We start from the raw sequence: 62,015 nt of genomic DNA on the forward strand, positions 1-62,015 counted from the left end.
GGAGGTGACAGAGCAATTAAAGGAGCTCACAAAACTACTGACAGCCAAGGAATATCAGAGCAAAATGGATGGGGTGAAGCTTCTGACGGAGCACTGCAGGAATAACATCAAATTTGTCACTTCGAACATTACCCAGGTTAGTGGCCGAAAATCTTTAAAAAGTAAGAAAAATTCCTTATTTTTCTTAATTATCAATCAGCCTTTGCAAAGTTATACATTTTTGTAATATACTCTCTCTATTGCCTTATTTTGCTTCATTTTATCTCAAATACCATGCTAAAACACTCAATTTAACTGACTTGCTCATTCTCTTTTATAGCCGCTTTGTACTGCTGCGCTAGCAGGGATCCATGCTCAGACGCAGTTTACAAACACTGAGCATGGGGGAGGGAAAGAGAGGAGCTCACATGGGGAGATTGTGTGTGAATAGTGTCTGAGTACGGATCCCTGCTAGAGCAGCAGTTCAAAGCGGCTATAAAAGAGCATGAGAGAGGCAGATAAACCAGCACTTTCTGCTTGGTATAGATTATAAAGATTCATAACTTTGCAAAGGCTGATTGATAATCTTTTTTTTTTCTTAAATTGAGTTTCATTTTCTGTGTGCGATACGGAGTGTCAGCATCTGGGGTACTGTATCCATGAACAGTGAAAATAAAACGTCATCTATGTACCCGTCAAAGATGTACCGAAAACTAATTGTCCCCCTCCCCCAGTATTAAAGGAGCTCTGCTAACCGGCAGAGGTGAATACTTGTACAGGCACTGTATGCGTCATGTATTATCCTCCTGGGTTGTGCACGTCACCTAATTAATCTACAATTTTACGATTTTTGCAGATTTTTGATGCATTTAACCCAAGGATGCAGGATGCCAACAAGAAAGTGAATCAGTTCGCACTGGAGTCAGCTGCAACCATGATCCCTATTCTAAAGGACAGTCTGCACCACGTCTTAGTCCCTATGGTGACCGTCATTACAGACAATCTGAACTCCAAGCACGCCGGTATCTACACAGCTGCGGTCAGAGTCCTCGACACGCTGATCTCCAGCATAGGTAGTGAGCGAGAATGTGCACAGTTATGTAATACGTGTAATCCAGCATGCCACAGTGCCCCCCATAATATCCACAGTGCCCCCCATAATATCCACAGTGCCCCCATAATATCCACAGTGCCCCCATAATATCCACAGTGCCCCATAATAACAGTAATATCCACAGTGCCCCCATAATAACAGTGATATCCACAGTGCCCTCACAATATCCACAGTGCCCCCATAATATCCACAGTGCCCCATAATAACATTAATATCCACAGTGCCCCCATAATAACAGTAATATCCACAGTGCCCCCATAATAACAGTGATATCCACAGTGCCCCCATAATATCCACAGTGCCCCCATAATATCCACAGTGCCCCCATAATATCCACATTGCCCCATAATAACAGTAATATCCACAGTGCCCCCATAATAACAGTGATATCCACAGTGCCCCCACAATATCCACAGTGCCCCCATAATATCCACAGTGCCCCATAATAACAGTGATATCCACAGTGCCCCCATAATATCCACAGTGCCCCCATAATATCCACAGTGCCCCCATAATATCCACAGTGCCCCAATAATATCCACAGTACCCCCATAATAACACTGAGATCCACAGTGCCCCCATAATAACAGTGATATCCACAGTGTCCCCATATTAATGTTGACCTTTCCTATGACAGATAATCTGTGGCTGCTGCAGCCAATGGCCGGTCGGGTGCGTTTTCTTAGTGGCCGTGCTATGAATGATGTGACGGATCGATTATCAGGTGAGACAGAACATTTTCTGTATATTTTCGGACATATTGAGGGCTTCATGTTTCCGTCCATGGTGGACAGGGTCGGACTGGGGTGTCTGGAGCCCGCCGGGGGGATCGTCCAGTGTCCCGGCAGGCCGGTCCAATGCTGGTGGTGGACATCACTATACCAGATGGCACAAATGATACAATGTTTCTGACAATGTTTCGCTCCGGTGCCATGGCCACTTCCACACTTCTGTTATCGATTCCGTGGCTGCTTCCTCTTAGCCACGACCCTCTTAATCTACTGCTCACTTCTTACTGTCACCGTTACAGGCCTGGTGGGCGCTGTGTACCCCCGGAAGCCACAGGCCGTGGAGCGCCACATCTTACCAGTGCTGTGGTATTTCCTGTCCAACATCACCGGGAACGGAGTGCTGCCGGGACGAAACGGGAACTTCAAGGACGTGGTCACCAGACTGACGAGAAGCCTGAGCCGAGTGATGGGTCCCAGCCTGGAGGAATACGCCGGCGGGCAGTCGCAGTACGCCGTGAAGATGCTGGCTGACATTCTGGGCACCAAGTGAACACACAGATTCATTGTCAGGAACTATGTGACCCCCATTGGGGCTCATCCGTCAGGACCGAACTGTGAATCCCCATCTGGGCTGCGGATCCAAGCACCATCCCCTCCAATCCACACAAGAAGCTGAAACGCCCAGATTGGGGCGAACGGGCATAAATGACACCCCATCGTAGGTTGGGTAGAAGTTAGGCACGTAAGTCATGTAACATTTGGGCCTCTTTGCCCCCTAGAAACTTGTAACAGTGCGGCTTTTATTTTTGCACAGGAGTTTGACATAAAAGCCTCACTACAAAATTATCTAACAATTTAATTTGCTACAAATTTACCCCAAAAATGAACAAATCCAAATTTTGTTTTTTGGGGGGATTTTATTTCATGATTCCCACCAGCTGCCACTTTTTGATAAATGAATTATTATGTGGAATGATACTTTGCTTTTGGCTGTAAACCTTTCTCTATAGACCCGCGGGAACACTCTGCGAACGGCACCGCAGCACGACGGAGCTGCCTGCTAATCTGCATTAAAAGGGAGGTTTGTCTTCAGGGTGATACCAGCCGGAAGGGTCGGGTCATAAAATATTCCTTACTTTTAGTATTGATAATTTGTTACAGCAGAAGAATGCATTGTATCTCTGGGAAGGGGGGGGGGGGGTCATATTTTTTTTATTTATTTCTGCTTGATCCGTTTTGGGTCAGTCGTCTTCCGTAATCTTAGCAAAACCTTTGCATGCTGGTAAAAATTGCATTCAATGTTCAGTAACTCTACAGATTTGTCATCATGTATCCTCTACTGATCCTGGGTGACATCATTTCTTATATAACATTTACATCCAGAGCTGCATTCATAATTCTGCTTGCTTCCTTTGAGTTTCCGGACTTGATGCCTCTCTGCTGCCCCCTGGAGGGCTAGCCATGCTGTGGAGACCTCCGCCAGCAGAGATATAACTGAGATTAGTTCCCCTTCCCTCTTCTGCACATTGATTCTGTAGACGCCAGTGTTATTCCTCGGTGCACATTACACGCGTTACATTGTGCAGCACTCACTTTCTGCAAACGCTCAGCGACTTCTATCAACGATCGATAGCAGACTTCTCCTCTGACGTGGGCTATAACCTGTGAAGACCCCTGTGCGTCGCTCTCCATGTACATACTGTATCATGTGCCTTAGCATTAAAGGATATTTTTCTACTGTAGGTCTGATCTGTGCTGAGTGTTTCCTTGGTTCTAGATGGTCTCCATTGTTTCCACCAACTTTGCAAAAATCAATAGCACAAACGAATATAAGAAACTGTGTAACATATCTTATCAGAGAAATCCGCTTCTTTCTCCACATAGGAGGTACTTCTTCCTCTGCCTCCTGAAATCACCGTTCCCTCTAAAAAACTGCTAAAATACATAATTCTCAAGTGAAGAAAGACTTCCAAGGACTTCAGTATACTGTCCTCCATGCTGCGGCTTTATAGTATGTGTCCTATCTCACCCAGGTGTGGAATTCATATCTACACAGTATTGCTGTATGCTGTCCTAAATACCATTGCTTTCTAGTGTTTTATCTTACCCTAGAGCTGTATTCACAGCTACACTGCTCAGTACTCCTGCATGATATCCTCTATGCTGCTGCTTCTGGACATGTGATACATAGATACAAGCGAACAGGATTCTCCCATGTCTGCGTGCTGTGTATATGTATCATTACCCTGTACAATGTACCTAACTTTCACTCACTTTGGAACCAAAGGACTCAGGACTAGTAATGCATTATTATTCGCTGCACTCACTATTCTGCTGGTGCAGTCAGTATGTACATATATTACATTACTGATCCTGTACTGATCCTGAGTTACATCTTGTATTATACTCCAGAGCTGCACTCACTATTCTGCTGGTGCAGTCACTGTGTACATACATTACATTACATTACTGATCCTGAGTTACATCCTGTATTATACTCCAGAGCTGCACTCACTATTCTGCTGGTGCGGTCACTGTGTACATACACTACATTACTGATCCTGAGTTACATCCTGTATTATACTCCAGAGCTGCACTCACTATTCTGCTGGTGCAGTCACTGTGTACATACATTACATTACTGGTCCTGAGTTACATCCTGTATTATACCCCAGAGCTGCACTCACTATTCTGCTGGTGCAGTCACTGTGTACATACATTACATTACTGATCCTGAGTTACATCCTGTATTATACTCCAGAGCTGCACTCACTATTCTGCTGGTGCAGTCACTGTGTACATACATTACATTACTGATCCTGAGTTACATCCTGTATTATACCCCAGAGCTGCACTCACTATTCTGCTGGTGCAGTCACTGTGTACATACATTACATTACTGATCCTGAGTTACATCCTGCATTATACTCCAGAGCTGCACTCACTATTCTGCTGGTGCAGTCACTGTGTACATATGCAGCGCCCCAGAGTCCTGGTCGTTGCAGTACTGTGACTCCGCCGCTAAGGGGGGCTATGGTACGTCTGATGGCACTGAAGGAGTTCATCTGACCAGGTATCACAGACACCAATACACTTCACAGTCGGGCCTCCAGGGGGAGCTAAGGGTTCTATTCATTAGGCCACTCCTCACCACTGTGGGTAAACTGGGGGTCAGGCAGGAAGTTAGACAGAAAGCTGACTGGGTTGGAACCAGACAACACCTTGTGGCAGAGGGTGTTGTGGGGGAAGATTCGGTAGGGTCCCTGTCAGGTTTGGGACCCTGACAGAGGCCTGGCTACAAGAAAGAACGTCACGGGACCGTGCCTGCTCAGCATAGCGGCGGTGCCCTAAGAAAGGATCAGAAGCGAGATATATTGTGCTGAGTGAGAAACGAGATCAAAGCAAGCGGAGAATACCAGTAGGAGTCGTGCTGTAAGACGAGGCAACATCGCCGAGGAAGTATTTATAAATCTAGCTTCAAGCAATACTTCAAACCAACGGCAGGACAGTCAGTCTCAGGCGGGCTGTCTCACATACATCACCTATGAAGACATGGGGGGCGCACTAGGAGAGGGGCGACTCTAGGGTCCCGGAAGAGCTCCGAGCCTACTCGTCATACGGGTGCCGTCCTAACCAGAACATCAGGGAGGGATGGGGGAAAAGAACATCATCCGAACGAGTTGTGAGGGAACACGAGAAACAGACACAACAGTTGTGGGGTACTATCCCGTAAGCCCAGCAGGGGAGGACCACAACACATAGCTCTAGCAGGAAGGCACAGATTTCCACCTGCAAAGAGAACTCTGGAGGTGCCATTGGGCCGGCCGGACTTGCGTAGCCTGGTGAACCGTATTCCGGACTGAGGACCCAGAGATCTTCAGTAAAGAGGTAAAGAGACTGCAACCTGGTGTCCTCGTTATTTACTGCACCGCACCACCACCACCATCCACATCTATTAGATACTGTGCGCCCTTCGGCAGGGTCACGGACCGGGGCCTAGCCACCGTGACAACCCCAGAGCAGAGACTCAGAGGTCCGGTACCGGGTACCCCTCGGCCCTGCGGCAGTGGGGGCGCTACAAACTTGGCGTCACGAACAGGATCTACTTAAGCCTGAAGAATCAGGTCATGTGTGCCTTGGAACTGTGATTTGCTGTGCTTGGACTGTACTTTATTGCAAAGACTGTGCTGCGCCATTTACCACCAAAATCCGCCACCATTACAGCGCTGAGGAGAGCACAGGAGAAGAAGAGGGGCGTGGAGTAGGCGTGGACAAGCTGAAGAGCGCGGACGACAATGGCCGCCCAGTCTAAATATTTCTGTGTCCTGAGGACGTGTCCGTCAACAGCCGAGGTCCGCCTCCTGATCCTGTTTGGAGGGTGGAGACCATGGAGACGGGGCCGCCCACGAAAGAGACCGCGGGAAGAAGACACTGGAGAGGAGATAAAGATGGCGACGCCGGGAGCACCGCGTGGGGATGACCTGACTCGGCATGGAGCCGCATCACCGGACACAGCCTCGGAGACGCCATCGTTGCGGGGACTGGCCCTCACGGAACCACCGATGGGTCGACCCAACTGGCAGATGTCCGAGGAGTGTGTGGCCGCAGCCGAGGCCCGACAAATAGCACGCCGCTTGGAGGCTGATGCCCACGTGCTCGCTCGGCTGGGCCAGCCCACGGAGGTCCGCCTATCTCCGGTGTCCCGGGCTCCTCCCAACCCGGCCGCGGCTGAAGGTACGCTGCAAACACAGGGCATGAGGATCTTGCCGGAGGCCGAACACCTGCGGCACTTGATGACGGCGTGGCGGAGCCGGCCCCAGCCTGCAGCTCAGATTGATTTGACCAGTGTGGAAGAAACCCCGCCATAACACTGGGGTGTAGTGGTGTCCTTTAACTCCCGACACGGAAGGGGAGTTATACAGGAGATTGGGGAGCCGCTACAGATCCGTGTAGACCGGGAGGAGGTGGAGCCCTGCGGAGGAAGGTTTGCTCGCGACCTGGAGCCAGGTGACGCTGTAACCTACACCAGGTGGAGGAGGGAAACAGGTGAAGCTGGCTGGATAGCTCGGGGCGTCCAGCGGTGCGTCGCACTCCAGGCCGCCGCCGAAACATCCGAAGATGAACCTCCTGCCGAAAAGGCAATGGAACCTGTCCCTGCGGAGCAGCGGGGAACCCGGACCCACCACGTACCTTGGGGGCATGCCGGCCCATCAGTGAGAAGAGCATCACGGCGAGGGATCCTGTCATTGCTGGGACAGGAACCGCTCCTTGGATCGGCAGCGCGACCCATTGGTCTGGTGAGGCCCGGAAGGAAACCACCTTCGGCATCAAAAGAGTAAGATCTTAAAACTCTGAAAATGTACATAGTTCTTCTAATTGTTTGTTTCCTGTTATGTTGCTGCTAAACCCGTCCAGGGTTAACTCTTAAAGGGATCCCTTTGTTGACCCGGGATCCCTATTGTTTCTGTTGTTTGGTTTTGTTTTTCTACCTTTTCGTTCCATTATCAAGAACTGCTGGAATCATGAACAGTGCATGATACGAACTGCTTGTAAATAGTTTGCACCTTCTTAAAGGTGCTCCCTACTGGTTTTACTTAAAGAAGGACTCTTTGCGAAGATACCGCACCGGAGCCTTTGCTGAGTACGGACTGGTAGCTTGAGAAGATGTGCTACCTCATAGAGACTTGATCCCCTCTTAAAGGGGATGTCCACGTATTGCGCTGATGAACCGTATTGCCTTAAGACAGTTGGGTGGCAATAATGTCTTAAAAAGAGAAAGTAATAATGCTGATATGTAAGAGTTAAATGTAACTAACTAGTTAATTGTAAGAAATGTTCAATAATGTTAATAGAAGGATGAGGACAGGAAGTGAACCCGTAGGGGTTAGTGGTGAGTCCTCTTAGGAGCCATATAGAGATGGCTCAGTAATCTCAAACTGAGAGAAAAATGTTATGTTCTCTACTGTGTATAGTAGTGGAAGGACAGTAGGCTCGGGCTGAAAGGGGCGGTCCTGTAAAGAAAGGAGAGGCAGTAGGTCTGGAGCATCTAGGACAGGCGGTCCTGCAGATTTAAAGAAGGAGTATGAAGTTAATTGCCTTATAATGTGTTATAAGAAGGTCTTTAGTGGATTTAGAGTGTACATCCTTAAAGGCAATGTTAAATTATTGTTCAACAATTTTGCACTTAGTAGAATACCCGGTTGGGTAAAGGAAAGTTAGTTATAGCATGTTGCTATAATATTTAACCATGTTTTGTAACGTTCAAGTGCCCTCACCTCCCACAAAGGGAAGCCTGTTTAAATATGCTTACTGTTATTGCACTCACAAAAATTGTATGTCTTTTTCCTAACCTGTATTGTTGTTTTCTTCCCAGTCCCGGAGTACTGGATTTAACCGGGGGGGAGTGCAGCGCCCCAGAGTCCTGGTCATTGCAGTACTGTGGCTCCGCCGCTAAGGGGGGCTATGGTACGTCTGATGGCACTGAAGGAGTTCATCTGACCAGGTATCACATACACCAATACATTTCACAGTCGGGCCTCCAGGGGGAGCTAAGGGTGCTATTTATTAGGCCACTCCTCACCACTGTGGGTAAACTGGGGGTCAGGCAGGAAGTTAGACAGAAAGCTGACTGGGTTGGAACCAGGCAACACCTTGTGGCAGAGGGTGTTGTGGGGGAAGATTCGGTAGGGTCTCTGTCAGGTTTGGGACCCTGACAGAGGCCTGGCTACAAGAAAGAACGTCACGGGACCGTGCCTGCTCAGCATAGCGGCGGTGCCCTAAGAAAGGATTAGAAGCGAGGTTTATTGTGCTGAGTGAGAAACGAGATCAAAGCAAGAGGAGAAATACCAGTAGGAGTCGTGCTGTAAGACCGAGGCAACATCCTACTGAGGCGCACAACCGGCGGCCGGAACGCCGAGGAAGTATTTATAAATCTAGCTTCAAGCAATACTTCAAACCAACGGCAGGACAGTCAGTCTCAGGCGGGCTGTCTCACATACATCACCTATGAAGACATGGGGGGCGCACTAGGAGAGGGGCGACTCTAGGGTCCCGGAAGAGCTCCGAGCCTACTCGTCATACGGGTGCCGTCCTAACCAGAACATCAGGGAGCGACGGGGGAGAAGAACATCATCCGAACGAGTTATGAGGGAACATCAGAAACAGACACAACAGTTGTGGGGTACTATCCCATAAGCCCAGCGGGGAGGACCACAACACATAGCTCTAGCAGGAAGGCACAGATTTCCACCTGCAAAGAGAACTCTGGAGGTGCCATTGGACCGGCCGGACTTGCGCAGCCTGGTGAACCGTATTCCGGACTGAGGACCAAGAGACCTTCAGTAAAGAGGTAAAGAGACTGCAACCTGGTGTCCTCATTATTTACTGCACCGCACCACCACCACCATCCACATCTATTAGATACTGTGCGCCCTTCGGCAGGGTCACGGACCGGGGCCTAGCCACCGTGACAACCCCAGAGCAGAGACTCAGAGGCCCGGTACCGGGTACCCCTCGGCCCTGCGGCAGTGGGGGCGCTACACATACATTACATTACTGATCCTGTAGTGATCCATGTTCACCTGACAGAAGAGCCGGACTTGTTACAAGAGAGAAAACTGACACATTGCAACAAAGACGGTTTCATTATTTGCGATAAAAAGCAAAGCAGAGGACAGCGCCACACCAGGAAGTGTTTGGGCAATAACACACTTTATTCTGCCTCCTGTGGCAACGTTTCGGTCCGAGGACCTTTATCAAGCACAGTACAGTCACTGTACTGTGCTTGATAAAGGTCCTCGGACCGAAACGTTGCCACAGGAGGCAGAATAAAGTGTGTTATTGCCCAAACACTTCCTGGTGTGGTGCTGTCCTCTGCTTTGCTTTTTATCATGGATCATTACCGGGAGGACCCCCTGGTGTGGACGTGCGCTCTGATGTCCATGGAGACAACGTTAGTATTGGGTGCGGCCTGACTAATTCTTTGGTTGGTTTCATTATTTGGACACATTGTATAAAGCATTAACCCTTTTATGCAGAATTCTCGTTGCTGGATTATCAGTTGTGATTTGCTCTTCTGACCGGTAATTCGGCGCAGTCCGCACCTGCCTGAGACCAGCTGGGAACGGAGGACTTCACTGCTCAGGCTCACGGCCAAGCTTTGCAGGGTGAATCTGATGTAAAGAGCCGTCCATGTCACAGATAGTTCTGCACAGTCCCAGTAGCAGGACCCTGAGCACCAGAGGGGCGAGCGGTCCCCGGCCAGTGAAAGCCGCGTCCGAATAACATCGCTTTACCTATAAAGAAAGAATCATTATGGGATGGAAATTCAGCCATGTTTTACTCTGCTCTGTGTTTCACTTCCTCATTAGTTCCATGACCTCTGCTTGTTACAATGTAGACAATCCCATGGATCTCACAATGATACATTGTAACAAACTGTCAGAGCAGGAGAGATAAGTAGCTGAAGTGTTCAGAGCATAAAGCAATATGTGCACTGGATGTAACAGCAACAAACCCTCAGCTGTTGGAAGTATCTGTATAGGGGTTTTAGCTGTGTTGAAATTCACATTGTGAGGAAATGAGACACAAAGTTGTAAAACCTAATTCTACAACAACGAAACTTATAGATCCCAGAAAACCAGGATTCGAAGCTGAGGCGGAAACAGACTGTGCAGGAACCATATGCGGCCATTTACAGTCCAATAGCTCCTCAGAATGCTCAATTCCACCTGATTTGGAGATGGTTGTGCCCCCTTTAGCTCTGGGCCCCCTGTGTGGTTGCATAAATTTTTTGTCCGCCCCCGATTTGAAGTCAACGAGCATAAACTCCATAGAAAACAGCTTATTGTACTGGGTGCCCATTAATGTACTGGGTGCCAATTAATGTACTGGGTGCCCATTATTGTGCTTGGTGCCCATTATTGTACTGGGTGTCCATTATTGTACTGCGTGCTCATTAATGTACTGGGTGCCAATTAATGTACTGGGTGCCTATTATTGTACTGGTTGCCCATTATTGTGCTTGGTGCCCATTATTGTACTGGGTGTCCATTAATTGTACTGCGTGCTCATTAATGTACTGGGTGCCCATTATTGTACTGGGTGTCCATTATTGTACTGGGTGCCAATTATTGTACTGGGTATCCATTATTGTACTAGGTGCCAATTATTGTACTGGGTGTCCATTATTGTACTGGTGCCCATCATTGTACTGGGTGCCCATTATTGTACTAGGTGCTCATTAATGTACTGGGTGCCTATTATTGTACTGGGTGTCCATTATTGTACTGGGTGCCTATTATTGTACTGGGTGCCTATTATTGTACTGGGTGTCCATTATTGTACTTTGTGCCCATTAACCCCTTCCCGACCTGTGACGCCACGTAGGCGTCATGAATGTCTGTGCCAATCCAACCTGTGACACCTATGTGACGTCATGGAGGGATCGCTTCCCTGCAGATTGGGTGAAAGGGTAAACTTCAATTTCACCGATCTGCAGGGACAGGGGGAGTGGTACTTCAGCCCAGGGGGGGGTGGCTTCACCCCCCTGTGGCTACAATCGCTCTGATTGGCTGTTGAAAGTGAAACAGCCAATCAGAGCGATTTGTGATATTTCACTTATCAAAACTGGTGAAATATTACAATCCAGCCATGGCCGATGCCGCAATATCATCGTCCATGGCTGGAAACCCTGATCTGCCCCCCCCCCCACTGCCACCGATCTCCTTCCCAGTCCTTCATCCTGTGCTTCGCTCCCCTCCGTCGTCCTGTCCGCTCCCCCCATCCTCCTGTCCGTTCCCCCATGCTCCAATCCCACCCCCCCGTGCTCCGATATGCCCCCTCATACTTACCGAGCCTCCCGATGTCCGTTCGCCTTCTCCATGGGTGCCGCCATCTTCCAAAATGGCGGGCGCATGCGCACGCGCAGTGCGCCCGCCGATTCTGCCGGCCGGCAGATTCGTTCCACGTACATTTTGATCACTGTGATAAAACCTATCACAGTGATCAAAATAAAAAAAATAGTAAATGAGCCCCCCCCCTTATCACCCCCATAGGTAGGGACAATAATAAAATAAAAAAAATATATTTACTTTTATTTTTCCACTAGGGTTAGGGTTAGAATTAGGGTTAGAACTAGGGTTAGGGTTAGGGCTAGGGTTAGGGTTAGAATTAGGGTTAGAACTAGGGTTAGGGTTAGAATTAAGCTATGTGCACACGGTGCAGATTTGGCTGCGGATCTGCAGCGGATTGGCTGCTGCGGATTCATAGCAGTTTTCCATCAGGTTTACAGTACCATGTAAACCTATGGAAAACCAAATCCGCTGTGCCCATGTGTTATGACCCCAATGGCAGAGGGTCTCAGAAATAACTACTAAGTCTGCAAACACAAAAAACCAGCTCATAGGGCAGTGGTAACTGGGCTGACCGTATATCTAATCCTAGCACCACAAATAGCAGCAGCCGGGGAACGTGCCTACGTTGGTTCTAGACGTCTCGCGCCAGCCGGAGAACTAAATAACCCTAGAAGGGAAAAGATAGACCTTTCTTGCCTCCAGAGAAAAGACCCCAAAAGTAGGATACAAGCCCCCAACAAATAATAACGGTGAGGTAAGAAGAAAAGACAAACGTAAGAATGAACTAGGTATTTAGCAAAGAGAGGCCCACTGACTAATAGCAGAATATAGTAAGATGACTTATATGGTCAGCAAAAACCCTATCAAAATTTCCACGCTGGATATTCAAGAACCCCCGAACCGTCTAACGGCCGGGGGGAGAATACCAGCCCCCTAGAGCTTCCAGCAAAATCAGGAATCACATTTAGTACAAGCTGGACAAAAAATGAGAGCAATACAAATAACCAAAAAACAAGGAAGCAGGACTTAGCTTAATTTTGCAAGAACCAGGACCAGCAGACAGGAGCAAACAGAAAGGACTGAATACAACGATGCCAGGCACCAGACTGAGAATTCAGGAAGTTCATATAGCAACACCCCTGGACTAACGACCCAGGTGGGTGCCAAACTGAGGAAAGACAATCCCAGAGTCATATCACTAGTGACCACAAGAGGGAGCCAAAAAAGTCTAATTCACAACACCCATGGTGCGGAAAATACCGCGCGGAAACGCTGCGTTGCATTTTCTGCAGCATGTCAATTCTTTGTGCGGATTCCGCAGCGTTTTACACCTGTTCCTAGGAATCCGCAGGTGAAATCAGCACAAAAAAACACTGGAAATCCATGGTAAATCCGCAGGTAAAATGCAGTGCCTTTTACCTGTAGATTTTTCAAAAATGGTGCAGAAAAATCTCACACGAACCCGCAACGTGGGCACATAGCCTTAGGGTTAGGGTTGGAATTAGAGTTAGGGTTGGGATTAGGGTTAGGGTTGGGATTAGGGTTAGGATTAGGGTTGGGATTAGGGTTAGGGGTGTGTTGGGTGTGTGTTGGGGTTAGGGTTGTGATTAGGGTTATGGCTAGAGTTGGGATTAGGGTTAGGGGTGTGTTGGGGTTAGTGTTGGAGTTAAAATTGAGGGGTTTCCACTGTTTGGGCACATCAGGGGTCTCCAAACGCAACATGGCGCCACCATTGATTCCAGCCAATCTGGCGTTCAAAAAGTCAAATGGTGCTCCCTCCCTCCCTTCCGAGCCCTGACGTGCGCCCAAACAGTAGTTTACCCCCACATATGGGGTACCAGCATACTTAGGACAAACTAGGCAACAGATATTGGGGTCCACTTCTCCTGTTACCCTTGTGAAAATAAAAAATTGCGTACTAAAACGTAATTTTTGAGGAAAGAAAAATTATTTTTATTTTCACGGCTCTGCATTGTAAACTTCTGTGAAGCACTTGGGGGTTCAAAGTGCTCACCACATATCTAGATAAGTTCCTTGGGGGGTCTACTTTCCAAACTGGGGTCACTTGTGGGGGGTTTCTACTGTTTAGGCACATCAGGGGCGCCCGCAGACCATTCCATCAAAGTCTGCATTTCAAAACGTCACTACTTCCCTTCTGAGCCCCGACGTGTGCCCAAACAGTGGTTTACCCCCACTTATGGGGTACAGCATACTCAGGACAAACTGGGCAGCAACTTTTGGGGTCCAATTTCTCCTGTTACTCTTGTGAAAATAAAAAATTGTGGGCTGAAAAATAATTTTTGAGGAAAGAAAAATGATTTTTTATTTTCACGGCTCTGCGTTATAAACTTCTGTGAAGCACTTGGGGGTTTAAAGTGGTCACTGCACATCTAGATTAGTTCCATGGGAGGTCTAGTTTCCAAAATGGGGGTCACATGTGGGGGAGCTCCAATGTTTAGGCACATCAGGGACTCTGCAAACGTGACATGGTGTCCGCTAACAATTGGAGCTAATTTTTTATTCAAAAAGTCAAATGGCGCTCCTTCCCTTCCGAGCCCTGCCGTGTGCCCAAACAGTGGTTTACCCCCACATGTGAGGTATCAGTGTACTCAGGAGAAATTACTCAATAAATTTTAGGATCCATTTTATCCTGCTGCTCATGTGGAAATGAACAAATTGAGGCTAAAAGAAATTTTTTGTGAAAAAAAAGTACTTTTTCATTTTTACAGATCAATTTGTGAAGCACCTGGGGGTTCAAAGTGCTCACTATGCATCTAGATAAGCTCCATGGGGGGTCTCGATTCCAAAATGGGGTCACTTGTGGGGGAGCTCCAATGTTTAGGCACACAGGGGCTCTTCAAACGCGACATGGTGTCCGCTAAAGATTGGAGCCAATTTTTCATTGAAAAAGTCAAATGGCGCTCCTTCCCTTCCGAGCCCTGTCGTGCGCCCAAACAGTGGTCCCCCCCACATATGGGGTATCTGCGTACTCAGGACAAATTGTACAATAACTTTTGGGGTCCAGTTTATCTTTGTACCCTTGGAAAAATAAAAAAATTGTTGCTAAAAGATCATTTTTGTGACTAAAAAGTTAAATGTTAATTTTTTGCTTCCATGTTGCTTCTGCTGCTGTGAAGCACCTGAAGGGTTAATAAACTTTTTGAATGTGGTTTTGAGCACCTTGAGGGGTGCAGTTTTTAGAAAGGTGTCACTTTTGGGTATTTTCAGCTATATAGACCCCTCAAACTGACTTCAAATGTGAGGTGGTCCCTAAAAAAAATGGTTTTGTAAATTTCGTTGTAAAAATGAGAAATCGCTTGTCAAATTTTAACCCTTATAATAACTTCCTAGCAAAAAAAAATTTTGTTTCCAAAATTGTGCTGATGTAAAGTAGACATGTGGGAAATGTTATTTATTAACTATTTTGTGTCACATAACTTTCTCGTTTAACAGAATAAAAATTAAAAATTTGAAAATTGCGAAATTTTCAAAATTTTCGCAAAATTCCATTTTTTTCACAAATAAACGCAAAAAAGAATCGACCTAAATTTACCACTAACATGAAGCCCAATACGTCACGAAAAAACAATCTCAGAACCGCTAGGATCCGTTGAAGCGTTCCAGAGTTATTACCTCATAAAGGGACACTGGTCAGAATTGCAAAAAAATACCAGGTCATTAAGGTTAAAATAGGCTGGGTCATGAAGGGGTTAATGTACTGGGTGCCCATTATTGTACTTGTTGCCCATTAATGTACTGGATGTCCATTATTGTACTGGGTGTCCATTATTGTACTGGGTGCCCATCATTGTACTGGGTGTCCATTATTGTACTGGGTGTCCATTAATGTACTGGGTGACCATTATTGTACTGGGTGCCCATTATTGTACTGGGTATCCATTATTGTACTTGGTGCCCATTAATGTACTGGATGCCCATTATTGTACTTGGTGCCCATTAATGTACTGGGTGTCCATTATTGTACTGGGTGCCCATCATTGTACTGGGTGTCCATTATTGTACTGGGTGCCCATCATTGTACTGGGTGTCCATTATTGTACTGGGTGCCCATTAATGTACTGGGTGTCCATTATTGTACTGGGTGCCCATTATTGTACTGGGTGCCCATCATTGTACTGGGTGTCCATTATTGTACTGGGTGCCCATTAATGTACTGGGTGCCCATCATTGTACTGGGTGTCCATTATTGTACTGGGTGCCCATTAATGTACTGGGTGTCCATTATTGTACTGGGTGCCCATTATTGTACTGGGTGTCCATTATTGTACTGGGTGCCCATAATTGTACTGGGTGCCCATAATTGTACTGGGTGCCCATTATTGTACTGGGTGCCCATTATTGTACTGGGTGCCCATTATTGTTCTGGGTGCCCATTACTGTACTGGGTGGAAAGATCATAGCTCCCAGCAGGGGCCCATTATTGCATAGGGCCCAGATTGCTCGCTTTTGGGGACTGCAAGCGATTACTATAAGGCTACATGCCCGTTATGAGTTTTGGGTGATTTTTTTTACGCTGCGTATTTTTTAAAAAATGCAAGTAACCTATTTTACTTAATGGGGGCAGAAAATCTGCAACATCGAAAACTCACCGAAAGTTCATGATGGGAACTTAGCCTAAGGGTGTATATATATACTGAGTCTTTCTGCTTAGGTTGTTGTAGTAAAGACGGAGCAGAAACTCCAAGTTTATGAGGATTTGGAGACTTTCTTTCAGTTTCTGCTTCAAAACCTAGAAAACTCTGTGTGTTCATACCATATAACACTTGAAAAACTCTTCAACACTGCTTTAGAAAATGAAAAACTCCTCAATATATATAGCACAGCCACGTAGTATATAACACAGCCCAAGGAGTATATAGCACAGTCACGTAGTATATAGCACAGCCCACGGAGTGTATAACAGCCCGCATAGCATATAACACAGCCACGTAGTTTATAACAGCCCACGTAGTATATTGCACAGCCCACGTAGTATGTAGCACAGCCCAAGCAGTATATTGCACAGCCCACATAGTACATTGCACAGCCCACGTAGTACATTGCACAGCCCACGCAGTATATTGCACAGTCCACGCAGTACATTGCACAGCCCACGCAGTACATTTCACAGCCCACGCAGTACATTGCACAGCCCACGTAGTAAATTGCACAGCCCACGTAGTATATTGCACAGCCCACGCAGTACATTGCACAGCCCACGTAGTACATTGCACAGCCCACGTAGTATATTGCACAGCCCACGTATTATATTGCACAGCCCACGTATTATATTGCACAGCCCACGTAGTATATTGCACAGCCCATGTATTATATTGCACAGCCCATGTAGTACATTGCACAGCCCACATATTATATTGCACAGCCCACGTAGTATATTGCACAGCCCACGTATTATATTGCACAGCCCACATAGTATATTGCACAACCCATGTATTACATTGCACAGCCCATGTAGTACATTGCACAGCCCACATATTATATTGCACAGCCAACGTAGTATGTAGCACAGCCCACGTATTATATTGCACAGCCCATGTAGTATATAGCACAGCCCACGTATTATATTGCACAGCCCACGTATTATATTGCACAGCCCACGTAGCATATAGCACAGCCCACACAGCATATAGCACAGCCCACACAGTATATAACACAGCTCACGTAGTATATTGCACAGCCCACGTAGTATATTGCACAGCCCACGTGTTATATTGCACAGCCCATGTAGTACATTTCACAGCCCACATAGTATATTGCACAGCCCACGTATTATATTGCACAGCCCACATAGTATATTGCACAACCTGTTGTGAATTCTGTTCTTGGGCTCCCTCCGTGGTTATAAGTGGTAGCGCTGCTGTCTGTTCTTCACAGCAGTTATCAGGTGTGTCCACTCTGGACTGGGCTATTTAGTCTGGCCTCACCCTTTAGTCAGTGCCAGTTGTCCATTGTATTCTGGAGGATTCACATCCCTTCATGGTTTCTCCTGCTTCCTGGTCTTTTCACCAAGATAAGTTCTGCTTGTTTTGCAGCCCACATGTTGTGGGCCTCATTGTTCAGTGCATTTCATGTTTTTTTTTGTCCAGCTTAATCTGTGTAAGGATTTATGCAGTCAAGCTGGAATCTCTGGAGAGGCAGATATACCCTCCATATCTTTAGTTAGATGTGGAGTTTTTGTATTTTCTGTGGTGGATATTTTCCTAGTATTTTAATACTGACCGCATAGTTCTCTGTCCTATCTTTCCTATTTAGCTAGATTGGCCTCCTTTGCTGAATCCTGTTTTCAGCCTGTGTATGTTTTTTCCTCTCCTCTCACAGTCAATATTTGTGGGGGGCTGCCTATCCTTTGGGAATTTTCTCTGAGGCGAGATAGTTTTCCCTTTTCTATCTTTAGGGGTAATTAGTCCTCCGGCTGTGTCGAGGTGTCTAGGGAGCGCTAGGTACATTCCACGTCTACTTCTAGTTGCGGTGTTAGGTTCAGGGTCTGCGGTCAGTACAGGTCCCACCTTCTCCAGAGTACGTCCAATGCTACTCCTAGGCCACCAGATCATAACAGTACAACTGGCCAACAATGAGTTAATCGCATCTCAGAAGAAGGGAAAGAAAGTGCTGAGCCATTTTTTTTTCTGTACTCTGTTGTGTTTTTTTTCCCTCTTTACCTCTGGGTGGTTCAGGATTTGGGCGCTGGGACTTGCTTTTCGTGTGGATCAACTTGCTGCTAGAGTACAGGGTATTTCTGATTATATCGTTCAGACTCCAGCTTTGGAGCCTAGAATTCCAACTCCTGATCTGTTTTTTTGGGGACAGGTCTAAATTTCTGAGCTTTAAAAATAACTGTAAATTGTTTTTTGCTCTGAAGCCCCGTTCCTCTGGTGATCCCATCCAGCAGGTTAAAATTGTCATATCTCTGTTGCGTGGTGACCCTCAGGATTGGGCATTTGCTTAATGTAGACGCCTTTTTTCAGGCGCTTGGGTTATTGTATGATGAACCTAACTCTGTAGAGCATGCTGAGAAAACCTTGTTGGCCCTGTGTCAGGGTCAAGAAGCGGCAGAATCATATTGCCAGAAATTTAGAAAATGGTCTGTGTTGACTAAATGGAATGAGGATGCCTTGGCGGCAATTTTCAGAAAGGGTCTTTCTGAATCCGTTAAAGATATTATGGTGGGGTTCCCCACGCCTGCTGGTTTGAGTGATTCTATGTCTCTGGCTATTCAAATTGATTGGCGCTTGCGTGAGCGCAGAGTTGTGCACACTATGGCGTTGTCTCCCGAGCGGACTCCTGAGCCTATGCAGTGTGATAGGATTGTGTCTAGAGCTGAACGACAAGGATTCAGACGTCAGAATAGGTTGTGTTTTTACTGCGGCGATTCTGCTCATGTTATTTCTGATTGCCCTAAGCGTACCAAGAGAATCGCTAGTTCTGTTACCATCAGTACTGTACAACCTAAATTTCTGTTATCTGTGACCCTGATCTGCTCATTATCGTCATTTTCTGTCATGGCATTTGTGGATTCAGGCGCCGCTTTAAATTTAATGGACTTAGAATTTGCCAGACGTTGTGGGTTTCCCTTACAGCCTTTGCAGAGTCCTATCCCTTTGAGGGGCATTGATGCTACACCGTTGGCTAAAAATAAGCCTCAGTTTTGGACACAGTTAACCATGTGCATGGCGCCAGCCCATCAGGAAGATTGTCGTTTCCTGGTGTTGCATAATCTGCATGATGCTATTGTGCTGGGTTTCCATGGTTACAGGTGCATAATCCGGTGTTGGATTGGAAATCTATGTCTGTGACTAGTTGGGGTTTTCAGGGGGTTCATGATGACGTTTCTTTGATGTCAATTTCCTCCTCCCCCTCTTCTGAAGTTCCTGAGTTTTTGTCAGATTTCCAGGATGTTTTTGATGAGCCCAAGTCCAGTTCCCTTCCACCGCATAGGGACTGTGATTGTGCTATTGATTTGTTTCCAGGCTGTAAGTTCCCTAAGGGCCGACTTTTCAACCTGTCTGTGCCTGAACATGCCGCCATGCGGAGCTATGTTAAGGAGTCTTTGGAGAAGGGGCATATTCAGCCATCTTATTGGGGGCAGGTGTCTTTTTTCTTGCCAAGAAGGATGGCTCCTTGAGACCCTGCATTGATTATCGCCTCTTGAATAAGATCACGGTCAAATTCCAATACCCTTTGCCTTTGCTCTCTGATTTGTTTGCCAGGATTAAGGGGGCTAGTTGGTTTACTAAGATTGACCTTCGAGGGGCATATAATCTTGTTCGTATTAAGCAGGGCAACGAATGGAAAACTGCGTTCAATACGCCCGAGGGCCATTTTGAATACCTTGTGATGCCATTCGGACTCTCTAATGCTCCATCTGTGTTTCAGTCCTTCATGCATGATATATTTCGGAATTATCTTGATAAATTCATGATTGTATATTTGGATGATATTTTGATTTTTTCGGATGATTGGGAGTCTCATGTGAAACAAGTCAGGATGGTATTTCAGATCCTTCGTGATAATGCCTTGTTTGTGAAGGGGTCTAAGTGCCTCTTTGGAGTACAGAAGGTTTCTTTTTTGGGCTTCATTTTTTCTCCCTCATCTATGGAAATGGATCCGGTTAAGGTTCAGGCCATTCATGATTGGATCCAGCCCACTTCTGTGAAGAGCCTTCAGAAATGTTTGGGCTTTGCTAATTTTTATCGCCGTTTCATTGCCAACTTCTCCAGTGTGGTTAAACCCCTGACCGATTTGACGAAGAAAGGCGCTGATGTGACGAATTGGTCCTCTGCGGCCGTTTCTGCCTTTCAGGAGCTTAAACGCCGTTTTACTTCTGCCCCTGTGTTGCGTCAGCCGGATGTTTCTCTTCCTTTTCAGGTTGAGGTTGACGCTTCTGAGATTGGGGCAGGGGCCGTTTTGTCTCAGAGGAATTCTGATGGTTCCTTGATGAAACCGTGTGCCTTCTTCTCTCGAAAATTTTCGCCTGCGGAACGCAATTATGATGTCGGTAATCGTGAGTTGTTGGCTATGAAGTGGGCATTTGAGGAGTGGCGACATTGGCTTGAGGGGGCTAAACATCGTATTGTGGTCTTGACCGATCATAAGAATTTGATTTACCTCGAGTCTGCCAAACGGCTGAATCTGTTATGATCCTTAGTGGTTGAGGATAACAAATTACTCCAGCTAAGTAACAAACATAAAACAAGCTCTAGGGAGGTGGCAAACTGGACTGACCGCAAATCTGAACCTATCAAAACACACTAGAAGTAGCCGGTGAACGTGCCTAAAAATCCTAGACGTCTCGAGCCAGCCTGAGGAACTAACTACCCCTAGAGAGAAAGAAAGACCTCTCTTGCCTCCAGAGAAATAATCCCCAAAGATATAGAAGCCCCCAACAAATAATAACGGTGAGGTAAGAGGAAGGCACATACACAGGGGTGAAAGCAGATTCAGCAAATGAGGCCCACTAATACTAGATAGCAGAAAATAGAAAAGGGAATCTATGCGGTCAGTAAAAAACCCTTACAAAATATCCACTCTGAGATTTCAAGAACCCCCGCACCAACTAACGGTGGGGGGCGGGGAGAAACTCAGTCCCCCAGAGCAACCAGCAAGCGAGGAAATCACATTTTAGCGAGCTGGACAAAAAACAATAATGAACGCTGATAATCAAAAAATGATCAAACAAAAACTTAGCTTGTCTTGGAGAGACTGGGAACAAGGTAGACACAAGGAATCTGAAGAGCACTGAATACCTTGATAGCAGGCAAGGAACTGAGTCTCCAGGTGAGCTAAATAGGAAACCAACCAAGGATAAAGAACCAGCTGATGCTGCAACCTGCAGAAAGACAACACTACACAGTACCGCTTGTGACCACTAGAGGTAGCCCAAAAATAGTTCACAACAGTACCCCCCCCTTGAGGAGGGGTCACCGAACCCTCATCAAGACCCCCAGGGCGATCAGGATGAGCCGCGTGGAAGGCACAAACCAAATCGGCCGCATGAACATCAGAGGCGACAACCCAGGAATTATCCTCCTGACCATAGCCCTTCCACTTAACCAAATACTGAAGCCTCCGTCTAGAGATACGAGAATCCAAAATCTTCTCCACCACGTACTCCAATTCGCCCTCGACCAGCACCGGAGCAGGAGGCTCAACAGAAGGAACCACAGGCACCACATACCTCCGCAACAAAGACCTATGGAACACATTATGAATGGCAAACGATGCTGGGAGATCCAAACGAAAAGACACCGGGTTAAGGATTTCCAAGATCTTATAAGGACCGATGAAGCGAGGCTTGAATTTAGGAGAGGAGACCTTCATAGGAACATACCGAGAAGACAGCCACACCAAATCCCCAACACGAAGTCGGGGACCCACACCGCGGCGGCGGTTGGCAAAGCGCTGAGCCTTCTGTACTCCGAAGAGGCATTTTGAGCCCTTTACAAATAAAGCATTAGCACGCAGGACCTGAAACACCATCCTGACCTGCTTCACAAGGGACTCCCAATCATCAGAAAAGACCAAAATGTCATCCAGATAAACAATCATAAATTTATCCAGACATTCTCGGAAGATGTCATGCATGAAGGACTGAAACACAGAAGGAGCATTAGAGAGTCCAAAAGGCATCACCAAGTACTCAAAATGGCCTTCGGGCGTATTAAATGCTGTTTTCCATTCATCTCCCTGCTTAATGCGCACAAGGTTATACGCACCACGGAGATCTATCTTGGTGAACCAACTGGCACCCTTAATCCGAGCAAACAAATCAGACAATAGTGGCAAAGGATACTGAAATTTGACTGTGATTTTATTCAGAAGACGATAATCTATACAAGGTCTCAAAGAACCGTCCTTCTTGGCCACAAAAAAAAATCCTGCACCAAGAGGGGAAGAGGATGGGCGAATATGTCCCTTCTCCAAAGACTCCTTTATATAACTCTGCATCGCGGCATGCTCTGGTATAGACAAATTAAAAAGTCGTCCCTTAGGGAACTTACTGCCAGGAATCAAATTTATAGCACAGTCACAATCCCTATGAGGGGGCAGGGCACCGGATCTGGGCTCATCAAATACATCCTGGTAGTCAGACAAAAACTCAGGGACCTCAGAAGGAGTGGAAGAAGCAATAGACACCAACGGAGTATCGCCATGAATCCCCTGACAACCCCAACTTGACACAGACATAGCTTTCCAATCTAAAACTGGATTATGAGCCTGCAACCATGGCAGACCCAAAACGACAACATCATGCAGATTATGCAGAACAAGAAAGCGAATAATCTCCTGATATACGGGAGTCATGCACATGGTCATTTGCTTCCAATACTGAGGCTTATTCTCAGCCAATGGTGTAGCATCAATTCCCCTCAGAGGAATAGGAAATTCCAAAGGCTCCAGGACAAAACCACAGCGTCTGGCAAACGACAAATCCATCAGATTCAGGGCAGCACCCGAATCCACAAAAGCCATAACCGGGTAGGACGACAAAGAACAAATCAAAGTAACAGACAAAATAAATTTAGGCTGTATCGTACCAATGGTGACAGGTTTAGCGATTTTTTTTTAAGCGTTTAGAGCATGCTGAGATAACATGAGTAGAATCACCACAGTAAAAGCACAACCCATTTTGACGTCTATGACTTTGTCGCTCAATTCTGGTCAGAGTTCGGTCACATTGCATAGACTCAGGTCTCTGTTCAGAAAATACCGCCAAAGGATGAGCTGATTTGCGCTCCCGCAAACGCCGATCAACCTGAATGGCTAAAGCCATAGAATCACTCCGACTTGTAGGGGTGGGAAACCCCACCATAACTGTTGTCAATTAGACTTTTTTGGCTCCCTCTTGTGGTCACTAGTGATATGACTCTGGGATTGTCTTTCCTCTGTTTGGCACCCACCTGGGTCGTTAGTCCAGGGGTGTTGCTATATAAACTTCCTGAATTCTCAGTCTGGTGCCTGGCATCGTTGTAATCAGTCCTTTCTGTTTGCTCCTGTCTGCTGGTCCTGGTTCTTGCAAAATTAAGCTAAGTCCTGCTTCCTTGTTTTTTGGTTATTTGTATTGCTCTTATTTTTGTCCAGCTTGTACTAAATGTGATTCCTGATTTTGCTGGAAGCTCTAGGGGGCTGGTATTCTCCCCCCGGGCCGTTAGACGGTTCGGGGGTTCTTGAATATCCAGCGTGGAAATTTTGATAGGGTTTTTTGCTGACCGCATAAGTCATCTTACTATATTCTGCTATTAGTCAGTGGGCCTCTCTTTGCTAAATACCTAGTTCATTCTTACGTTTGTCTTTTCTTCTTACCTCACCGTTATTATTTGTTGGGGGCTTGTATCCAACTTTTGGGGTCTTTTCTCTGGAGGCAAGAAAGGTCTTTCTTTTCCCTTCTAGGGTTAGTTAGTTCTCCGGCTGGCGCGAGACGTCTAGAACCAACGTAGGCACGTTCCCCGGCTGCTGCTATTTGTGGTGCTAGGATTAGATATACGGTCAGGCCAGTTACCACTGCCCTATGAGCTGTTTTTTTGTGTTTGCAGACTTGGTATTTATTTCTGAGACCCTCTGCCATTGGGGTCATAACACATAACATTCTTTACGGCCTCAGAAAGACCTTCTCTGAAATTTGCAGCCAGGGCACACTCATTCCATTGAGTAAGCACCGACCATTTCCGAAATTTTTGACAATACACCTCTGCTTCATCCTGACCTTGAGAGATAGCCAGCAACGCTTTTTCTGCCTGATTCTCAAGATTAGGCTCCTCATAAAGCAGTCCAAGAGCCAGAAAAAATGCATCTACATTAAGCAATGCAGGATCTCCTGGCGCCAGAGAGAAAGCCCAATCTTGAGGGTCACCACGCAACAAGGAGATAACAATTTTAACTTGCTGAGCGGAATCACCAGAGGAACGAGGTCTCAGAGATAGAAATAACTTACAATTATTCTTAAAATTTAGAAACCTAGGTCTATCTCCAGAAAACAACTCAGGAATGGGTATCTTTGGTTCTGACATAGGGCTATGAATAACAAAATCCTGAAATACTTTGCACCCGTGCAGTAAGATGATCCACACTAGAGGTCAGAGTCTGAATATTCATGTCTGCAGCTGAGCTCAAAACCACCCAGAGTTCAAGGGGATGAAAGAAGCTAAACAGACTGCAGCAAAGGAAAAGCGGGAGGAAAAAAAAAATGTACTCAGGTCTTCTTTTTATCCCACTTCTGCGATGCATTAAACACTTTTAGGCCTGCTATACTGTTATGATCCTTAGTGGTTGAGGATAACAAATTACTCCAGCTAAGTAACAAACATAGGACAAGCTCTAGGGAGGTGGCAAACTGGACTGACCGCAAATCTGAACCTATCAAAACACACTAGAAGTAGCCGGTGAACATGCCTAAAAATCCTAGACGTCTCGAGCCAGCCTGAGGAACTAACTACCCCTAGAGAGAAAGAAAGACCTCCCTTGCCTCCAGAGAAATAATCCCCAAAGATATAGAAGCCCCCAACAAATAATAACGGAGAGGTAAGAGGAAGGCACATACACAGGGGTGAAAGCAGATTCAGCAAATGAGGCCCACTAATACTAGATAGCAGAAAATAGAAAAGGGAATCTATGCGGTCAGTAAAAAACCCTTACAAAATATCCACTCTGAGATTTCAAGAACCCCCACACCAACTAACGGTGTGGGGGGAGAAACTCAGTCCCCTAGAGCAACCAGCAAGCGAGGAAATCACATTTTAGCAAGCTGGACAAGAAACAAAATGAATGCTGATAATCAAAAAATGAACAAACAAAAACTTAGCGTGTCTTGGAGAGACTGGGAGCAAGGTAGTCACAAGGAATCTGAAGAGCACTGAATACATTGATAGTAGGCAAGGAACTGAGTATCCAGGTGGGCTAAATAGGAAACCAACCAGGATAACGAACCAGCTGATGCTGCAACCTGCAGAAAGACAACACTACACAGTACCGCTTGTGACCACTAGAGGGAGCCCAAAAATAGAGTTCACAACATGAATCCTAGACAGGCCCGATGGTCCCTGTTTTTCTCCCGCTTTGATTTTGTTGTCTCGTATCTTCCGGGTTCTAAGAATGTTAAGGCTGATGCCCTCTCTAGGAGTTTTTTGCCTGATTCCCCTGGGGTCCTTGAGCCGGTCGGCATTCTGAAGGAGGGGGTGATTCTTTCTGCCATCTCCCCTGATTTACGACGGGTTCTTCAGGAATTTCAGGCTGATAAACCTGACCGCTGTCCAGTGGGGAAACTGTTTGCTCCTGATAGATGGACTAGCAAAGTGATTTCTGAGGTTCACTGTTCTGTGTTGGCAGGCCATCCTGGGATTTTTGGTACCAGAGATTTGGTTAGTAGGTCATTTTTGTGGCCTTCTTTGTCACGGGATGTGCGCTCCTTTGTGCAGTCCAGTAAGGCCGTACTGGGCCGCAGGCCTTTAAAGGGAGGACGCCATGACAGGGTTAAGTGATAATACATGAAAAAGCATTGGGTTGAAGGAATTTTGGGTGGGGAAGGTTTAATAAGTTTGAATCAGGGGATGATGTAGGGCTAGGGGGAGGGGGAATAGGGAGAAGAGGCGGAGTAAGGGCGGGCAGTATAAGGGGCAACAGCCATCTCAGTGGGGCAACCATTTTAGGTCCCCCACCGTACTAGAAACAAGCTCCCACCCACCCTCCCTTTTTTGTTGGTTGCTTTGGAAACGTCCATAGTTGATGTCAAGGTCGTTAAGAAAAAGGGGTTATTATCATTGTATTGCTTGAATTATTGCATTATGTTTTCTGTTGTTTTGTCGCGGCAGCATGGCGTGGGGGGGGAGGTCCTCGAGGTTGGTGGTGATGGAAATGGTGGATCGGAGGGGGGGGGGATCTCAAAGGTCCTGGACTCCCCCGTGGGTGAACAAATTTGGAAGGGAACAAAAAGATCACATGGAGGTGATAATTAGGATACATGGGTAATTTTGGAGGAAATTGGCCAGGTGAGTCTATGGGCGTCTCTGAGCTGGAGCGTAGCGGCTAGAGGCAAGACGTGACCTGGAGGCCAAGTTTTACGGTTATGGAGGACAAGTTTTTTATGGTCTAGAGGCCAAGTTTATTACATTTTGGGGCTTCGAGGACCGCCCTCCCCGTGGTTAATGTTTAATAAATAAACTGTTTGTTATTATGTGTTAATAAAACGGCTGCTGTGGCCAACTTATCCAAATACCATTGTGGTCAGTTTTTATTTCAGATAAAGTGGTCAGGCCGTTTGGTTGAAGGGTAAAATGAGGAGTAAAAGGTGGGTAGAGAAACTCATGGGAATTCACGTATACCCAATTGTCATGTGGGACTTGTGCGCGGGCCAAGCCTTGCTGCTCACGCGCCAGTGGGTTAATTTTGCCATTGCCGGTCCCTGAGAGGCCCTGGACGCATATTTCTATGGATTTTATTTCTGATCTTCCGGTTTCCCAGAGGATGTCTGTTATCTGGGTGGTTTGTGACCGGTTTTCTAAGATGGTTCATTTGGTACCTTTGCCTAAGTTACCTTCCTCTTCTGAGTTGGTTCCGTTGTTTTTTCAACATGTGGTTCGTTTGCATGGCATTCCGGAGAATATTGTGTCCGATAGAGGTTCCCAGTTTGTTCCCAGGTTTTGGCGGGCCTTTTGTGCTAGGCTGGGCATTGATTTGTCTTTTTCTTCCGCATTTCATCTTCAGACAAATGGCCAAACCGAGCGAACTAACCAGACTTTGGAAACTTATTTGAGATGCTTTGTGTCTGCCGATCAGGATGATTGGGTGGCTTTCTTGCCATTGGCCGAGTTTGCCCTTAATAATCGGGCTAGTTCGGCTACCTTGGTTTCGCCCTTCTTTTGTAATTTTGGTTTTCATCCTCGTTTTTCTTCGAGGCAGGTTGAGCCTTTTGATTGTCCTGGTGTGGATTCTGTGGTTGACAGGTTGCAGCAGATTTGGGCTCATGTGGTAGACAATTTGGTCTTGTCTCAGGAGGAGGCTCAGCGTTTTGCTAACCGTCGGCAGCGTGTGGGTTCCCGGCTTCGGGTTGGGGATTTGGTCTGGTTGTCTTCCCGTCATGTTCCTATGAAGGTTTCTTCCCCTAAGTTCAAGCCTCGGTTTATTGGTCCTTATAGGATTTCTGAGATTATTAATCCAGTGTCTTTTCGTTTGGCCCTTCCAGCCTCTTTTTCCATCCACAATGTTTTTCATAGATCTTTGTTGCGGAAATATGTGGTACCCGTCGTTCCCTCTGTTGATCCTCCTGCCCCAGTGTTGATTGATGGGGAGTTGGAGTATGTTGTTGAGAAGATCTTGGATTCTCATTTTTCAAGGCGGAGGCTTCAGTATCTTGTCAAGTGGAAGGGTTATGGCCAGGAGGATAATTCTTGGGTTGTTGCCTCTGATGTTCATGCTGACGATTTGGTTCGTGCCTTCCATTTGGCTCGTCCTGATCGGCCTGGGGGCTCTGGTGAGGGTTCGGTGACCCCTCCTCAAGGGGAGGGGTACTGTTGTGAATTCTGTTCTTGGGCTCCCTCCGGTGGTTATAAGTGGTAGCGCTGCTGTCTGTCCTTCACAGCAGTTATCAGGTGCGTCCACTCTGGACTGGGCTATTTAGTCTGGCCTCACCCTTTAGTCAGTGCCAGTTGTCCATTGTATTCTGGAGGATTCACATCCCTTCATGGTTTCTCCTGCTTCCTGGTCTTTTCACCAAGATAAGTTCTGCTTGTTTTGCAGCCCACATGTTGTGGGCCTCATTGTTCAGTGCATTTCATGTTTTTTCTTGTCCAGCTTAATCTGTGTAAGGATTTATGCAGTCAAGCTGGAATCTCTGGAGAGGCAGATATACCCTCCATATCTTTAGTTAGATGTGGAGTTTTTGTATTTTCTGTGGTGGATATTTTCCTAGTATTTTAATACTGACCGCATAGTTCTCTGTCCTATCTTTCCTATTTAGCTAGATTGGCCTCCTTTGCTGAATCCTGTTTTCAGCCTGTGTATGTTTTTTCCTCTCCTCTCACAGTCAATATTTGTGGGGGGCTGCCTATCCTTTGGGAATTTTCTCTGATGCGAGATAGTTTTCCCTTTTCTATCTTTAGGGGTATTCAGTTCTCCGGCTGTGTCGAGATGTCCAGGGAGCGCTAGGTACATTCCACGGCTACTTCTAGTTGCGGTGTTAGGTTCAGGGTCTGCGGTCAGTACAGGTCCCACCTTCTCCAGAGTACGTCCAATGCTACTCCTGGGCCACCAGATCATAACAACAACCCATGTATTACATTGCACAGCCCATGTAGTACATTGCACAGCCCACGTATTATATTGCACAGCCCACGTAGTATGTAGCACAGCCCATGTAGTACATTGCACAGCCCACGTAGTATATAGCACAGCCCACATATTATATTGCACAGCCCACGTAGCATACAGCACAGCCCACGCAGTATATAGCACAGCCCACATATTATATTGCACAGCCCATGTAGTACATTGCACAGCCCACGTATTATATTGCACAGCCCACGTATTATATTGCACAGCCCACGTATTATATTGCACAGCCCATGTAGTACATCGCACAGCCCACGTATTATATTGCACAGCCCACGTATTATATTGCACAGCCCACGTAGTATATTGCACAGCCCACGTATTATATTGCACAGCCCACGTAGTATATTGCACAGCCCACGTATTATATTGCACAGCCCACGTATTATATTGCACAGCCCACGTATTATATTGCACAGCCCATGTAGTATATTGCACAGCCCACGTATTATATTGCACAGCCCACGCAGTATATAGCAATGTGGGCATCATATCCCTGTTAAAAAAAAAGAATTAAAATAAAAAATAGTTATATACTCACCTTCTGTTGGCGAGACCGCTACGTCATCATCTCGCGAGACCGCAATGCATGGAGTGGTCACCGGAGTGTCGCGAGGAGCGGGAAAGGCCGGTTCTGGATCCGAGGGGCCGACGGATGGTGAGTATATAACAATTTTTTTATTTTTTTAATTATTTTTAACATTAGATCTTTTAACTATTGATGCCGCATAGGCAGCATCAATAGTCAAAAGTTGGTCACACAGGGTTAATAGCAGCGGTAACGGAGTGGGTTACCCGCAGCATAACGCGGGCCATTACCGCTGCCATTAACCCTGTGAGTGCTGACTGGAGGGGATTATGGAGCGGGCACTGACTACGGGGAGGAAGGAGCGGCCATTTGCCGCCGGACTGTGCCCGTCGCTGATTGGTCATGGCCGTTTTGCCGTGACCAATCAGCGACTTGGATTTCAATGACAGACAGAGGCCGCGACCAATGAATATCCGTGACAGACAGAAGGACAGACAGACAGACGGAAGTGACCCTTAGACAATTATATAGTAGATTCTGCAGCAGTGAAAATTGCAAACTGCCATTGTAGTGACCAGTACGCTATAGTGACCAGTACGTTGTAGTGACCAGTATGTTGCAGTCTCCAGTATATTATGCCCAGCCCATGCTTCTGGAGACACATACCTGTAACTTAGACTGGCTCTCATCACTACAGAAATGCCAAACATGTGGACGGTAAATGTGGTTTAAGCACATTGGGGCTCAGAATTTGCTGAGTTTTTTTAAGGGTTATGGAGCTGTTTAGCTTTTCCAGAGCCTTTATACTACCAGTAACGTGGAAGTCCCCTATATTTTCATTAACAGATTACAGACCTGAGTGAGGACTTGCTTTTTATGTGGATTGAGTTGAAGCTTTTATTGGGAACATTTTAGATAACGTTTGGGATCACATTTATCCTGCACTCTTCTCTGAGCACATACTTTGTGGTTTCCATCTAAATCTCTTAGTGACATGATTCAAATGAAACTCCGAGGGATTCATTCACTATAATGAGGCAGCAGAGTTATTCTGGACTTTCAGGCCTCCGTTCAGAAGTGCACAAAACTGTGGCCGACAGCACTTTTATGCAATCCTAAAAAGACAGACACCGCCGGATCACAGGTCCTATGATGTCCACAGTGCCTCCATCTGCCTCATTATAGGGAATCTTCCACCACAGGTTCCGTCTGAATCACTTATTTCAGAGATTTTCACGGAAATCTCAGTGTAAGCACTCAGCGCAGAGCACAGGATAAGTGTGGGCCAGGCCCTACTGCGATCTTTGGGAGGGAGAATGAACAAATCAACAACAGGTGAAGAATTGGTTTTATTTATTTTACACCATTCCTTGTGCTGTATAAGTGATCAGGCGACTTTATTCTTCGGGTCGATGCGATTACAGCGATACCAGATTTTTATCGGGTTTTTATGTTTAGCTGCTGTCACACACTTAAAGAGTTTTTTTTATTGCATAAACTAGCATCGTCATATTTTGAGAGCTACAATTTTTCCATATTTCGGCCGACAGTCATTTTTTGTGGGACGATTTGATGTTTTTATTTTTACCATTTTCAGGCACATTACTTTTTTGATCGCTTTCTATTTCGATTTTTGGGAGGCAGAATAAACAAAAACCATCAACTCAGGAATTGTTTTTTGTATTTTTTTTATGCCGTTCCACGTGTGGAAAAATTGATAAGACAACTTTATTCTTCGGGTCAGTACAATTACAGTGATACCACCTTTGTATTGTTTTTTATGTTTAGGCGCTTTTACACAATAAAAACTATTTTATAGAAAAAATAATTATTTTTGCACTGCTTTATTCTGAGAGCTATAACTTTTTTATTTTTCCACTGATGGAGCTGTATGGTGGCTTGTGTTTTTATGTGGCAAGACAACGTTTTCAGCGGTATAATTTTTATTTTTTTTTGTTCTTTATTTGGCCATTTTTAACATCGTTTTACACTTTTTAATATTTTTTTAAACTTTTTTACATTGTCCCACTATGAGACATCACTGTATAGTGTCAAATCACTGATCCGATACTCAGCAATGTTTCTGCATTGCGGAGCAGAGTCTGACAGGCAGTGGAGGAGGCGTCCCAGGTCCTGCTCTGAACAGGCACTGACAAGCCACCTTCCCTGATCGACCCCATGGCCATCTTACAGCCGGGGGTCATCAGGGAGACCATCAGCACAACGCGATCATTGTGCTGATGGAAGCACACAGGGAGTGAGCTCCCTGTGCGATGCTCCTTGATGTGGCTGTCACTATTGACAGCGGCATCAGAGGGGTTAAATGCCCGCAATCAGTGCTAGCAGGGATCATGGGCATTGCTGAAGGGTGTCAGCTCTCACATAGAGCTGACACCCGCACTTGATAGCGGCGGAGCTCAGCGTGAGCCCGCGTGATTGTGGCGCCGTACATGTACTGCGGTTTGTTGGAATACAGCTCCCACCGCATGTCGAGAAGGGGTTAATAGTCACAAACATTTTAAGTTTTATTTCATAAACCAATAAAGCAGATGAAAAGAAGCAACTTTGCAATAGATCTTGGGCAGATCTGCTTCTTTCTCCTCCTCGACTGATCCTTCACTTTCAATTCATGGGTAAAAGTCAGATGAGCCCTGGAGGAAAACGAAGCAGATTTCTCTCATGAGATATATTACAAAGTGGCTTATTTTCTCCTGTACTATTAATTCATATATATTACACAAATTAAACTGAAGTTAGTCGATAAGTGACTCAGTCTAATGCTCCAGTCCCAGTCAGAGCTGCGCTCACAATTCTGCTGGCCTCTTCTTAGCCCCTCTGCCACCTACGATAAGGGCCCGTGCTTCAAGGCTAAGTTGCCACGATGGGTGTTGGTGAGTTTTTGGTGTTGCAGATTTTCTGCACTTATTAGGTCTCTTTTAGGTTTATCAGGTTTTGAATAAAGCTGCTTTTGTTTTTGACACTTTCCGGTATTTCACTTTGATAAAAGTATATTGATACAGTCATGTGTGGATTACATGTGTTTTTTTACTAGTGGATTTTCTACATCTAATGTAATTCTATGGGGAGAATCTACAAAAAAACTCAGCGTGTCCGCAAGAGAAAGAGACAAATTTTAATCTCACCACAAAGGTCAGTTTACGCTGAGTAAAAAAGAAGCACATTGGGCAGGAAATCTCTATAAGTCCCATCCACTTTGCAGGAACTGTATAAGGGCCTGTGCACAAGTTGCAGATTTGTCACTTTTTGTCTGTGCAGATTTCTCACAAAACCTGAATGGTTTTCCCATGCCAGCAAAGTGAATGACGTTCCCAGGGTCTCATACACACGCTGCTTCTTTGTGACGTGCAGATTTCTGCAAGGTGTGAGTTCTTTGAGATTTTTTTCTGCAGATTTCACTCCGTACTAATGAGTGGGAAAAAATCTGCACCAAAAACTGTTGTGAAAAACGCAGCAAAAACACATGTATTATAAGCTGAGTATTTCCTGCCAAGAGATGCAGAAAGTTCTGCACCATATACTTAAGTTGTGCACATACCCATAAGATGCTGCATTTTTTACACAGTGGAAATATCCGGCATCAAAAACTCACCGAAAGTTCATGGTGGGAACATAGCCTAAAAGGAATTTGTCATCAGAAAATGACCTGTTGTCTAAATCAGGTTGTTGTGTTAATCGTATCTTTATTTTTGAGTGTCTGGTTATATTATTTGCTGTTTTCTTTTTTTTTTCATATCACGATTTGTAACAAAAATAATAAATAGAAATCTTGCAAATTCTCACACTGGCCACTGGGGATCTTTTAGTCTCTAACTTCCTTTTATTTCAGGAAATCCACACATATATTACCAGCAATTAACAAATTCTGACCCCCAGCGTTCGTATTGAAGCATCAAATGAGCATGTGCAAAGATCATTATGAAGGGAGGAGAAGGTGAGCTGTGACACCGACTATTGTGATTGATGGATCCTGTGACATCAGTTGTGTATAGAGGGGTTATCAGTCAAAGTAATCCTGCCTCTGACGATAATGAGTCTGCTGAAAGTTCTTCCTGAAAGGACGGAAAGAATGTGCCTAAATAAGCCCAAGTGTGAAAATTGCAAGCTAATATTTTTACTTTTTACATAAAGATTTTAATATATATTCAGCGTGTGTATGTGATATATATATATATATATATATATATATATATATATATATATTCAGTATAGTGGTCGAAGGTTACCCCTGTTGTTCTCCTGTTTTCGTCCATGTAAAAAAACCATACAGTAAATGTCTGCACAGTCCATGTTAATAAATTAATAATAATATGCTGGGACTTGGAATTCAGCAACATCCAAATGTTTTATTTCAATGTATTTATTTTTTTCATTTTGTAAAAGTAGTAAAACATAAAAATAACCATATAGATTTTGTATAATTGTAATACATTTATGTCAGCTACATATGACTCCTGGAATGCAGCGATAAAAAGTCTCTGCTTGATTTCAATGAATTAGAACACTCTTGTAACATCCACAAGCTGAAAAGCTGAACAGATCTGATCCTTGTCACAGCTGAGGGTTCTTACAAATATATGAAATCTAAACACATCCTCAGCATATATATTGTACATGTATATACATACATATAGTTTGCTACAAAGCATTATTGAAGGTAAAATGTATCAGTTTGGAATTCAAGCTGTTTGGATTGGATACATTGTTAAAATTCACAACCAAATTTATTGGCTCAGAATCAGACCATTGGTCCCCCCAAAAAAGAGGCACGTTAAAGGGTGCAGAGACTAAACTGGGTACATGTTCTATCTGCAAAAGAAATGGATAAAACAAGCATAAGAAACTCGGACATGTGAATGGGGCCTAATTACAATTAGACTATCCTAAAAAATGCCGACATCTGGATGTGCCCAGAATCAGGAATATTGATAGGACCTAGTTTAGATGTTTTGTAGTCTAGACTGGATATAACTGTAACAAACTCTCAGCTTTGAGAAGTCTTGAAACTCATGCAACCCATAAAGTGTGTGCCGAGGAAGATGCAACTAATGATTTGCCAGCAATGAAAAAAATTGACTTAAACTGAAACTTGTAGTTTGCACACTTTACCTAGCACATGTGTTTTAGGTCTCAGGATCTGCCTAAGGCCAGGGTCACACTTGCGTGTGCAATGCGAGAAGCTCACATCAATACCCGGCACTGCCGCCGGCATTCAGGACCGGAGCGTTCTGCTGCATGGAAATACATGCAGCCACACACTCCAGTCCCGAGTGCCAGCGGTAGTGCCGGGTATTGATACAAGAGACTCGCGCAAGTTTCTCGCATTCACACGCAGGTGTGACCCCTTCCTAATGTGTGTTTTTCAGGCTTCATCTTGTAACCCAATTTGTCAGGCACATGCATTTTGGGTTGAATATCTTATGTGGGACATACATTATAAGTTGTAGAACTTGGCTGGGACACACATTTTGGGTTGTAGGTCTTTGCCTACAACATACATTTTGGGTTATAGGTTTTGCCTAGATCACACATTTTGGTTTGTAGGTCTTTCCTTGGACACACATTTTGGGTTGTAGGTCTTTGCTTAGATCACACATTTTGGGTTGTAGGTCTTTGCCTAGATCACACATTTTGGGATGTAGGTCTTTCCTTGGACACACATTTTGGGTTGTAGGTCTTTGCTTAGATCACACATTTTGGGTTGTAGGTCTTTGCCTAGATCACACATTTTGGGATGTAGGTCTTTCCTTGGACACACATTTTGGGTTGTAGGTCTTTCCTTGGACACACATTTTGGGTTGTAGGTCTTTGCTTAGATCACACATTTTGGGTTGTAGGTCTTTGCTTAGATCGCACATTTTGGGTTGTAGGTCTTTGCTTAGATCACACATTTTGGGTTGTAGGTCTTTGCTTAGATCACACATTTTGGGTTGTAGGTCTTTGCTTAGATCACACATTTTGGGTTGTAGGTCTTTGCTTAGATCACACATTGTGGGTTGTAGGTCTTTGCTTAGATCACACATTTTGGGTTGTAGGTCTTTGCTTAGATCACACATTGTGGGTTGTAGGTCTTGCCTAGATCACACATTGTGGGTTGTAGGTCTTTGCTTAGATCACACATTGTGGGTTGTAGGTCTTGCCTAGATCACACATTGTGGGTTGTAGGTCTTTGCTTAGATCACACATTGTCGGTTGTAGATCTTGCCTAGATCACACATTTTGGGTTGTAGGTCTTGCCTAGAACACGTTTCGGGATGCCTCATTTGCTAGGCATGTGTTTGGTTTTCCATGAATTCCCTGACGGATGTCATCACGGCAGCCTGCTCCACCAATCACAGGCTATCACCACAGTGTACATATAAGTATATACACTAATCACAGACAAGGGAATATTCCCATATAAAGCACGTCATAAGGATGACCCCTCATCTTCAGAGCCCTCGTTGTAGTTTTTAGACGAGGGTGTCATTGAGGGGCGAGATGGCTCATTCATTCCTTCTGGAGTCCCTGTCCCACGACGCACAGCTCAGGTTGTGCTGACATCTGGCCGGCGGCTCTGGGATCTGTGAAGCCCTGGCTGGTCGCAGGCTCGTTGTCTTTCTGAGCGAATTCCTCAGCCCTGAAATGAGAAAAGAGGCTTATTGCTGAGACATTAACAAGAGATGACGTTATTATGCTAAGTGCATGGCGGTAATCGCATTATTACACTCATACTGGGACCAGCATAATCCCGCGGCTGCAAAATTTACGCAACATGTTTTACTGATTACTGGAAAATGCTCCTCAGTGACAAACACCAGAACGAGTTATGTGAGCACAGCCTTATAAAATGAAGGGTTTATGACACACAGGGCTCTGCAAACGTTTCAGGCAGGTGTGGAAAAAATGCTGCAGAGTAAGGAACTTCCAAAAATAAAAATGTCAGTAGTTTATTTTTATTAGCTAACATAATGAAAAGTGAATGAACAAAAGAGAAATCTGAATCAAAGCAGTATTTGGTGTGACTGCACTTTTCCTTTACCCCTTCTTCTCGTCACTTGTACACAGGTTATGGAGGAGCTCAGCAGGAGGTTGTGCCAAACATCTTGGAGACCTGACCCCAGATCTTCTGTGAGAAATCCACCCATCATGTAATATCATCAGGAGGCGTCTGATTGTTTCCAAATGTATTCTGCATCCGCACAAATGTCATGAAGAACAAGGAGTCCTGGGGGTGATGATCCAGCCCCACAGATCCCTGATTTCACATCATCCCGTCTGTCTGGGATCAGTAGAGAGAGAAGGATCCGCACAAGCCTCATACACAGAAGATCTGGGGTCAGGTCTCTAAGATGTTTGGCACAACGTCCTGCTGAGATCCTCCATAACCTGTGTACAAGTGACGAGAAGAAGTGATAGAGGCGATGGCGGTCACCAGATACTGACGACGAAGGTGACGGGTGATCTCTAAGCGGCCCAAGCCCGTATTTCAGAGGGGAGTGAATGTCGTAGTGCTAATGCCGGCGCGCTGCTCTCCAAAGTCTATGAGCCTCCTGTGGATAACACATAGTGTGGCAGGGCGCATGACTTCCATTCTAGTGATCATTGGGGTCCCAGTGCTGTGGTCCACAGCGATTATACATTTATTACATGTCCTGTGGATGGAAAACTTCACTGACTTCCAGAATTATGTGTCTGGTACAATATAGACAGGAGCTACTATGTTACTGCTCCACATATGAGTTCCCGATCATTTGCATAATAATCAGATATATAATAGCACAACTGTAACAATAAAACTTCTCTTATCATCATGAGACAGTTAAAGGGGTTCTCGCATCATCTCATTATAAAAACAAGCAACTTTGTAATTTACTTCTTATTAAAAAGTTTCTCTGTTCCCCAGGATGGAAGGATTTTATATATTATGGTTTACTTCTTCTTGGCGAGGTTACTGACCACCTCTGCAGTTTCTCAGAGGTGGCTGGTCTCCTAGGCAAGTAGGGCAGCGCTTACAAGCTGATTTCTATAGAGCTTCCCAGCACTGCTCTGAAGCAGCTCGGATCTGGGTATCCGGACAGGTTTAGCATCCCAGCGCTGCATATAACACAATAAATCAAACAAACACAGCTTCAAGTCCCCTAAGGGGACTAATAAATACAGTGAAAAGTAAATAAAACATTTAAAAAAAAGTTACAATTTTTTTTTAAATTAAAATCACTTCACTTTTACACCATTAAAAAATACAAAAATATCAATATCAAACTGAAAAAAAAAAAAGAACCCGATCGGTAAACACTATAATCAAAAAAACATCAAGAATGTCAAAATTATTATTTTTTTGGTGGCTGCAATACCACAAAAAAATGTTGCAGGTAACAAGCGATCAAAACCTTACCTCTATCCAAAACTGGCATCAATAAAAACATTATCTCTCTCCGCAAAAAATAAGCCATCGCAAAGCTCCTTCAACTGAAAAATTAAAACGTTACGTTTCTCGGAAAATGGTAACACAACCCAAAAACATTTTTTTTCTTGAAAATCCTGATTTTTTTTCAGCACTAAAATAACAAAAAAACCTGGACATATTTGTTATCGCCGTAATTGTACTGATGAGCAGAATCAAATTCTGAGGTCATTTTTACTACAAAATGTACGCTGTAAAAACAATTCCCAAGAAACAAAGACAGATTTGCTTTTTTTTCACAATTTATTCTCACTTGGAATTTTACTTTTTCCCGATACATTATGTGATCAAATGAACAGTATCACATGAAGGGGTTAATAACCAAACTATCTAAAAAAAAATATATACAAAAATACAAGAAGACTAAAATGGGCTTTTTTTAAAACTAGTGACTGTAAAGTACACAATGTCAGGTAATATACTGAAATATTTCTCAACTGGTTAAGAAAAACAATTATAGAAAACATTTTGATTGAGGGAGAGCAATATAGATGACATTAATAAGGTTCCAATGCATTTCTTCCACAATCATCACACCTTGTGTCAAACCCTCAGTGATAGAATTGTAGTGGAGCAGATGGTGGCGCACAACAAAGGACAAGAGTCTCAATCCCAAGAAACAGGTGTGTGTCTAAATGGGCCTTAAATAGGTCAAGAAAGATGGAGTCATGTGATCCACTCCGGGTAACCTGCAAAACCCGACGTGCAGCACAGCAGAGGGCATCGGACCTGGGGGAAGGAAATGGAGCCAGGGATACCTGGGACAGGTGTGTGTAGCACAGCATACAGCATCGGACCTGGGGGAAGGAAATGGAGCCTGGGAAACCCGGGACAGGTGTGTGTAGCACTGCAGAGGAAAACAGACCTGGGGTAAGGAAGTGGAGCCTGGGATACCTGGGAAAGGTGTGTGGAGCACAGCATAGGGCATCGGACCTGGGAGAAGGAAATGGAGCCTGGGAAACCCAGGACAGGTGGGTACAGCACAGCAGAGTGCAGCGGACCTGGGGCAAAGAAACAGAGCCTGGGATACCCAGGAGGGGTGTGTGGAGCACAGCAGAGAGCAACGGACTTGGTGGAAGGAAATGGAGTCTGCAAGACCCGGTACAGGTGTGTGGAGAGCAACAGAGGGCAACAGACCTGAGGGAAGGAAACAGAGCCTGGGATACTTGGGACAGGTGTTTGGAGCACAGCAGAGGGCAACGGACCTGGGGAAAGGAAACGGAGCCTGGGACACCCAGGACAGGTGTGTAGAGCACAGCAGAGGGCAACGGACTTGGTGGAAGGAAATGGAGTCTGCGAGACCCGGGACAGGTGTGTGGAGAGCAACAGAGGGCAACAGATCTGAGGGAAGGAAACAGAGCGTGGGATACTTGGGACAGGTGTTTGGAGCACAGCAGAGGGCAACAGCCCTTGAGAAAGGAAATGGAGCCTGGGATAACAAGGACAGATGTGTGGAGCACAGCAGAGGGCAAGGACCTGAGGGAAGGAAATGGAGTTTGGGATACCCGGGACAGGTGTGTGGAGCACAGAAGGCAACAGATCTGGGGAAGGAAATAGAGCCTGGGAGACCTGGGATAGGAGTGAAAACAACAGTAGACAGAAGAGTCAATCGTAGGTCAGGAGCAAGGAAAGGTGAGAATAATTTTTTTAACCCCTTCGGCGAATTCAAATGTTTTGTGGGATTCAAGGTGATTTTGATTTGCTTTGATTCACTCATCTCAAACTTGCAATTTTTCTTCTATAATCCAAGGAGTTGGAGGCATTTAAGGTCCATTCTCACCACAGAAGATAGTTATAAAGCCTGTGTGCAAAATATCGCAATCTGCATGTGATGTAGATTACACCATGGCTGCGGCTCCTGTCTAATAACCAGGTGGAGACGTTTATCTGAATTGGTCCCTTTGCCATTGTGACATCCAGGAACTATGTGCACCTGTTACCAGATGGGAGACGCAAACTCAATCATTTATTTCTGGACCCAGATATTGTATCAGTTGCGATCTACACATCAGTTATCACATTTGTCACTTAGAGGATATTTGTCATATTTGTCATCTCCTCCGGCTACAATGCTGTCACCGAGGGTCTAACACATGGTTCATGGTTCGTTGGTATGTTATTGATGTCATCTATATTGCTTTCATCGTTCACTATTTTTTTCTATAATTATTTTTTTCACATTTTGTCTTTTTCAGAACCAGTTGTCAAATGCAAATATAGTTGACGACTACTGGGTTTTCAAGAAGAATTTTGTTCTCACTGTCTCATTAAAAGTGGAGCTTTATTGATAAAGTTTTGCTACCATATAATTGATAATACTGTTACGTAAATTATAGGGGACTACTATCCGGTGAAACAGGTGAACAGTTTTTGACAAGGGTTAACCCTTTAAAGTAACATTTTTTAAAAAATTGTATACAAATCTGCTACAATTAATTTGGACCCTGTATATATATATATATATATATGTATATATATATATATATATATATATATATATATATATATATATATATATATATATATATATATATATATATATATATATACACACACACACACATATACATATTTCATACCAATAGGGGTGTTGCCTTCTTTTCTTTGGCAGTGGACAGCATTAATTATCCCCGTGTTTCAACAAGTTTCCATATAAACGGGGAGTGGTAGACAGAACACAAGATGAAAGACGCTGCAACAGCCAGAACCGGAGTCTCACCAGGATTAGTCTCAGCTTTTCATCGAGAATAACAAATAAACATGGGAGAAGCCTCCGCCCGTCGGTCTGCAGCTAACCCTCTATTGTAGTGAAGGCTCCATATCCCGGGATTATGACCATGTATTGTTAGTAGGATGCCATGTGTCTCATCTACATCTAGTCATCACATTCACACCAGACCCGCAGTCGTCCCTTTCTACCAATGCGCTAAACATTTTTAGATTAGAGCTTCGGTGCGCATTTTTGGGGTAAATATAAGCAAAATGCTTAAATGGTAATTCCCTAATTCAATAGCTTGTAACAATCATCACCTATCCCCCTTACAAGTGATAACTGTTGCATCAGTGTGGGTTTACCAACAATTGCCAAAATTAGATGTCCCATCCTCCCAGATTGAACGGAGTGGCTGGTTGCACCTGCGCCCTGCATAGATCCATGCAATTTTTTTTAAGGACTATGATGGTTGATGCAATAGTTCAGTCCTCTAAAAGCGTCCATATTGTCCGCAGAACACCCCCGGTGTGCACAGAGAGATGTGCTGGTGACAATGATGAATTCAGGGAGTGCGTAAAGCATCCAAGCTGTCTTTGAATGAGCGTTTTGCTCATTTGCCGGCTGATCGGTGTTATGTTTTCACTTCTTAGACTAATTTAAAAGGTTTTAGTTGTTTAGCAAGGGTTGAAGTTAACCCCAAACTTCTGAATCGCTGTCGGTCTGACCCCATCTGAATGGAGGTCGATCATGAGAACGTCCACTCAGTCCTTCTCTATCCGAATGTCCTGCAGTTCCATACACAATACATGGAGTGGAGATGCCCATGCTCGAACTCTGCTCCATTCAGAAGAGGTTTTGCAGCGCCCATTCTCGAGTCATGTAGGGGTCCCATCAATTGGATCTCTAGTAATTAGGAAGTTATTCCCTATCCCATGGATATGAGATAACTGCTAAACCTTGCACAAACACTTTAAGAGTCTGTTAGGAGCAAAAATTCTGAACTTCAGTCCTGATGATAGTAGTGGAAATGCTGGACCCACCAAACAACCTCCAGACTCGGTGTCCAGCATCAGATTCCAGGTGTAATCTACATCATATCATTATACAGTATTTTGTTAATCAAAAATGTGGCCATGTAACAACTGAAGTTGAGACATCATTAAATCAGTCGACCATCGCCCAACCCCCTCCTGCGCCCTCGTCCTCCATTCTCCTGATTGACTTTGAGAAAAATTAGCAAAGCCGTAAAGTTGTCGCTCACTTTTACAATGTTGTCGCCCCCGGGGTATAAAGTTTGTCATTACCCAATGCTTTGATTCAGAAACCTACTAAAACTGTACTGTCAAAAAGAGGATGCAAATGAGCGGATCTGCATAATACAGCTACACAGGGGGAAGATATATCACAAATATTGGTGACCCTTAAAAAATGAGCTCCGGCTCCCGCTATGGAGCAGTGTCACAAATAATGACATATAAATAATTGTGAATAATTAGTCATGTCTATTCCGACTCCTAAGCAAACCGAGGAGCCCACCTATTCTCAGGACCTTTCGCTTTCTTTTCGATGTGACTGAAAATAATCATCTCCTTGGTCGACCATTAATAACCCCCGACTTCTTGTCATGACATCAGTTCTTTTAATTATAGCACTCCGGGAGATGGGATGAAGTAAGTCGGAGCCTGGTAAAAGGATTAGCAGGCGTCACGTCTACAAATTTCCTTCCCCTGACCTTTCATTGATCTATGCTCAAGATCTGTATTTTGGCAAACGATGGCAGCGCTGGAGAGAGCCGGGAATGGAGATGACCTCCCTCAGTATACAGGCAGAAAGGTTCTTTCTCTACAAATAATATTGTAAAGCAGACTTGCTATAAAGAATATATGCAGCAAATTATAAAATAGCAATTCCTAAATAAAATGTTACAGTAACAGATTTTCACCTACACAGGGTATCCAAAAATATAGAAAGTGTCCAGGGGGTAGCAAAGGGTAAAAATTAACTTTTAATTCAAAGTATTAAAAAAGCCATACAACTGATATCCTGCACATCATACACGGTGGCTCAGAGCCTGGATACATCGACGCGTTTCGACATGAAGTCTTTGCTGTGGCTGCTTCACCCTCGTCCTTGCGGAGTGTCCGGATGCAAGTGAGATCCGAAGACAGAACATGGTGGTGAGTGGACTTTTTCTTTTTACACACAGGGTAGGTGATAATTTACTGATGGTGGAGGTCCGACCACTGGCACTTCTGCTAATCCAGAGAACAGGCCTCTGAAACGTGCTCCTCTGCTCCTGACAGTCCCATAAACAATTAATAAAACATTTTAGAGCTTGTTTTTCCCTTGATTGTTGGGGAAAACAGTGGTTAAACCCCCAGCGAGCAAGATGTTTTCGTAGTGGATAGGTGATAACATCCCAAGTTGGGGTAACCCCTTAAAAGGGAACCTGTCAGCAGGATTGTGCACAGTAACCTACACACCAGGGCTGTGGAGTCGGTAAGCCAAACCTCCAACTCCTCAATTTCCATGACAACGACTCCGAGACCTACAGCCAGGAGCCTGAGACCTACAGCCAGGAGTGATGTAATATGGAGAATGGATGCTGGAAGTCTGAGACCTACAACGAGGAGTGGTGTAATGTGGAGAATGGATGGTGGAAGCCTGAGACCTACAGCCAGGAGTGATGTAATATGGAGAATGGATGCTGGAAGCCTGAGACCTACAACGAGGAGTGGTGTAATGTGGAGAATGGATGGTGGAAGCCTGAGACCTACAGCCAGGAGTGATGTAATGTGGAGAATGGATGCTGGAAGCCTGAGACCTACAGCCAGGAGTGGTGTAATGTGGAGAATGGATGCTGGAAGCCTGAGACCTACAGCCAGGAGTGGTGTAATGAGGAGAATGGATGCTGGAAGCCTGAGACCTACAGCCAGGAGTGGTGTAATGTGGAGAATGGATGGTGGAAGCCTGAGACCTACAGCCAGGAGTGATGTAATGTGGAGAATGGATGGTGGAAGCCTGAGACCTACAGCCAGGAGTGGTGTAATGTGGAGAATGGATGCTGGAAGCCTGAGACCTACAACGAGGAGTGGTGTAATGTGGAGAATGGATGGTGGAAGCCTGAGACCTACAGCCAGGAGTGATGTAATGTGGAGAATGGATGCTGGAAGCCTGAGACCTACAGCCAGGAGAGGTGTAATGTGGAGAATGGATGCTGGAAGCCTGAGACCTACAACGAGGAGTGGTGTAATGTGGAGAATGGATGATGGAAGCCTGAGACCTACAACCAGGAGTGGTGTAATGTGGAGAATGGATGCTGGAAGCCTGAGACCTACAGCCAGGAGAGGTGTAATGTGGAGAATGGCTGCTGGAAGTCTGAGACCTACAGACAGAAGTGGTGTAATGTGGAGAATGGATGCTGGAAGTCTGAGACCTACAGCCAGGAGAGGTGTAATGTGGAGAATGGATGCTGGAAGCCTGAGACCTACAGCCAGGAGTGGTGTAATGTGGAGAATGGATGCTGGAAGCCTGAGACCTACAGACAGAAGTGGTGTAATGTGGAGAATGGATGGTGGAAGCCTGAGACCTACAGCCAGGAGAGGTGTAATGTGGAGAATGGATGATGGAAGCCTGAGACCTACAGCCAGGAGAGGTGTAATGTGGAGAATGGATGATGGAAGCCTGAGACCTACAGCCAGGAGAGGTGTAATGTGGAGAATGGATGATGGAAGCCTGAGACCTACAGACAGAAGTGGTGTAATGTGGAGAATGGATGATGGAAGCCTGAGACCTACAGCCGGAAGTGGTGTAATGTGGAGAATGGATGGTGGAAGCCTGAGACCTACACCCAGGAGTGGTGTAATGTGGAGAATGGATGATGGAAGCCTGAGACCTACAACCAGGAGTGGTGTAATGTGGAGAATGGATGCTGGAAGCCTGAGACCTACAGCCAGGAGAGGTGTAATGTGGAAATTGGATGCTGGAAGCCTGAGACCTACAGACAGAAGTGGTGTAATGTGGAGAATGGATGGTGGAAGCCTGAGACCTACAGCCAGGAGAGGTGTAATGTGGAGAATGGATGCTGGAAGCCTGAGACCTACAGCCAGGAGAGGTGTAATGTGGAGAATGGATGCTGGAAGCCTGAGACCTACAGCCAGGAGAGGTGTAATGTCGAGAATGGATGCTGGAAGCCTGAGACCTACAGCCAGGAGAGGTGTAATGTGGAGAATGGATGCTGGAAGCCTGAGACCTACAGCCAGGAGAGTTGTAATGTCGAGAATGGATGGTGGAAGCCTGAGACCTACAGCCAGGAGAGGTGTAATGTGGTGAATGGATGCTGGAAGCCTGAGACCTACAGCCAGGAGAGGTGTAATGTGGAGAATGGATGCTGGAAGCCTGAGACCTACAACGAGGAGTGGTGTAATGTGGAGAATGGATGCTGGAAGCCTGAGACCTACAGCCAGGGGTGGTGTAATGTGGAGAATGGATGCTGGAAGCCTGAGACCTACAGCCAGGAGAGGTGTAATGTGGAGAATGGATGCTGGAAGCCTGAGACCTACAGACAGAAGTGGTGTAATGTGGAGAATGGATGCTGGAAGCCTGAGACCTACAGCCAGGAGAGGTGTAATGTGGAGAATGGATGCTGGAAGCCTGAGACCTACAGCCAGGGGTGGTGTAATGTGGAGAATGGATGCTGGAAGCCTGAGACCTACAGCCAGGAGAGGTGTAATGTGGAGAATGGATGGTGGAAGCCTGAGACCTACAGCCAGGAGTGGTGTAATGTGGAGAATGGATGCTGGAAGCCTGAGACCTACAGACAGAAGTGGTGTAATGTGGAGAATGGATGGTGGAAGCCTGAGACCTACAGCCAGGAGTGGTGTAATGTGGAGAATGGATGATGGAAGCCTGAGACCTACAGCCAGGAGAGGGGTAATGTGGAGAATGGATGCTGGAAGCCTGAGACCTACAGCCAGGAGAGGTGTAATGTGGTGAATGGATGGTGGAAGCCTGAGACCTACAGCCAGGAGAGGTGTAATGTGGAAAATGGATGGTGGAAGCCTGAGACCTACAGCCAGGAGTGGTGTAATGTGGAGAATGGATGGTGGAAGCCTGAGACCTACAGCCAGGAGAGGTGTAATGTGGAGAATGGATGCTGGAAGCCTGAGACCTACAGCCAGGAGAGGGGTAATGTGGAGAATGGCTGCTGGAAGCCTGAGACCTACAGCCTGGAGAGGTGTAATGTGGAGAATGGATGCTGGAAGCCTGAGACCTACAGCCAGGAGTGATGTAATATGGAGAATGTATGCTGGAAGCCTGAGACCTACAGCCAGAAGTGGTGTAATGTGGAGAATGGATGCTGGAAGCCTGAGACCTACAGCCAGGAGTGGTGTATTGAGGAGAATGGATGCTGGAAGCCTGAGACCTACAGCCAGGAGAGGTGTAATGTGGAGAATGGATGATGGAAGCCTGAGACCTACAACCAGGAGTGGTGTAATGTGGAGAATGGATGCTGGAAGCCTGAGACCTACAGCCAGGAGAGGTGTAATGTGGAAAATGGATGCTGGAAGTCTGAGACCTACAGACAGAAGTGGTGTAATGTGGAGAATGTATGCTGGAAGCCTGAGACCTACAGCCAAGAGAGGTGTAATGTCGAGAATGGATGCTGGAAGCCTGAGACCTACAGCCAGGAGTGGTGTAATGCGGAGAATGGATGCTGGAAGCCTGAGACATACAGCCTGGAGTGGTGTAATGTGGAGAATGGATGGTGGAAGCCTGAGACCTACAGCCAAGAGTGGTGTAATGTGGAGAATGGATGGTGGAAGCCTGAGACCTACAGCCAGGAGTGATGTAATGTGGAGAATGGATGCTGGAAGCCTGAGACCTACAGCCAGGAGTGGTGTAATGTGGAGAATGGATGCTGGAAGCCTGAGACCTACAGCCAAGAGTGGTGTAATGTGGAGAATGGATGGTGGAAGCCTGAGACCTACAGCCAGGAGTGATGTAATGTGGAGAATGGATGCTGGAAGCCTGAGACCTACAGCCAGGAGTGGTGTAATGTGGAGAATGGATGGTGGAAGCCTGAGACCTACAGCCAGGAGTGGTGTAATGTGGAGAATGGATGCTGGAAGCCTGAGACCTACAGCCAGGAGTGATGTAATGTGGAGAATGGATGGTGGAAGCCTGAGACCTACAGCCAGCAGTGGTGTAATGTGGAGAATGGATGCTGGAAGCCTGAGACCTACAGCCAGGAGTGATGTAATGTGGAGAATGGATGCTGGAAGCCTGAGACCTACAGCCAGGAGTGGTGTAATGTGGAGAATGGATGCTGGAAGCCTGAGACCTACAGCCAGGAGAGGTGTAATGTGGAGAATGGATGCTGGAAGCCTGAGACCTACAGCCAGGGGTGGTGTAATGTGGAGAATGGATGCTGGAAGCCTGAGACCTACAGCCAGGAGAGGTGTAATGTGGAGAATGGATGGTGGAAGCCTGAGACCTACAGCCAGGAGTGGTGTAATGTGGAGAATGGATGCTGGAAGCCTGAGACCTACAGACAGAAGTGGTGTAATGTGGAGAATGGATGGTGGAAGCCTGAGACCTACAGCCAGGAGTGGTGTAATGTGGAGAATGGATGATGGAAGCCTGAGACCTACAGCCAGGAGAGGGGTAATGTGGAGAATGGATGCTGGAAGCCTGAGACCTACAGCCAGGAGAGGTGTAATGTGGTGAATGGATGGTGGAAGCCTGAGACCTACAGCCAGGAGAGGTGTAATGTGGAAAATGGATGGTGGAAGCCTGAGACCTACAGCCAGGAGTGGTGTAATGTGGAGAATGGATGGTGGAAGCCTGAGACCTACAGCCAGGAGAGGTGTAATGTGGAGAATGGATGCTGGAAGCCTGAGACCTACAGCCAGGAGAGGGGTAATGTGGAGAATGGCTGCTGGAAGCCTGAGACCTACAGCCTGGAGAGGTGTAATGTGGAGAATGGATGCTGGAAGCCTGAGACCTACAGCCAGGAGTGGTGTAATGTGGAGAATGGATGCTGGAAGCCTGAGACCTACAGCCAGGAGTGATGTAATATGGAGAATGTATGCTGGAAGCCTGAGACCTACAGCCAGGAGAGGTGTAATGTGGAGAATGAATGCTGGAAGCCTGAGACCTACAGCCAGAAGTGGTGTAATGTGGAGAATGGATGCTGGAAGCCTGAGACCTACAGCCAGGAGTGGTGTATTGAGGAGAATGGATGCTGGAAGCCTGAGACCTACAGCCAGGAGAGGTGTAATGTGGAGAATGGATGATGGAAGCCTGAGACCTACAACCAGGAGTGGTGTAATGTGGAGAATGGATGCTGGAAGCCTGAGACCTACAGCCAGGAGAGGTGTAATGTGGAAAATGGATGCTGGAAGTCTGAGACCTACAGACAGAAGTGGTGTAATGTGGAGAATGGATGCTGGAAGCCTGAGACCTACAGACAGAAGTGGTGTAATGTGGAGAATGTATGCTGGAAGCCTGAGACCTACAGCCAGGAGAGGTGTAATGTCGAGAATGGATGCTGGAAGCCTGAGACCTACAGCCAGGAGTGGTGTAATGCGGAGAATGGATGCTGGAAGCCTGAGACATACAGCCTGGAGTGGTGTAATGTGGAGAATGGATGGTGGAAGCCTGAGACCTACAGCCAAGAGTGGTGTAATGTGGAGAATGGATGGTGGAAGCCTGAGACCTACAGCCAGGAGTGATGTAATGTGGAGAATGGATGCTGGAAGCCTGAGACCTACAGCCAGGAGTGGTGTAATGTGGAGAATGGATGCTGGAAGCCTGAGACCTACAGCCAAGAGTGGTGTAATGTGGAGAATGGATGGTGGAAGCCTGAGACCTACAGCCAGGAGTGATGTAATGTGGAGAATGGATGCTGGAAGCCTGAGACCTACAGCCAGGAGTGGTGTAATGTGGAGAATGGATGCTGGAAGCCTGAGACCTACAGCCAGGAGTGATGTAATGTGGAGAATGGATGGTGGAAGCCTGAGACCTACAGCCAGCAGTGGTGTAATGTGGAGAATGGATGCTGGAAGCCTGAGACCTACAGCCAGGAGTGATGTAATGTGGAGAATGGATGCTGGAAGCCTGAGACCTACAGCCAGGAGTGGTGTAATGTGGAGAATGGATGGTGGAAGCCTGAGACCTACAGCCAGGAGAGGTGTAATGTGGAGAATGGATGATGGAAGCCTGAGACCTACAGCCAGCAGTGGTGTAATGTGGAGAATGGATGATGGAAGCCTGAGACCTACAGCCAGCAGTGGTGTAATGTGGAGAATGGATGCTGGAAGCCTGAGACCTACAGCCAGGAGTGATGTAATGTGGAGAATGTATGCTGGAAGCCTGAGACCTACAGCCAGGAGAGGTGTAATGTCGAGAATGGATGCTGGAAGCCTGAGACCTACAGCCAGGAGTGGTGTAATGCGGAGAATGGATGCTGGAAGCCTGAGACATACAGCCTGGAGTGGTGTAATGTGGAGAATGGATGGTGGAAGCCTGAGACCTACAGCCAAGAGTGGTGTAATGTGGAGAATGGATGGTGGAAGCCTGAGACCTACAGCCAGGAGTGATGTAATGTGGAGAATGGATGCTGGAAGCCTGAGACCTACAGCCAGGAGTGGTGTAATGTGGAGAATAGATGCTGGAAGCCTGAGACCTACAGCCAAGAGTGGTGTAATGTGGAGAATGGATGCTGGAAGCCTGAGACCTACAGCCAGGAGTGATGTAATGTGGAGAATGGATGCTGGAAGCCTGAGACCTACAGCCAGGAGTGGTGTAATGTGGAGAATGGATGGTGGAAGCCTGAGACCTACAGCCAGGAGTGGTGTAATGTGGAGAATGGATGCTGGAAGCCTGAGACCTACAGCCAGGAGTGGTGTAATATGGAGAATGGATGCTGGAAGCCTGAGACCTACAGCCAGGAGTGGTGTAATGTGGAGAATGGATGGTGGAAGCCTGAGACCTACAGCCAGGAGTGGTGTAATGTGGAGAATGGATGCTGGAAGCCTGAGACCTACAGCCAGGAGTGATGTAATGTGGAGAATGGATGGTGGAAGCCTGAGACCTACAGCCAGCAGTGGTGTAATGTGGAGAATGGATGCTGGAAGCCTGAGACCTACAGCCAGGAGTGATGTAATGTGGAGAATGGATGCTGGAAGTCTGAGACCTACAGCCAGGAGAGGTGTAATGTGGAGAATGGATGCTGGAAGCCTGAGACCTACAGCCTGGACTGGTGTAATGTGGAGAATGGATGCTGGAAGCCTGAGACCTACAGTCAGGAGTGGTGTAATGTCGAGAATGGATGCTGGAAGCCTGAGACCTACAGCAAGGAGAGATGTAATGTTGAGAATGGATGGTGGAAGCCTGAGACCTACAGCCAGGAGTGGTGTAATGTGGAGAATGGATGGTGGAAGCCTGAGACCTACAGCCAGGAGTGGTGTAATGTTTAGAATGGATGCTCGAAGCCTGAGACCTACAGCCAGGTGATTTAGGCTAGATTGTGCTCTACAAAGTAGATATTAATCCCTATAAAGAAGTGAATTTGTATGTTGCATCTTTATAAAACCAACTGTAAAAACTATTTTTGCCTTAAATGGAGGCTTGCCAAAGACAACTTTGTGGTTCTGCGCAAGGTAGAGCCATATTATGGCCATGAGCATGAGGTGTTATGTCAACCACATAGTAACAGCACCGATCCTGACATCTTTTTTGGGGATAACCTGTGGTGTAATTCTTTTACAATGAATATATAAGATGTGAGACTAGATTCTATATATCTCAATATCTTTTCATCTCATTGTACAACATCTGGCACATTTTGCTTGAATGTACATCTATACTGTATGAAACTCGGTTGAATGCAATCTACTGTTTCATGTTATTAGTCAGTTTAACTGTATGTGTATTATTTTGTTTTTTCCTGTATATCTTTTGTATGTTTCCATTTCTGTAAATCTTGTTGCTTCTTTAACTGCATCTAGTGCTAGAAAGCTCTAGTATAGGATATTATGGCACACTACTCAAAAATGTTTCCTACGAATAACTTATATTTTTTGTAAAGTCCGACGAACTTACAAAGAGCCAGGGGACATTCATTATGTGCAAGGAATAGTGATTCTGTAAAGGGTTCTTTGCAGTTAGAGCAGTCAGACTGCAGAATGCCGATCACAAACGGTAGTAATGGAAGATAACATAACAGCATGCGTTTCTCATAAATGGAATTGTGAATTATAAATAATCTAGTGATAATTGGTAGAGAAAGGTAAAATTGATGGACTTTTTTTACGTCTTTTTTCAGCTTATATAATATGACATTATTTGCAGGAAACCCTTCAGCTCTTACATACTTATGTATCATGTCATAGACAGTTTAAAGGGAGCCCGTCACTGACCGACATCTTTCAGCTTCACGCCAAGTGATTGACAGATCTCTCCCATAGTGAGAGACCTGTTAATTACCTGGAAATACCTAATCTAATCTCTGGCTATGGTTCTCAGCTGCATCTTCTGAATATTTTTTCTCTGAAATATTTCACATATACTTGGCTGCAATCATGCAGCCATGCTTTAATCCATGGTTTGGGTAGCATTAATCAGCTGACAGGTTCCCTGGTTCCCTTTAAGCAAGACATTACAGAGACATCCTATTGTAAGTTTGTACCACCAATATATTAAATTTATGTCTTACCTGTTTTGCTGAAAAGTGAGTTCACTAACTGCATTAGCAGAGATGGATGTTGGAAGTCGTAGCTGAACTCTTTGAACTCTTGGTCTTCGGTCAGAATACGACCTCCGAACAAAAGGTTGAGGGTTTGCTGCACTCATTGACACTCTTCTCTGTGGGTCATTGTTCTGACGAAGAGAGAAAGTGTGCCTCAAAACAGGACTCTCAACTTGATCCAAAACAGTGGCTGGATTAGATGAAGACTTGGCCTCAAATAAATTAGAAGATGATGGGCAAAATATTGACTGTGCATTGCCAACCATTTTTGAAGAAACTTGTGTGTCTTCAGAATTGCGTCTTAACCCTGTAGGGGATGGAGAAACTGGAGGAGAGGGTGTAGAATGAGAAGGGGAGCTAGACTGCTGATGAGTTTGTGGAGGGCTTGGTAACCTCCGATGACTTGGAGGGCTTTGTTGGCTTCGTATTTGAGGGGGAGTTGGTAGCTTACGTTGACTTGGTGGACTCTGTAGCTTTTGTATTTGAGGGGGGCTTGGTTGTATAAATTGGCTTGATGGACTCTGCTGTCTTGCTATGTGGGGAGGACTTGATTGCCTTTGTTGGATTGATGGACTCTGTTGTCTTTGTAATTGTGGGGGACTTGGTAGTCTACGTTGGCTTGGTGGACTCTGTTTTCTTTGTATTTGAGGGGGACTTGGTAGACAGCGTTTGCTTGGTGGACTCTGTTTTCTTTGTATTTGAGGGCTTTGCAGACATTGGGTTGGTGGACTTTGTGGTTTTCGTATTTGAGGGGGGCTTTGTAGGGTACGTTGGCCTGGTGGACTCTGTTGTCTTCTTACTTGAGGTGGACTTGACAGCTTACGTTGGGATGGGGGGTTAGCTAGCAACTTCTCATTAGAAGGACTTGATTCTTTTGGCGCACTTGTGCTGGACATTTTCTGGAAAACATTCCTGATCGTTGGTGGACTTGTTAGTTTTCTATCAGTTGGTAGAGATGAAGCCGCCGTTCTTGTAGGAGAAGGTTTTCTTAAGACTTGATTTCTCCGTAATGTAGGAGAATATTGTTTTGATTTAATCATGGATGCAACAGAACATGTCTCACTATTATCTTTGTCAGGGTTTACACCTTCACCATCACCTGGATTCTGTAAATGAATTATTTTATGCGATTGTTTATACAAGTCAGCAGTCTGTTCTGTTTCATGCTTTTTCTGAAAGTCCATACCTACTTTCTTATTGTTAGAAATTTGATCAGATTGTAAAGAGTATTTTCTAATTCCATTAACAGCCCCATCTTTTGACAAGTATATATTGGTAATATTTTTGCTTGGTAACACATTTTTTATATTCACTGAGGTCTTCATTTTTTGAGACATGGATGGCTTCATTGGGCAAGGGAAACATTCATTTTTCTCCAGCTCATTAGCCGAGAGCATGTTGAACGAATCATCCATAAGTATTTCGAGGGGAGGAGGTGGCAAATTCTCAAAGTCTTCAGTTCCAGATTCATTTGTATCATCTCTGGCAGAATCATAAAGTTTTGAAGATAGGAATGAATCAGTTGTAACGTATTCATTTGGATTCACTTCTCTTGCTGTGATATCCAAAGGTTGTAATCTTCTATAAGCCAAAATTGTGGGAGGAAAGACAGGAATTCCAAATTTTCTAACACATCTAAGTGGTCCCAGAGTTTTCACATTTGTGTTTTTTATGGTGTCATCATCCACTGGGCTAAATGTTTGGATAAGTTTTCGAACAGACTTCCGTGGAGATGCATTTACAATGTCCCGCTTTCTCTCTGCCAAAGGAAACTTTTCTTCTGCCTGGGCATCTTGTGTATTTGAAGTTTCTAATACCTGAGTTATTGGTTCAATATTTGAGTCCCCTCCTGTATTCATATCAATTTTTCTTATGGCAACTTGTTCTTGACTTGGCAAGATATTAAAACTTTTAGCAAGGCAGGCCTTTAGTTTGCTGGTGGATAAATTATTACTAGAGATTATGCAACCAGCATGTGAAAAAGACTTAATAGTTGAGTTTTGGGTTTTGTCTGTGTTTTTTGAAGTTGAGTATAGTTGTTCTAACTTTTTGCTGAGTTCCTTCTGTGTTCTTTGAAGTTCTAATAGTGTGGGATCCTCAGCTTGACTTCTAAGAGATTCTGCAGATCGAGACCTTCTGTGATTAGAGGTTCTTCTGTTACTTCCATCTGCAGTACTGGGCCTCACAATGTCAGTATTCACTTCTTCTCTGGTCCAAACATCGCATACTGAATTACCAGGAACAAACTTGATCTTTTCACTAATGGCTTCTTTCATTTTCAATGTCATCTCTTCATTTTTTGGATTCTCTAACCATTTGGATGGTGATTTATAAAGGACCATACCTGCTGGAGAAGTTAAGGGTCTTGGTGTTAAGGTGACCTGGCTTGATAAACTTATATTATCTTCACTTTCATCACAACTATCATCACTGCTAGTTGCTTCCTCAGATTCGGGATCAAGTGTGCTATCTTCTCCTAAAGTAGCAGTGGTTGCTAGTGAGGTCAATGAAGGGCTTCTTGACATACTAGTTTGCATTGAAATACCGGAACTGTTTTTTCGCGTCCCAGTTGAGCGATAAGTATTTTCTTTTTGGGCAGATGTGCTCTTCAGATTAAGATCAAGGTCAGAAATCTTGTCTTTATCAGTTGAGACTTGTGGTGTTAGAATTTCACTTGAATCAATACTTGACTTTCTTCCCATCTTATCAGGGGATCTATATCCTCTCATCGATTCCGAATCACCACCAATTCCACTGTCTTCAGAATAAAGAGTTGAATCATTTGGAAGCCGCTGTGTAGGTCCTGTTGCTGAATCTTCCAGAGATTTGATCATCTTCAGGAGGCGCTCATCGCAGTGTTCCTTATGATTCAACTTTTCCTGAAATTTGTCCATACCTGATTGAAATAAATTGCAGGTATCCTGGAAGGCTACGGTTGTCAGAGAAGATACTGTACCATTTAGGGATTGCATTTTATTAATTGTATATTGCAGCAATTGTTGCAGTAGATCTGGCTTTTCTGCAGGGTCTCCTTTTCCTACAGGCCAAGTGAGGTCGCCCCCTACAGCTTTTAAAAGTTTTTCTCCGTCTTCTGCAATTTCTTTCAAGCATTGATTTATATCATCATATCTCAGGACCATGAAGCTAATCATCTGCTGCATGATAAGATGAGTCTGGGTCACTTGGTTTGCCATAGAAATCACAGCTTCATATTTTGAGAGATTAGGGTTGAGAAATGCATACGCATCCTGGTGAGCCTTAACAAGCTCTTCTGGGAAATCAACCTTTTTTTCTATGTCAACATAAACTGCTTGGTCTGTTTTTGCACGTCGACTATGTTTACCAACCCTTTGGCTTCTTGACTTCCTATTTCTTCTTGAATTTCCATCTGGTTGCACTGTTCCCGGTGTTTCTTGCTCTGAACCAGTTGAACTATGTTTTCTGAGAGTTTTCCTCTTCTGGTATTTTAAATTAACCATTGCTTCATCAGCGGTGCCAAGTTTTTCATGATCAGTAAAGGATCCATTACGAGAAAGTTCAGATAAGCAATCGGAAACAATTTTCTCCTGCTGACAAGTCTCTTTTTGCAACCCCACTTTCTGCTTGATTTCTTCATTTTTAATGTCCAAACTGGGGACTGTAATTCCATTGATTTCATATTCAGGAGGAAGAAGGGCCTTGTTTTTATCTATTGGTTTGGCGGCACTTTTTGCAAGGTTATAAATGATTCCATTATGAGAAGGTGAACAGCCCATTCTGTGATTTTATATGTATAAGTTCAGCAAATAAATAAATAGTCCTTACATTTAGGCTTGGTCCTAGAATCTGATGCTCCAAGATGAGGCTCCATTTTCTCAAAGATGAAAAATAGTCTTCTTTGTATTGGTTTCAAAATAGAAAATAAATAGTAATGCAATACGCTTCTCAGCAGCTGCAAACCAGCAGAACAGCTCTGGTGGCTATAGATAGACGTCTCTCGGTGTTTCTCCACTCTTTCCATTGACAGATGTCAAGTGCAAATAGGATTTGGAGCTTACTGGATTAAACATACTTTATCTGACGAGCAACTATCTTTCTTCGTAAGAAACAACACAACAATTATATTATTTCAATGTCTTCTTCTACATTTTTCTGCAGAGATAAGTTTTACCATAAGAAATTAAACCAGACTAACTTGGAATCTCAAAGAATAAAAGATTTCATAGCCAAAAACTTCCCAGCATCTTCTTGGACAAATGAGAGCATGCATCCAATTTAATGCAAAATTCCTATGAATGCAAAGCATTTATTTTACAGCTCAAGGTAGCTTTTTAAGGATAGCTTTACCATTTTAGTTACCATTTTTTAAAGGTAGCTTTTTAGTTTGCAGCTCTACCTTTGGACTCACTGCAGGGCTGTTGCACACACAGTGTTTTGTAGCTTTTTATGCTGCAGCTAGATGGTACTCCTACCCTTCCTGATGCAGTCATTTCTTTCGCTTTCTTGTCTTTCAAGAGCAAAAACTAATTTTTCATTCAACATGGTTTATTTTTTTGCGAGATGAGTTGTCCAATATTAAAATTTACTGATAAATCAAATATATGTAAAAAAGAAAATATATCATCTTTATGCAGTGAAATTGAAAAAAAAAATATATATATATATAGTGCAAGATGGCCGCCGGAGGGGAGATATATGTAATAGTGGCTGCTAGCTGCGGTGATGTGAGCTTGGAAGTATGCTCCAGCACATATAGTGCTGAGAGAATTGTTTGAGCCGCTCCAGGGCCGGGTTTTACGAGTGGTCATAAGAGATGGGTGGGAATGGCCGCTTACATATCCCAGCCCCAGGGGCATGGTTTGGCAGATAAAATGGAGGCCGAGTCTCTCATTCAGTGTCTGTGGCTGGAGGTGTGGAGACCAGTGTGTTGTCAAAGACACTGACCTGAGCGGGCGGACACGCAGTGCTATATGGACTCTTTACTTGTAGTTTGTGTTCACCTTCAGTGTATGTTGCTAAAGGCACTGACCTGAGCGGGCACAATGCCACATGGACTATTTTTTCCTGTTTGTTTTCACTTTGTGCCGGAAAAGGCTGTTCGTTTGTTTTTCTATCCAGAGCAGATTATGCAGTTTTAATAAACTTGCTTGCTCTCTTCATACGGTAGAAAGTAGGTAAGTTGTAGCTTGGTGATCCCCGATTCCAGTTTTCTATAATTGATTTGTTCTTCTTGCCATCCACGGTATTGATAACATCCTTCTCCAGCACCACGGCGGCACTGATTCATCTTCTGTCTTGTTTTTGTATCGTCCAGGTTTCGAATCCATATGTTACTACAGAAAAGACCAGACTATGTGCGAGTAGCGTTTTCAACGCCAGTGAACTGTTCCTTGATTTGAAGACCTTGTCCAGTGACTTTATTCTTGATTTGCCCATGATTCTACTATTGACTTCCGGTGTCGTCACTGCATCTTGAGTGGTCATGTATACGTCCTTTACAACTTTCAGTTTGTCGCCGTCCATCTCAAAGGTGTCCAGGTCGTACCTGGCAATAGTCAATATCTTTGTCTTCTTTGTACTGAGTAGGAGTCCTATCTTTGAGTCCTTCATTTCATCTACGCTTTTTACTATCAATGTTGTATCATCTTCATACTTAAGATTGTTGATGATTCATCCAGCAATTTTGAGTCCTTCTGTTTTTTTCGGCAAGTCCAGCCTTCCTGAAAATAGCTTATGCATATAATTTGAAAAGAAATGGTGACAGGATGCCGTCTGATGCCTCGCTCTACTTTGAACCATGTTGTGTCACCGTGTTCCGTTCGGACTGTTGCTTCTTGGTCACCGTGTTCCGTTACAACAGCAAAAAAAAAATTAGAAGCCGTTAAAAGCAGTACCACCGGCTATTCTGGCAACAACCGTCCTGGCAGTAGTAGTACAAAACGCAGGTCACAATTGGCCTACTGTGTCTGTAAACCGACCAAAGGCAGTAGATGTGAACGAGCTGTTGCTCCATAACGCCCTGGCACGTCACAGGAAAATCGTGTCCCAGTCAGAATGTGCTGTCAGGTGCGGGGTGCATCACACTCACTTGTAGGCCGCCTCCACTGTCTCCATACATAACTCAGGGGACACTTAGTTTGTTATAACAACCGAAATGTTACTGGACAGCTCAAGTTCATCAGATTGTAGCATGCAGTATAGGGCACAACTGTAAATGACATAAACAATGTTGATACAGGAAAGATACAGTATATATCTTTGTACCGTGTTAGCCAGGAGATAGAAAAATATTTAGAATTGAGAGTCCTCAGTGATTGATACTTTTTAATGGCTAACTGAAAAGATAGTAACAAATTGAAAGCTTTCAAGGCTCCTCAGGCCCCTTCATCAGGCATAGACTAATAGAAATTCTGAAGAATCACATATTAGTCTATGCCTGATGAAGAGACCTGTGTAGTCTCGAAAGCTTGCAATTTGTTACCATCTTTTCAGTTAGCCATTAAAAGGTATCAACCACTGAGGACTCTCAATAAAAAATGATGTGATTGATATTTTTCTCTATTAAACCCATAAAAAATGTAATAAAACTGTAATGCTGAGGTCGTGTTCACATGTAGCATAAATGCCGCGTTCTTTCTGCAGGAGTCTGCACCAGACAACACAGTAGCAACCTTCTCTGATTATTGCGTTTGCTGCTTTTCTTTAATGCGTTTTCCTGCTTATTTGATGCGATTTTTGGGCAGATATGAAGCAGAGTTTTAAATACCTTTTTTTAACAGTACAGAAAAGCTTTGATTCTGCGCTTAAAAATGTGACTGCATTTTTTTTCTTCATGTGTTTTTTTTTTTTTCCAGAAGAAGTCTATAGAGAAAAAATGCACCAAAACCGCAGAACTCAGCAGCATCACCAGACCACAGAGGGTGAAGATTTCATAGAATCACATCCACTTTGCTTTGAAATTTAGACCGTGTTCACATGTAGCGTAAATGCTGCGTATTTTCTGCTGCTTTTTTGCATACAAATTCTGCTGGGTTTAACTGTCCAAGCAAAGTGGGTGTAATTTCATGAAAACTGCGCCCCCTGAGGTCTAGGGTATGTGCACACGTTGCAGATTTCCTGCAGATCTGCAGCTTTTTTTTTCCGCGCAAAAACGCTGCAGATCCGCAAGTGATTTACAGTACAATGTAAATCAATGGCAAAAAAAAATGCTGTGCTAATGGTGCAGAAAAATCTGCACGGAAAACGCAGCAGATTCAAAAAAGGACCATGTCAATTCTTTTTGCAGATCTGCTGCGTTTCTGCACCCATTCCATAATAGAAATCTGCAATGGTAAAAAAAAGGAAGAAATCTGCACAAAAATGTGCAACGTGTGCACAGACCAAAAAAGGTGCAGATTCTGACCTGCGTTTTCTGCCAAGAAATGCAGAATCTGCACAGAAAATTCCAGTCAAATCTGGAACGTGTGCATATAGCCTTACAGTACAATGTAAACAATGGCAATAAAAAATGCTGTGCTAATGGTGCAGAAAAATCTGCACGGAAAACGCAGCAGATTCAAAAAAGGACCATGTCAATTCTTTTTGCAGATCTGCTGCATTTCTGCACCCATTCCATAATAGAAATCGGCAGGGGTAAAAAAAAAGGAAGAAATCTGCACAAAAAGAGGAGCAGATCCTGACCTGCGTTTTCTGCCAAGAAATGCAGAATCTGCACAGAAAATTCCACAGCAAATCTGCAATGTGTGCATATAGCCTAAGGGTATGTGCACACGATGCAGATTTAGTGCAGAATTGGTGCAGAACTGCAGCAGATTTTTCTGCTGCAGAAACGCTGCAGAACTGCACTGTGATTTACAGCAGAGGTCCCCAACCGCCGGTCCGCGGACCGGGACCGGGCCGTTGGGGTTTTTCAGCCGGTCCGCGGCGCCGCAGCTCTTCCCCTGTTCAGCGGTCACGTGGGACCGCTGATTAGAGAAATGAATAGGCTGCTCCACCTCCCATAGGGGCGGAGCCGCCTATTCATTTCTCTAATGAAGCGGTGCCGGTGACCGCTGATAGAGGAAGAGGCTGCGGCACCGAAGAGCAGCTGTCCGGGGGAAGGAGCGGGACGCCGGGAGCAGGTAAGTATGTCATATTCACCTGTCCTGGTTCCACACGCCGGGCGCTGTCTCCATCTTCCCGGCGTCTCTCTCTCCTCACTGACTGTGCAGGCAGAGGGCGCGATGACGTATATAATGTGCGCGCCGCCCTCTGCCTGATCAGTCAGTGCAGGGAGACGCCGGGAAGATGGCGACGAGGAGCTGCAAGAGAGGTGAGTATGTGTTTTATTATTTTTATTGCAGCAGCAGCAGCACAGCTATGGGGCAATAATAAACAGTGCAGAGCACTGTATGGCACAGCTATGGGGCAATAATAAACAGTGCAGAGCACTGTATGGCACAGCTATGGGGCAATAATAAACAGTGCAGAGCACTGTATGGCACAGCTATGGGGCAATTATGAACGGTGCAGAGCACTATATGGCACAGCTATGGGGCAATAATGGTGCAGAGCACTATATGGCACAGCTATGGGGCAATAATAAACAGTGCAGAGCACTGTATGGCACAGCTATGGGGCAATTATGAACGGTGCAGAGCACTGTATGGCACAGCTATGGGGCAATAATGGTGCAGAGCACTATATGGCACAGCTATGGGGCAATAATGGTGCAGAGCACTGTATGGCACAGCTATGGGGCAATAATGGTGCAGAGCACTATATGGCACAGCTATGGGGCAATTATGAACGGTGCAGAGCACTGTATGGCACAGCTATGGGGCAATAATGGTGCAGAGCACTGTATGGCACAGCTATGGGGCAATAATGGTGCAGAGCACTGTATGGCACAGCTATGGGGCAATTATGAACGGTGCAGAGCACTATATGGCACAGCTATGGGGCAATAATGGTGCAGAGCACTATATGGCACAGCTATGGGGCAATAATGGTGCAGAGCACCAGGGAAACAAGCATGGTGCTCCCACTCATTCTGAACCTATGGTAAGTTGAATCACATTCTCATTATAAATGTCATAATTATATGATAAGTATGCACTAAGCTCCATCCCTCCATAACCCCACCCCCATATGACCAAAGCCCCGCCCCTGCCCCACCCCCACCGGGCCATGGAAAACTGGTCTGGCTTAAAGCCGGTCCCTGGTGCAAAAAAGGTTGGGGACCTCTGATTTACAGTACAATGTAAATCAATGGGAAAAAAAAAAAGCTGTGCACATGGTGCAGAAAAATCTGCGCAGAAACGCTGCAGATTTCAAAGAAGTGCACGTCGCTTCTTTTGTGCAGTTCTGCAGCGTTTCTGCTGCAGATTTTTCTGCACCATGTGCACAGCTTTTTTTTTTCCCATTGATTTACATTACAGAAACTGCATAGAAACTGCATAGAAACTGCACAGAAACTGCACAGAAACTGCACAGAAACTGCATAGAATCTGCGCAGAAACTGCATAGAATCTGCATAGAATCTGCATAGAAACTGCACAGAAACTGCATAGAATCTGCGCAGAAACTGCATAGAAACTGCATAGAAACTGCACAGAAACTGCATCAAATCTGCAGATGCAGATTTAGTGCAGAAAATTCTGCACCACATTTCCTACGTGTGTATGTGCACATATGGTATGTTGCGGATTCTCTGCGGATCCGCAGCGTTTTTTGCAGTGCAGAAATGCTGCAGATCCGCAATTGATTTACAGTACAATGTAAATCAATGAGAAAAAAAAATGCTGTGCACACTTTGCGGAAAATCCGCTGCGGAAACGCTGCGGTTTTAAAGAAATAGCATGTCAATTCTTTTTTGTGAATCTGCAGCGTTTTTGTACCCATTTCCATTATAGAAAACCACAGGGGTAAAAAACGCAGCAAATCCGCAAGAAAACCGCAGCAAAAACGCACACAAAAACGCTGTGGAACCACACAAAAAAATGCAGGTGCGTTTTCTGTCAGGAGAGACAGAATCCGCACCAGAAATTCCTAAGCCGAATCTGCAACGTGTGCACATAGCCTAAAGATGCCACTGAACTGCGCCTGGTATTACAATTCAACAAACAGTATTTTTCATGATTTAAAAGTTAATATTTATCTATACTCTCGTCCCTCCACCTGTTTACAGGTGTTCTTGCTTTCCCTTTTCTTCCCCTCCTACCTCTTAAATGTTTTATATAAAAGGTATCTTATATGTGTATTGTAACTCCTTTCCCTTGCCGAAGATCAATCATTTCCATCTATCCCTTTAATTTCTTTTTTTTTTTCTTTAATAAACCTTTTTTCTTACCCCCTTTTCATTATTAACCCTTTCCACCCTATAGCTTTCATCCCTTTAACAACTTAACGACCAGGGGTATTTTTGGTTTTCCGTTTTTCGCTCCCCTACTTCCCAGAGCCATAACTTTTTTATTTTTCCGTCAATATGGCCATGCGAGGGCTTATTTTTTGCGGGACGAGTTGTACTTTTGAATGACACCATTGGTTTTACAATGTCGTGTACTAGAAAACGGGAAAACAAT

General features: G+C 45.1%; 2 protein-coding genes across 6 annotated transcripts in view; one reads left to right on the forward strand and one right to left on the reverse strand.

Moving 5' to 3' along the window:
- The window catches only part of TOGARAM2 (TOG array regulator of axonemal microtubules 2), a 95,852-nt gene extending 92,286 nt beyond the window's left edge, over positions 1 to 3,566 (forward strand). For all 5 annotated transcript variants that reach the window (XM_077282103.1, XM_077282106.1, XM_077282105.1 and 2 more), the window contains exons 17-20: positions 1 to 136; positions 836 to 1,052; positions 1,731 to 1,817; positions 2,124 to 3,566. The exon at positions 1 to 136 is cut by the window's left edge and continues 75 nt beyond it. In XM_077282103.1, the coding sequence (XP_077138218.1) occupies positions 1 to 136; positions 836 to 1,052; positions 1,731 to 1,817; positions 2,124 to 2,374 (691 nt within the window). In that variant the 3' untranslated portion in view covers positions 2,375 to 3,566. The remainder of the gene's footprint in view (positions 137 to 835; positions 1,053 to 1,730; positions 1,818 to 2,123) is intronic.
- Positions 3,567 to 36,051: 32,485 nt separating this feature from the next.
- Positions 36,052 to 55,245, reverse strand: PCARE (photoreceptor cilium actin regulator). Its single transcript, XM_077282108.1, has 2 exons — positions 51,442 to 55,245; positions 36,052 to 36,181 (listed from the first exon to the last, which is right to left on the reverse strand). Exons 1-2 carry the CDS (start codon positions 55,227 to 55,229, stop codon positions 36,052 to 36,054), a joined length of 3,918 nt encoding a protein of 1,305 aa, XP_077138223.1. The 5' UTR covers positions 55,230 to 55,245.
- Between the last annotated feature and the right edge of the window lie 6,770 nt (positions 55,246 to 62,015).

Source organism: Ranitomeya variabilis, chromosome 2 (genome assembly GCF_051348905.1).
Source record: "Ranitomeya variabilis isolate aRanVar5 chromosome 2, aRanVar5.hap1, whole genome shotgun sequence".
Lineage (NCBI taxonomy): Eukaryota > Metazoa > Chordata > Amphibia > Anura > Dendrobatidae > Ranitomeya > Ranitomeya variabilis.

Bases quoted from the DNA above. Each gene is read 5' to 3' on its own strand.
- PCARE (XM_077282108.1), bottom strand. From the start codon at position 55,229: ATGGGCTGTTCACCTTCTCATAATGGAATCATTTATAACCTTGCAAAA. The intron at 36,182-51,441 runs GTAAGACATAAA...TTCTCATTTCAG, and splicing joins CTCACTTTTCAGCAAAACAG to GGCTGAGGAATTCGCTCAGA.